The 57,391-nt window shown below is 36.3% G+C and overlaps 1 protein-coding gene across 2 annotated transcripts; it reads left to right on the plus strand.

The window, feature by feature from the left end:
* Window positions 1-6,160: 6,160 nt before the first annotated feature.
* Rbm41 (RNA binding motif protein 41) lies at window positions 6,161-46,943 on the plus strand. 2 transcript variants are annotated; one of them, XM_051178911.1, is made up of 8 exons: window positions 6,161-6,235; window positions 8,062-8,178; window positions 9,053-9,245; window positions 9,902-10,106; window positions 11,722-11,793; window positions 38,063-38,466; window positions 44,071-44,218; window positions 46,712-46,943. In XM_051178911.1, exons 1-8 carry the CDS (start codon window positions 6,228-6,230, stop codon window positions 46,876-46,878), a joined length of 1,314 nt encoding a protein of 437 aa, XP_051034868.1. In that variant the 5' UTR covers window positions 6,161-6,227; the 3' UTR covers window positions 46,879-46,943. The 2 variants fall into 2 exon arrangements, with proteins under 2 accessions (XP_051034868.1, XP_051034869.1); XM_051178912.1 differs by lacking the exon at window positions 11,722-11,793 and having other exon boundaries at window positions 46,712-46,942.
* Window positions 46,944-57,391: the final 10,448 nt, after the last annotated feature.

Here is a 57,391-nt window from a genome sequence, read left to right on the forward strand (position 1 = left end):
ATCTTATCACCAGGACACACCAACTTCCTACTTCATTGTGAGAAGATGTTTGCCAAAACATACATGCCACCAAGTCTTTACTGGGTGTTTGTTGCCCTTCATGTATCATGCTGTATACTGTAACGTCTCAGTGTGAAATTTACTGTCTACTCTGAGATATAGTTTTCAAGATGTGATTTTTATCTGTGAAAGACAATATGGGCAATGAAAACAAGTGTATCATCAGTTACAGCAGCTAGTGTCTTTCAGGAATACAGAGAAGGTAGTATGGTTTTGTGGATTATGGATTTAATTAGGGCTGTTATTTTTCTTATGGTTCTAGAGATCAAACCCAGTGCCACACCATTGGATCATATGCCCAGCACTGAATTATTTTACTTTTAAGAGTAAGGTTCACATGATTCACTTACTTTTGACTACATATAGATACCTCAGTGGTTCAGTTAGGTTTGATCAAAATCTCACTGTATAGCCTAGGCTGGCTTGGAATTTACAATCCTCATGCCTCGATTTTCCAAGTGTCACCACACCTAGGTATCCTGGAGATTGTTTTTCATTTGTTTTGTTTTATCATATGGTTTGGACATGTTTTTTTTTGTGTGTAAGTTTTTATGTTCTCAAAGAAAAAAAGCCTTCTTCTTAGCTAAAACACCCCAATCTCTTGTGTTTTATCAAGTCCTTAATAATGTGATGTCTTGAAAGTGAAAATAAACGGATTAAAAGTTAACTGACTGAACTGAATTTTTGTTGTCAATATCACACTGAAGAGGAAAGGTTCTTGTTACAGGAGAAAATAATGGATTCACTTCCTATACAAACATTTATTAGTTATTTCAATAAGTTTTTGTCTCTCAAAATTACAGATGGTAAACTGGAGTTGGTAGCATAGGCCTGCAATCCCAGCCACCTAGAAGGCTGAGAAAGGGATCACAGATTAAAGGCCAGCCTAGGTTATAGGCTTAGTTCAACTAAATAAGAACTTGTCTCAAAGAAAAAAACATTGTCTGGGCCCAAAGTCCTAGCGTGTACAAGCTTCAATCTTCAATGCTGACAGTGTGTGTCTATTTGTGGGTGTGTAGGGGGAATAATGAGAGAATATTGCAGACTATTAAATCCTGTAGGCTTTTTAAGGTAAACACAGTTTTGAGTAGACTTTTGAGGAATCTCAAACTTTTGAATTTCAATATTTTTACCAATATATCCTAGATAAGGACAAAAGTCCTCATTTTTTCCCAGAAAAACAAACAAACAAACAAAAAAAACCCTTGCCTAAATAACCCACATAGAAATGAGGTTCCACATTCAGTAAATGCAATATAATGTTTTACATGAAATTCTGGTTTGAAATTTATGTTTACCTAATTCACTGAAGAAAAAAAATCATGTTGGGCAACATTTTTTTCCACAAAAAGCAAAACTTGATTGATGTTTTCCCATGAATCCCATGAAGTGTTTTATGAGAATAAACTAGTTTTCGATTCTAAGTTTTGTGGTCCTCTGTTTTAAATACTGGCAGAGGGCTTTTTGCAAATTTTCTCCATAAAGTAGAGAAGAAGCTAAAGTCTGTTTACACTATCTTTACTGGGATTTGTAGTATTTTTAACCCCCAGTACATAAATGATTCTAAGCCAGGCTTAATGGCACATGCCTTTAATCCCAGCAATCAAGGCAGGTGAATCTCAGTGAGTTTGAGGCCAGCCTGGTATACAAAGTAAGATCCAGGACAGCTAGCACCTTTACACAGAGAAACCCTGTCTAGAAAGTGACATGTGGCTTTCAGATTAATCCAGTAACCTTCAGTGTGCTGTCTGGAATTTGAATCCTTAGACTAAATCTCCCCTAAAGAACATTTGACCCTGGTTCTAACTTGTCTAAAAGATACGACATTGCTTAAATTTTGCCAACAATACTATGGCAACCATTGTTAGCTAGCTCAGATATTAACTGAAGCAAAGTTCTTACATTTGTAATACCATGCCCCACTCTCAACACATAGCCATTTTTTCCTCATTTAAGAAGAATGCCTTTGAAGAACTTGAAAGCCATGCACAGTTGTTTGTTCTTAATATTAGATGATCATAGATTGGGAGAAGATTTTTTTTTTAACATTTTCCATGCGGTAGAATCAGAAGCATACGGCAAACAAAGCTCCTTTAGGAAACACCTTGAAAACATGTCTTACTTGTTAAAGAGGAACTTTTGGCTTAAGTAAACTAATCTTTTAGATTGGTATATTTTTTTTCAGTTTGTCATAAATTTGCTAGGTGAAATTTTGAAATTAACTCAGGATAAACTATATAACCCCTAAGGTCTTGAAGCTTTTTACAGACTGATAGGCATTTAAGATGGGGAAAGGGATGCTGTGAAAAAGGAATAGCAAGTGCATCTTTGTTTGACAGAGCTAGAAGTACAATGGCATTCCTTCAAGTCAGTTTTCCCAACATTGCTTGGTACATCCAGCTTGGGTTGGCTGCAGTCTTGTACAGATACATAGAACATTTTCCACAACCTTGCTTTCCACTTGAAATCCCACAGTCATGTAACTGTCTTTTAGCTATTCTTTCTCTACACATCCATCTAGTAGATCTGCTTCGTAGTGCGTATCACTCCAGTATCTGTAGACTATATTTTATTTGAAGTAGAGAAATTTACTGTAATGGTAAAATGCTCCTCCACCTTTCCAAGAATTCAAGCACACTAGCAATCTTGGTAAGTTGTTCCATTTCCCTATTGACAAACTTGTCAAGCAGACAATTTGGTTCAATGCCAGAGTTAAGCCCCACCTCCTTAAAGAATATGCCTAAGTCACAGAGGATGTGACCCGCATATTGTTTATTCTGACATGTAGTCTTTATTCTTTGTCAAAACTACGAAGTGTTTTATGTTTTATTTGCATTTATTTACCAGAAGTTTTCAAGAAGTGCAAAGTTATGAAGCTTTCCTTTTGTTCCTGTAACTGCTCTTTGGTCTTTTCACCGACTTGAACATGACAGGATCAAGAACTTTGAACAGGTCTGAACTTACTGGATAACCTTGGAATATTTACTCATAAGTAACAACCCTGTTATGGAAAATATTTAAAATCATACCAAAGTATTATTTTACCTAAAGTTACACGGTTGCCCATTTTCCTCAAGATTCCTAATGCTGCAAGCCTTTAATGCAGTTCCTTGTGTTGTGGTGGCCCCCATCCATAAAATTACTTTTGCTGCTGTGTCATAACTGTAATTTTGCTACTGTTATGAATTGTAATATAAATAGCTGGTATGTGACCCCTGTGGGGATAGCAATCCACAGGTTGAGAAACGAGTTATCCTCATTTTACATAAGAGGAAGTTAAATTAAACCAGTTAAACAAATTTACTGGAAATCATATTCCATTAACTTACCAAAACAAAAATTTAATATCCAGGTTGGTTCGAAACGCTGTTATTGTATATTGCCAATAACAAAGAACTCGAATCTAAACCCAAGTAGTGTGAACCCCAAAGTCTACAAGATTTTTTTTCCTCACCTATCTCCTGTTATAAGAAGGGTTCTATTTAATTAAAAAAAAAAAAAAAAAGAAAGAAAGAAACAACATGACCAAAAAGCAAGTTGGGGAGGAAAGGGTTTATTTGGCTTACACTTCAGTATTGCTGTTCATCACTGAAGGAAGTCAGGACAGGATCTCAAACAGAGCAGGGATCTGGAGGCAGGAACTGATGCAGAGGCCATGGAGGGATTCTGCATATTGGCTTGCTTCCCACAGCTTGCTTGGCCTACCATCTTATAGAACCCAGAGTGGCACCACTCACTGGGCTGGGCCCTCCCTCAAGGATCACTAAATGAGAAAATGCCTTACAGCTGGACTTCAAAAAGGCATCTCCTCAGCTGAGGGTCCTTCCTTTGATGACTGTAGCTTTTGTCAAGACACACAAAACCACCCAATATACTAAGTGAGCCAGTCACACAGGTGGTGGTGGCACATGCTTTGAATCCCAGCACTTGGAAGGCACAGGCAAAATGATCTTGGTGAGTTTGAAGCCAGCCTGTCTACAAAGGGAGTTCTAGGATTGCCAGGGCTGTTACACGAGAAACTATTTCTAAAACCCAAAAATTCAGAAAAAAATTCAAAGGATATAAGGGCACACACCTATAACCCCAATGTATGGGAGGCTCAGGTAGGAAAGATTACAAGTTAATGGCCAATTTGAGCTCCATACAAAAATTATTTCTCAACATAATGACAAAAATTTCAATACATTTCATTGTATTTTCTTCTTTCTGTTCTTGTCCTTCAACCATTGCGTTCTGATAATTGGAAACATTCACTTCATTGTCATATGCTCTTATTGAAATATTTCATGTATATGCAGCAGCCATATACATATTCTACCTTTTGGACAACTGTAAGTGTATTATTGAAACTTGCTATTTCACTAGGTTATATTTTCAAGATTATAATAATCTAGAGGACTTTACCACCTTTTCATCATTATATAGATTTCATTGAATGTATTTAGATATTTAAGGTTTTTCCCAAGTTTTCTGCTATAGACGGCATTGAACAGTAATGCATATAGATAGATGAGTACTTATTATATTGAGCATAGTATTGGTAGATGTGTTGCATCATTTTTTTAAAGGAAATGTGCATTTACATTTCAATAGTTATATCAAGTTGTTCTTAGAGAGGTTGTACCAATTTATCCATCTACCAGCAGTATAAGTACCGGTTCACCAGACTGTCAATAAAACAAATGTATTGTTATATTTTTTTTAAATCCATTCCTATATAGTAAGTAAAGACAGTGCTATTTAGGGTACTTACAAAAAATTATTTTTTAGAATAGTTTTAGGTTTAAATAGGTTCCATACATTTAGGTTTAAATTAGGTTCCATACATTTCCACTCAGTTTCACTTAGTGTTTACATCTTAAACAATACAGGATATTTGAAATTTATTAAATAGAAAGCATAGTTTATTTACATTTGCCTAGTGTCATCTTTCTGTTTCAGAATCTTTAATACATTTAAAAATCATCTTTCCCTTGTTTCCTCATAAATGTGACAGAGTCTCAGGATTTTCATTTGTGGCCTTGATAGTTTTGAGGAGTACAGGTGTTCACTGCACTTTGTTTTATATTTTGGTTTTGTTTGCTTTTGTTGTTTTCTAGAGAGTAACTATGTAGACTTGACTGGCCTTGGAATTCTTTAATGCAGCTTGAAATATCCATCTTATAAATTAAGATTTTTCTTTCCATATGTTTAGGGATATTTGCATTTCTTTTACTTTTGGCCATTAAGAACACATGCTTTTATTGTTTTTGCTATTGATGTTGGTATTTTTGAAATTGTGTAGGCCAAGCTGGCCTCGAACTTGGTGTCTAGCCAAGCAAGTATTCCACACTCACTTTGTGTGGTGTTGAGGATCTAACCCCAGGGCTTTATGCATGCCAACCTAGTCTATGGATTGAACTACATCCCCAATCCCAAGAACCAATGCTTTGAGACACTTTTCTATATGTAGCTTTAAAAAAAAATCATGTCCCGTGTATGCATGTTTTGTTTGCATGTATGTCTGTGCACCACGTATGTACCTGTTGTCCCAGAAACTGGCATCGGATCCTCAGAACTGCGGTTACAGACAGCTGTGAGCAGCTCTGTGGGAACTGAATTCGCATTCCCTGGAAGAAACAAGGGCCATCTCTCTCTAGCTCCTACAATATCTAACTCTTGATTCAATATATTCAGCAATGAAATATTCAAATGCCTGGGTATATACTGATTCTGACTTTGAATTAAGGGAACCCAGAAGGATCTGTTATGGATAAGAGAAAAACATTAGTGCTAGTTGTGTGGTCAGACCATAGGCTTCACTGGAAACAGCAGATAGGTCAAATAAATCCTTGAAAGAGAAGCCTTGTTGACAAGAACAAATTTGAAGAAATTTAGAGAAGATCTAGGATTTATTGATACTCAGGGGAAGAGTCAAGAAGCCAAAGGTGAACCCTAGGTTCATGAGGTTTATATTTTTGATGTTATCTTTAACCTGTACTAGAAATTCTTAATTTACACTCTACAGTCACCCAGTACCTGCCTTCTCGAGCCATCGCCACATGGTTCTTCTTTACTACAATTCCCAGAGTTCTTAGCTTCACCTCCACGGCCTTCAAGTCTGCCGCATAGATTTCTGGGAGTTGAGGTCTGGGGCCTGTTTGCCCAAGTTGGGGGCCTGCGGAAACATGAAGAGGTAAGGGCATGTCCGAGTTTCAGGCGGCAACTTTCATCTTTCACTTTTTGAAAATGGCTTTTTCCGTTTGTTTGGGATATGTCATGTTCTCGAGGGGCGGGTTCTCTCTAGCGCGAAGACAAAGGAGAATGGAGAAGGGAAGGCCGGCCGGACAAGTCTCTGGGTGAAGCTCTGGAAGGGCTGCGGCCAGGCCGGTTTCATTAGGAATGCTTCCCTCGGGGCAGAGGCCTGTGGAGCTGCCTTGGCTATCACATTCCTAGCTCTGGAGACTTGCAAGCCAGCTCCTCCCTGGCCGGTGCTCTGGTTCTCAGCCTCCGGAGGGTCTCAGGGCGGGCGCTTACATCGTTTGGATTTAAAAGACTTAGTGAGATCGCCAAACAGGGTCATGCTTTCAGATCTTAAAGTTAGAGAGTGGTAGTTTCTTTCTCCAAATTCAGCACAAAAACCGGCTCAATGTGTTTCCCCTGCCGGTTCTGAAGTAAATGGCTCTTTGAACCCGAGGTGGTCCTCCTTGAGACCTAGAGCTTCACACTTATTGACAAGACAGTACTCCTTCAGAAGCATCCGTTTTAGTTTTGTATTCACTCGGCAGGACAATGTTCACTCTGGAGCAGTGCAGCACAACTAACATGTTTAGGAATGCTCTCTGCTTTCTTCGTTTCCTGGATTTTCCCCTGCCTTAATTAAAAACCACATTTTAATTATTCTGTGATGGCGTGCCTCATACGTGAAATGTACAGCTTAAAGAAGAATCATGAAGATCTGATTTCTGTACAGATGTAAGCTGTAGGACATCATTCACATACAAACTTTTAAAAAGCCCTCCTGGCTCTTCCCGGATTGCTCCTCCTGCCCCTTCTAGCTAGGATTTTGCACCAATTATTCCCATGCCTTATTTTTGTTTTGTTTCTTAATATAGTTTCCACATATGAGTTTAATCCCTGAACAAAATATTCTAGTTTCATCTGGTTTTAGCTGTATATAAATGGAAGCATAGTGTCTTTTTTTTCTGTAGCAAGCTTTTTAACACAACATTTTTCCTGTAGATTCATGTGTGTTGATATGCTTATTCATTTTTAAAAATTAAATTTAGCAATAACTGTTTGGGATTCTAAATAATAAAGATAGAAAGGCTTAAAAAGATTTTTTAAAGCCTTAGTTCCAAAGTAAGGTATTTTAGAATTTTTTAACTATCGTTCCCATTTACCAGTTTCTTCTGCAAACTTTTACTAATGTGGGCATGTTTCTCTATCATCATTTATTCAGATCCCTTCTCTTTTGTAGGCACATGCACACAACTCTGAGATCATGGCCCATCACTGAGGGAAGTCAGGGCAGGAACTCAAACTGGGCAGGACCTGGAGGCAGAATCTGATACAGAGGCCATGAAGAAAAGCTGCTTACAGCCTGCTTTTTTATCGTACTCAGGACCACCAGCCCAGGGGTGGCACCACACACAGTGTGGCCCTCATGTATTAATTACCAATGAAGAATAGTGCACCATAGGCCAGTTTGGTGGGGTCATTATCTCAACTGACGTTCCCTCTTCCAAAATGACTCTGGCTTGTGTTAGTTAACATAAAACTAGCCAGTACAAGCACAGTGCATGTTGTGTACATAGGCATTTAGTAAATGTTTGTATAATGAACACTCAGGGCAGTGGAATGTTGAAATGTCTTTGAACAAATGGATTACTGATAGGTAATATAAATGAGGAGATTATATTTTTATATTACATGTCTCTTCTACTTTCCCTTTGTTTTTGTTTGTGTGTGTATGTGTGTGTACATGTGTGTGTTTGTGTCTGTGTTTTACATCTGCTCCAGGGTAAATAGCTGTGTGAAGAATGAAGAGCATGTCCTGGAGGAGCTGGAAACAGAAGGTGAGAGGCAGCTGAAGAGCCTCCTTCAACATCAACTTGATACCTCTGTCTCCATTGAAGAGTGAGTATTGATTTGTAAATAGGGAGATTATAATAGACCCTCACTGGAAGGTTATACATCCCTCTTAAAGTCTGATGGGAGCACTCCACTCTCACAGAACCACTGTCTCTGGAGGATCACTTTATATGGGTCAGATTTTGATTTTATGTCTTTTTGTAGGAAGCTTCCTATATCTTAGTAAGCCTGGACCAAGTACTTTTACTGTGTCCTAGTATAGCACCCTGCGTTTCCCCTAACCTGGCATTTATAGTTTTATATGGTCATTTCCTATTGCCTCCCTTCTGCTATTCTTTATATTGGTGGCAGTTCTTTTGATATTTTTTTATAGAAGATTTATTTTGCGTGTGTGTGTGTGTGTGTGTGTGTGTGTGTGTGTGTGTGTGTGTGTTGGGGGGGGGGAGGGGTAGTTATGTGAACCATATGTGTGCCACTGCCTGCAGAAGCCAGTGGGTTTTCAATCCTCTGGAACTGGAGTTAGAGGTGGTTGTACGCTGCCGTGTGGGTGCTGGGAACTGGGGACTGGCCCAGGTCCTCTGCAAGAGCAATAAGAGCCCTTAATTGTTTTGCCATCTCTCTAGCCCTTTGATTTTTTTTTTTAACTGTTAACTGTCAGTGCAGAACATAGCATCTAATGCATAGCAGGTACTCAGTAAACTTTGTTAATTTAGTCATTTATTAGTCCTGGATATTTGGGGGCTGTTTATGGAATTCCATTTTGTTGCCATGGTGCTTCACCCTGGCAAAAGAATGTAGGAGAGACTTTGCCTATGAGCTTCACTGGACCCCTTGTAATAGGAGGCCCCATCTCAATTGTAATGTGGTTACTGTGAATTGTAACCACAAGAGGTTCTTATGCTCTTATTTTGTTTTGCAGATGTATCTCTAAGAGAGAGAGCTTTGCCCCGGGTACTATGTACAAGCCCTTTGGGAAGGAAGTGGCTGGGACAATGACTTTGTCCCAGTTCCAGACACTACATGAAAAAGATCAAGAAACTGCTTCTCTCAGGGAACTAGGTCTCAATGAAACAGAAATAATGATCTGGAAAAGCCATGTTTCAGGTGAAAAGGTAAGACAACTATATTCTTGGAAAGATTTATTTATTTTCATTTATGTATGTGTGTGCCTCTGTTGAAAAAATTCCTTCCCTAAGGGAGACTTAAAGCAACAACAAACCTACAAACTAAGGCACAGTTCTGCCAAAGTTTACTCTGGAGGACCAATAACTCTATTGATCTTCCTTACAGAACCTAGGTAAAGGGCTGTCTACAGGAGTGTGGGCACTCCTCCTGCAATGAGCTGTACCTGGAAAGCCTTACCCAAACCAATGCAGGCTTTCCCATAGCCATAAGCCCTTCCTAGGGTAAATCTCATGCCCACTGTGTGCCTCTATGCTGGGGTTTGTAAACCACCAACCAGTCCTGCTGGGATGATCTATTGTAGGTAGACACAGCTGAACTCCCCAGCATGGTGATCATGGCTTCCTTTTATCATCAAGAACCTTTTTGTTTTTAGTTTTAGTTCATGAAACTGAGCCTTGAATTTGAATCTTCTTTTATTTTGAAGAGAGAAACATTGGCTAAGGAGAAGTTGTTGGCTAACCCTTAACTAAAGCTTACATGAACACTTCTAATTTCTGCGACTTTCTCATCTTTTTTCATATGTGAAATCTCAGATTTCCTTTTGTGCTTTTTGATGAAAATCATCTAATTTCCCTGGTTTCAGAAGACAAAGCTGAGGGCAACTCCTGAAGCAATACAGCAACGGCTTCAGGATATTGAAGAAAGGATCTCGGAGCGCCAGCGCATCCTTTGCCTGCCACAGAGGTTTTCAAAGAGCAAGCAACTGACCCGGCGAGAAATGGAAATTGAAAAGTCATTATTTCAGGGAACTGATCGTCACTCCTTCCTTAAGGCTCTTTATTACCAAGGTATGGGATCCTTATTGACTTTAGCATTTAACATCATGGCTTTAGATGTGGGGAATTAGTGAAAGACAAGATGTTACTACTCTTGAGAAATATATAGTCCCCTGAGTGACACAAGTATGTGTATAGTTACTTGCATGACACCATTAAAAGTGTTATAAAGAGTTTAATGAAATGCCACAGAATCCGAATCTAGTTGGGGGGAGTCAGAAGTTGACATATATACTACCTTAACAGAGCAACAGGCATTTCTTTTTATGTAAAGGGAAAAGGACATTACAGCCAGAGAATGGATAGGAGCATGGATACTATGAAAGGCCCTGCTGTGTATAGGGAACAGTGAGAAGTTCAGTGTGGCAGTGAAGCAGAGTATGGCAGGGAATAACATCTGACACATGAAAGGGAACCATAGTGAGACTGTGATGGGTCTTTAGACTGAACTGTAAAGTGATGGAAAATATATACATAAACAGCATGTCCTAGCCAGGAAGAATTCATTTGCAGCTACTTTTACTCAGCATGGTGGAAGGTACACAGAAACGGTTTAAGAAATGGTTCTTAACCTTGTAATAGTCAGCTTGATGATGCATACATACAGCCTTTAGCAGTAATGCTAGATATACTGGTTCAGTGCCATAGAAGTTCAGAGTTTAATTGTGTGACTAAAGAAGGTTTCAGAAGAGGTAAGATTTAAACACTCTTTTAACCCTATCTATTAGACAGGAGAGGGGGTAGCATTTCGGCTGCAGAGGTTGGTGTGAATGTTGTTAATTGGGGGAATTTTAAGAGATCAGCTTGCAAAGGTAGCTCAGAATTCTTGGCTTGTTTAATAATGCAGAGGTATATGGAGTTAGTTTGTTCAGTTAATATGTTTAAAGATAGTAAGATGAGAAGAGCTGTATTTGGAAATGATTAATGTGGTGTATCTAAGAAAGAGTTAGAAAGAGGACACAGAATGGCATTGAAGTCATGGAGTTATCAACATCTAGACTGGAATGACAACTGTGGAACTGGAGGAATATGGCGAGATAACTCAGATATTTCAAAGCTGTGTAACTTAGTAGGTAAAAGTTAAGTCATTAGGGGACATTCTTAAGGAGAATGGTGTGTTTCATTTAAACAGACAGTTTGTGAAGATGGCGGGATTAGCAATGCAGATATTGATGCAGGAATGTTGGATGCAGTGAAGCTGAGGAGAGAAGTCAGAACTGGGTCTATATGTTAAAGTCGTACAAGCGATTTAGTGGTGTGTTACAGATAAGCTATACAGGTGCCAGGACAATGGTAAGGGAGGAAGGAACAAACAAACAGCTTTCTGTGGAGAGAGACATTATGGCATGGTGACTATGAACATAGGCTCTGGAAGGAGACTGCCTGGGAAAAACCTGGCTCCCCCACTTACTAGCTGTGAAATGCTGATCACATTACCTCTCTATACTTCCTTCAGTTCTTTCTCTGTGAAATGCGAAATCAATAGTACCTGCGATGTGGAGGTGTTAGGATTAAGTGAGATTATACCTGGAAATCAGAGCAGTACCTGCTATTGGGGTGGGGGTGGGGGGTGTGTGTCTCTGTTCTGTTTCCTATCTTTGAAACTCCTTGCTTTAAACCTTCACAGCATACCACAAAAAGACAAGTGCAGACAAGTACATGACCTCAATGAAGAGGAAGATAAAATTAGGCACAAAAGGCAAGTCGAGAGTTTTCTTACAGTGTTAGATTTAGGAATGTAAACTAGGGTCCCAGACTTCTAATTTGAGCACTTATTTAATTCCATATTCACTATATGACAATGTTTGTAGGAAATCATCTAGAGAAAACATATTGTCCTTATATGAAATATTAAAGAGAGAAGTTAGTAGAAGTTGTCAAGATTTTACATTTAGTTTTGTTTTTACTTCTATAGCTTTATTGTACCAGACATACATTGTCCTTGCTGAATTTTAGATCCCATTGCACAAATAATTCTGAATATCAGTAATCAGTATAACTATTGATGATGATGATTATAACTATCATTTTATTTTGAAATGAACTTACAGTAAAATTGCATGGGGCCTTTTTTGTTGTACAATTCTGTGAATTGTATATATCATGTAGATTTCATTTATCCACCACCACAATCAAGCGAGGGAGCAGCTCCATCACTCAGGCAAAGTCTCATACTCTCCCTCTTTAGAGTCACTGCCATTATGCCCCCCGACTTCCTGGAAATCACTTATCTCCATTACTTCTGCTTTATATTTTAGAGACTGTCATGTAAATGGGATCATGCAGTATGTAACCTTGTGAGGCTGGCTTCTTTCACTCGGCATAATGCTTTTGAGACTCATCCAAGTTGCTGTTTATATCAATAACTCATTCATTTTTGTGGAGTCCCATTTCATTGTATGGATATCCATATCCATTCATGTATTGAAGTGGATTTGGGTTTTTCCAGGTTATGGTCTTTATGAATGATATTGATATTAACATTCTTGTGCAGGTTTTTATGTGAACATAAGTTTTTATTTCTCTAAGGTAAATATCTAGAAGTGGGATTACTGGGTCATATGGTAAGTGCACATTTAACTTTATATGAAACTGCCAAACCATTTTCCAGAGTGGCTGTACCATTTTGCATTCCCACCAATGGTGTATGAGAGTTGACTTGCTCTACATCTTTGTCAGCATTTGGTATTGTCAGTATTTATTGTGATTGTTCTGATAGGTGTGAAGTGATGCCTTGTTGTTTTAATGTGCCTTTTCTTCTGGCTAATGATGCTGAGCATCTATCTTTCCATGTGCTTTTTTTGCCATCATTATATCCTGTTTGCTAAAGTTTCTGTTCACATCTTTGCCATTTTATCATTGGATTGTTTTTCCTTCCTAATGACTTTTGAGATTTCTTCATATATGCTAAACACAGTCTTCCATCAGATATGTGCTTTACAAATATTTTTTCACAGTCTGAAGCTTGTCATCTCATTCTCTTAGCAGTATGTTTTTAATTGTGATAAAATTTACATAACATAAAATTTACTATTTTAACCATTTAAGTATTTACTTCTGTGGTGTTAAGTATATTCATATTCTGTAACTATAAGCACCACCCCTTTCTAGAACTTTTAAGTTATGCACATTAAAAGCTTTATCTTACCTCATACCCTCTGCCTTTTAGCAACCTCCTTTCTACTTTTCATGAATTTGACCACTTTGTGTAACTCATGTAAATAAAATCATGCAATATTTATCTTTCATGATTGGGTTATTTTACTTAGAGTAAATGTCTTCCTTGCTCATTCATATTGTAGCATGTGTCAGAAATCCATTCCTTTTTAAGGCTGCATAATATTCCATTGTATATACATACTGCTTTGTTTACTCAATTCATTCATCAGTGAATACTTCCATTACTTCCATGCTGTAGTTATTGTGAATAATGCTGATGTGAACATTGGTGTACAAATGTTTGATATCTGCTTTAAGTTCTTAATGTACATACACAGAAGTGGAATTGCTGGATCTTATAATAATTCTGTTTAGATTTTGATGAACCTACCTACTGTTTTCTATACAGACAGTCATTTTACATTCCTACCAGCAATGCACAAAAGTTCCAAGTTTTCTAAATTCTCAGAATCACATGTTATTTTGGGGGTTTTCTCTTTTTGGATAATTGCTACTTTAAAGAGCATGATATATCTCCTTCTAGTTTTGATTTGCATTTCCCTAATATGTGCTGCTGTTTATTGTTCCATATACTATTTGGTCATGTATCTTCTATGAATAAATATCCATGAAAGTATCTAAATATTAATCACTTCTCAGATACATAATCTGTAAATATTTTCTCTTGCTCTGTGTTTGTTTTTTACCCTTTATAGTATACATTAATGCATGGTGTTTTATCATTTTTCTTCCTTTATGCTTATGTTAGCATATCTAAGAAGTCATTGCCAAATCCAATATATAAAAAAGCATTTCCTCTATGTTACCTTCTGAGTTTTTGCTCTGTTTAGGTCTTTGATCCATTTTGACTTAATTTTTGCATATGGCTTAAGATAAGGATCCTGTCACTTGTTGCCATTCAATTTTCCCAGGGACATTTTTTGAAGACTGTTCTTTCTGCAGTGAATGGTCTTACTGCTCTGTTCAAAGATCATTTACCATATGGATGAGAGTTTATTTCTGAGTTTATTTCTGGGCTCTTTAGTGGTATATGTGTCTGGCGTTATGCCAATAGCAGGCTGTTGTTTGTTTTCTTTTGTGTTTTTCCTCTTTTTGAGACATGGTTTCTCTGTGTAGTTCTGGCTGTCCTAGAACTCACTCTGTAGACCAGGGTGGCCTCAAACTCACAGAGATCTGCCTGCCTCTGCCTCCAGAGTGCTGGAATTAAAGGTGTGCACCGCCACATCTGGAATGTGACATGCTCTTTTAATTTTTGTTGTAAGCTTTGAAATCAGGAAGTAATAATCTGTACTATGGTATTTTTTTCTCATTGTCTTGATTGTTTTGGTAGTCCCTTAAGAATCCATGTGCATTTTAGAATATACTGTTTTATTTCTACAAAATCAGATCATTGACAGTTTATAAGGGAATGAGTTGAATCTATAGAGAGCTTCGGCTAGTGAGGATTTAACGGTCTTCTAAATGATCATGGGTGCTTACTTGCTATTTGTGTCATTTTTGATTTTTTTTTAGTTCTTTCAACTGTGTCTTCTAGCTTTTATTATCTAGATCTTGTTCCTCAGAGAAAATGCTTTGAACTTTTGTCGCGTTTATCAGTTTTATGTGCAGACATATGGCTGTGAAAGATTTAAGAACTCAGCTTAATACCTGTTGATGTAGAAGACCTTCTCTGGTATTTTCTTCTTATGGTTTTATAATTGCACATTTTATATTTAGATCTATAATCCCTTTTGACGTCGTATTTTTATAACATGAGATCTAGAGTGAGATTGTCTTTTCTTGCTTGAGCACCAGTTATTCAAAGGAGTATCCTCTTCCCCACTTACTAACCTTCACATTCCTTTCAGAAGATATATGCTCATATTTATGTTAATACTTAATATTATAAGAGTGGCGAAAGACTGAAATTTTGTCACCAAGAGAAGAAAAAGGAAAGATATCCATTCACTATTTCTATTTTAAATGGAATAAAAGTAGAAAATTAATATTAATAAGACAAAGGAAATTCATAATTATGCAAAAATACATAATTCTACCAGATGAGTAGCTCAAAACTAAATTCCATTTCCTCTTAAATTCATGACTACATGTGTGTATGTTTTTGTGTGTGTTTCTTTATATACAGAACCTGATCAGTCCTTTTAGTGTTGTACAACATTTATATCCAAACATACTTAATTGGTGTGTGTGTGTGTGTGTGTGTGTATGTGTGTGTGTGTGTGTGTGTGTGTGTGTGTGTGTGTGTGTTTATGTACCATGCCTGTTTAGTGTTACAAATTTTGGCATGTCAGCTAGTGACTGTATCATGCAGGTCTTATTTAGGCAACAATATTATTACCATATTATTGAGACGTTGGATGTAGCTTCTCATGTCTTTTTGATTAAGGTTTTTAGTTTGTTTATTTTAATGTATTAGGTTATTTTGATAAGATAGGATTTATATCATTTATGGAATTACTTTTGTCTAGTATGTCATTTTAATTATTTTTGATTCACCATTCACCCCCATCAGGGTGTGTATGTTTGTTATTCCATTACCAATTGTCTTTTTTTATTCCTTACATACTTTACATCCTGAAATCAGTTTTCCCTACCTCTACTTCTCCCAGCACCTCCCCATTTCCCTTAAAACAAAGAAGAACAGGTCCCCCAGTGTTATCAACAGGATATATAATAACAATTTACAATTAAACTAGGCACAAACCCTTATAACAAGGCTGGATGAGCTGACCCAGTAGGAGGAAAAGGGTTCCAAGAGCAGGCAAAGGAGACAGATGTATCTTCCACTCATTGTTAGGAGCCCTACAAGAACAGTAAGCTAACAACCATAACATATATGCAGTGGACTAGCTCAGACCCTTACAGGGTCTGCATTTGTCACTTCAGTCTCCGTGAGTCCCTATGAGCCCTGCTTAGTTGATTCTGTGGGTTATATTCTTGTGGTATCCTTGACCCTTTTAGCTCTTATAGCCCTTCCTCCACTTTATTTTTATTTTTATTTTTTTTTTTCTTCAAGACAGGGTTTCTCTGTGTAGCTCTAGCTGCCCTGGAACTAGCTTTGTAGACCAGGCTCGCCTCAAACTCAAAAAGATCTGCCTGCCTCTGCCTCTGTCTCTTGAGTGCTAGGATTAAAGGTGTGCACCATTACTGCCCAGCCTTCCTCCTCTTCTTATGTGGGGTTCCCCTGGCTTCAACTAGTGTTTCTCTATTGGTCTCTGCATTTGCTCCTGTCAGTTGTTGGACAATATTTCTCTTATGACAATAGAATGTCATTAGGAATTAAGGATTACAACTAACAGATTAGACACATTTGTTTGCAGTAATGACAATTTAATTTTTTTAATGGTTTTTATTTGTATTTTTTACATCCTTACTGCTATTTCCACTCCTTCCTCTCCTTCCAGTGAATCTCCCTACCCCTGCCACCCCTTATCCACTTCTCCATTTCTGTTCATAAAAGGGCAGGCTTCCCAGGATATCAATCAAATATTGTCTATCAATTTGCAGTAAGGCTAGGCACCTCACCTTATATTAAGGCTGGACAAGGCAACCCAGTATAAGGAGTAGGGTCCTAAAAACTGACAATAGAGTCAGAGACAGCACCTGCTCCAACTTTTATGAGTCCCACAAGATGACCAAGCTACATAACCCTAACATATACGCAGAAGACCTAGGTCAGTCCCATGCAGACTCCTCCCTGGTTGTTGGTTCAGTCTCTGTGAGTCCCTATGAGCCCAGATGTAGTTGCTTCTGTGGGTTTTCTTGTGGTCTCCTTGACCTCTCTGACTCCTAAAATCCTTTCTCCCCCTTTTCAGCAGGATTCCCTGAGCTCTGCTGAATGTTTGGTTATGGATCTCTGCCTCTGTTCCCATCAGTTGCTAGATGACACTTCTCTGTTGACAGTTGGGCTGGTCACCATTCTATGAGTATAGCAGAATATCATTAGACATCGTTGCACTGACTTCTTTTGTTTTGCAAGTTGTGTTTGGCTCTATCCTAGGCCTCTGGGCCGTTGAGACTCTGGGTTCTGTTGCTCCAAGTAGTATCGGGGTGGGCACCCTCTTGTGGCATGTATCTCATGCTAGATTAGTTAGTGGTTGGTCACTCCGACAAATTGTGTGCCACCTAAAGGTAAACCCCAGCATATCTTGTAGGCAGGACAAATTGTAGGTTGAAGGTTATGTGGCTGGGTTGGTGTCTCAGTCCTTCATTGGTAATAGGAGAGGGCCAGTTTAGATTATGTATCCCCTATTGCTAGGAGTCTTAGCTGGGGTCAGCCTTGTAGTTTCCTGGTAGTTTCCACTGCCCTAGATTTCTACCTCACCTGAGATGCCCCCCTTTCCAATCATCTTTTTCTAGTACTCACCCCATTTTCCCCTGATCACTCCTTTTCCCTTCCCCATCCACTCCCACTCTACCCTCGAAATCTTTCTATCTCCCCTTCCTAGGGAGATCCAAACATTACCCCTTGGGCCATCCTTGTTACTTTGCTTTTTTTGGGGTCTGTGGAATGTAGCATGATTGTCTTTTACAGCTAATATCCAATTATAGGTAAGTTTATACCATGTTTGTCTTTTTGGATTGCCTTACTCAGGATGATTTTTTTTCTAGTTCCATTTATTTTCCTGCAAATTTCTTGATGTCGTTGTTTTTAACAGCAGAGTAATAATCCATTCTGTAAAAGTACCACATTTTTTTTTTATTCATTCTTCTGTTGAGTGACATCTGGAGTTTTTCCAGTTTTTGGCTATAAAGCAGCTATAAAGCTGCTATGAACATAGTTGAGCTAGTATCCTTGTGGTATGATTGAACATCCTTTGTGTATATGCTCAAGATTGGTATAACTGGGTATTGAAGTAGATTGACTCCCATTTTTCTGAGAAAATGCAATACTGATTTTCATAGCAGCTGTACATGTTTGCACTCCCATCAGCAATAAAGGAATGTTCCCCTTGCTCCACATCCTCTTGAGCATAAGCTGTCATTTATGTTTTTGAGTTTAGCTATTCTGACAGGTGTAAGATGGAATCTCAGAGTTGTTTTGATTTACATTTCCCTGATGGCTAAGGATGTTGTACATTACTTTAAGTGTATCTTGGCTGTTTGAATTTCCTCTGTTGAAAATTCTCTGTTTAGATCTGTAACCCATTTTTGATTGGGTTATTTGTTTTTTGTTTTTGTTTTTCTTTTTTATATCTGCTTTCTTGAGTTCTTACATATTTTGGAAATTAATCCTCTGTCAGATGTGGGCTTAGTGAAGATTTTTTCCTATTCTGTAGGCTGCTATTTTGTCCTATTGATGATATTGTTTGCCTTACAGATTTGTAGTTTCATGAGGTTTCATTTATTAATTATAATTTTGATCTTAGTGTCTGTGCTACTGGTGTTCTGTTCAGGAAGTGGTCTCCTGTGCCAATGTGTTCAAGGCTACTTCTCACTTTCTCTTCTATCAGGATCAATGTATCTGGATTTATGTTGAGGTCTTTGATTCCCTTGGACTTGAGTTTTGTGCAGGGTGATAGATATGGATCTGTTTGCATTCTTCTCCTTGCCAACATCCTTATACAAGCACCCTTTGTTGAAGATGCTGTCTTTTTTCCATTGTATAAGTTTGGTTTCTTTGTCAAAAATCAGGTGTCTGTAGGTGTGGGGGTTTATATCTGGGCCTTTGATTTGATTCCATTGATCCACCTGTTTGTTTTGTGCTAATAGCATATGGTTTTTATTACTGAAGCTCTGTAATAGGGCTTGAAATCAGGAATAGTGATACCTCTAAAAGTTCCATTATTATTCAGGATTGTTTTAGTTATCCTGGGGTTTTTGTTTTTCCACATGGAATTGAATTTTTTTCAATGTCTGTAAAGAATAGTGTTTGACTATTAATGGGGCTTATGTTGAATCTGTACATTCAAGTCTGATATCTCCTCCAATTTCTGTCTTCAAAGACTTGAAGTTCTTGTCATATAGGTCTTTCACTTGTTTGGTTAGAGTAACACTAAGATATTTTATGTTATTTAGGGCTGTTGTGAAGGGTGTTGTTTCCCTGATTTCTTTCTCCACCTGTTTATTGTTTGTATATAGGAAGGCTATTGATTCTTTTTTGTTAATCTTGTATCCAGCCACATTACTAAAGGTGTTTATCATCAGTTATAGGAATTTCCTGGTAGAATTTTTGGGGTCATTTATGTATGCTATCATATCATCTGCAAATAGTGACACTTTGACTGCTTCCTTTAATGGCAACTTAGTTTTAACTGTATCTAAAATGTGGTATGTTTCTGTTCTCTTTACTTGTACTATTATCATACAGATAACATCAAGTACAGTTGCAGTTTTGTAATTACTGCTTTATAGGATGAAAAAATAGTTACAAAGGAAAAGACATTAATACCATGTTTAATGTTTACCTGTAGAATCCATTTTATGAGTGCTTTTTCTCTCTGTGAATCTGAGTTACTATGCACTATTTATTTATTTTGGCCTAAATGGTTTTTTTTTCTTGTCTTCTGGTAATGACTTCTTTATCTGAGAATTTGTTCTTCCATTGTTAATTATAATTTTTATAAACATGTATTAGCATATATTATATTTTCAAAATACTGAGGTTGATTATGACATTTTCTTATATGTATGTATCAGATTTTAATCATAGTCATTTCCCAGTTACTTACTAGTTCTTCTTACCCCTCTCTCTGCTGAAGAATAGTTTTGATGGATGAAATCTTTTGGTTCACAGCATTTTCCTTTCAGCACATTGAATATGCCTTTGGCCTCTCTGATACCTGGTAAGTCAGTTGTTATTTTCCTTGGATCCCTTTCTATGATGAGTCTCTTCCATTGATTTGCTGTTTTAAAGATTCATTCTTGGGCTGGAGAGATAGCTTAGTCAATAAAGTGCTTGCCATATAAACACAATAACTTGAGCTTAAACCCCAGAACAAAGCTGAGCATAGTGGCACATGTTTGCAGTTCCAGGGCTGGAGAAGCAAAGGTAGGTGGATCTCTGAGCCTTACTGCCTAGTCAGCCTAGCCTTCTAGAAGATCTTGAGACTGGTAAGAGATCCTGTCTTAAAAAGCAAAGTGGATGGCTCCTGTGTCTAATCCATGTATGCTCACTTATGTGTATGTGCAAACCCTCTAACACAAGTAACCCTCCCATGAACACATACATGTAACATATGCACATGTGTAGAAACAAAAAATATTAACACTTTGCATTCTCCTTTGGCAGTTTGGTTGTATATATCTAGGTGTATATCTCTGAGTTTATTCTCCTTTAATTCTGTTGAGTGTCTGTTATGTGTAGATTAATGTTTTCCATCATTTTGGTGATGTTATCAGTGTTTCTTTCTTGAAATGTTTTTTCTTCACTCTTTTCAACTTCTGAGACTCCTGTGATTGAGGGGGTTAATCATCTGCTTTATCCTCTCAGGCTGTTCATTTTTCCTTGTCCTTATTTGTTTGTCCTTCCCAGAATGGGTTATTGTCCTCTGAGGAGAAGATAGTGGGGTTATCTTTAAGTTTGTAGATGCTTTCTTTTGCTAGCTCAAATCTCTTAAGTTCTGTGCATATCAGTTACTTTACGTGCAACTCCAGAAGTCCCACTAGGGTCTTTTGTTTACTCTGCTTACTTTTAGTGTCTATTTTATCAGATTGTCTGAATTTTCCCTTCAGTTGTTTAAGGAACTTAGAATGGCTGTTTTAAATTTTAGTCTAGTTAACCAAACAAACATGCTTCTGTTAATTTTCTCTTCCTGGACAAATGTCATGCTTTCCTCTTTCTTTATGCTATGTTGTATTTTTGTTGAAAATTAGAGATTTTAATTAGTATAATGTGGTAATTCTTAAAATTAATCCATCATCATCACTACCCCATGGATTTGTTGAGGTCACTGTTCAGTAATTTTCCTTTGTATTTAATTCTGAAAAGTATGTCTTCTCTCTGCTTCCTTAACAACAAAGTAGTTCTCCAGTGATCAAAGAGAGTCTCTTCAGGTGTCTTGGGCCAGAATGTCTATCATGCTTTGCTTAAGGATCCACGTGTATGTAGCTTGGAACACTCTTTCAGTACTTAAACACTTGACCCCTCTTCATTATACTTCACCTTCTACTCATGCAAAACCTTTCCGTCAGCCCAAAGTGAGTATTAGAGTCATCTCAGATCCCAGCTGTCCTGTGCACACACACCGCTTTGTGTGTTCTCATTGCCTTCCAGATTCTTGGGAACATACCTGAATTTTTCAAAGCCCATTTTTCCTTTAAGTCTCTAAATTTGTATTTTTATTTATGTATTCGTTGAGAAATTCATACATGTATACAGTATATTTGATCATACCTGTCCCTCCCTTCCTCCCCTCTATCCTTCCTGTACTCCATCCCCACATCTTACCCTTCCTGTCTCCATGACCTTATTTTTAATAACCCATTTTAATAATAACCCTTACTTTAATAACCCTAAACTGGCCACTGGAGCATAAGCAATCCACCGGGGACCACACCCTTTAAGAAAAATGACTTCCTCCCTTAATAGCCATTAACTGCCAATAGCTTCTCAGGGGTGGGCACTCATGTTCCCTGCTCCCTCCATCCTGGAAGGGATGTCTCGATACTCTGCAGGATCTTTTTGTTTGCTCCTTGTTATTCTCCATCTCAGGCAGGTACTGTGATATAGTCCCCACCAATTAATTTTGGCAAATGTCCTAAGAATGAACTATTCTTACAGTGTGGGATGTCAGTCATGTCAAAGATAGTCAAGTCCTCAGAATGTAGCTTACCTTATAGGTACCAAGCACATGAACTAGTACAGATTCTCTGAAGATAGAGCTTTTTGTTATGCTCTAGAATTGTTCTGCCCCTTTAGGTTAAGCCACATTGCTTCTGCAATGGCAGTAATTTGGGGGTGGGGAGAGCTGTGAAACTGGAGAGTAAAAGATGGGATTATGGAAACTTGAAATGCTAAAAACCTTACTAATCTTACTTTTTCTTAAAACACTGCTCCATGTTTTATTGCAAGCATTTAATTTATTTCCAAAATTGATTTTGTCCTTTTTTTTTTTTTTTTTTTTTTTTTGCCAATGTTCTTTTTGCTTTTAGGACATAGATTTTTAGAGGTTTCACTCTAGCATTCCAGAATTGCTTTCTTGCCATCATTTTACCTCTATCGTATTTATATTATTACATTTGGGAAAGAGTAAGCTTTTATAACATAGACTTGAGTCATTTTTTTCTACTTTATTGAGTTAGCATTTACTTCATACCATAAAACTCATTCCTTAAGTGCACAATTCAGTGATTTGTAGTAAATATACAGAATTCATCAACCATAACAACAATCTAGTTTTAGGACATTTCCATCACCTCAGACTGCTATTAGTCCTTGTTTATACTCCCACCCTGGGCAGCCACCAAGGAAATATCCATCCTTATGGATTTACCTATTTGGGACATTTATATAAATGATTCATATAATATATGGTGTTCTCTACCTTAGTATAATCTTTTCATTGTGTCTAGAACATTATGCCTAGAACCAGTACTTTTCCAGTGGTCCCTGATGCATTCTGTGAGCATGCTGAGAATATCTTCAACCCTTAGCCATGCACTTTGCAATCTCAAATGGAAATGCTTACCTTTCTTGCTTGCACAAAGCTTCATGGTTAATCAAAAGTGACAATGTATAGCTTTTTCAGATCTTTTCTGAGCATGTACAAACCTAAGTTTTCAGATAGTCTATACATGTGTATGGAAATATGTTAAACCTTTTTTTTTTTTTTGGAACTTTATATGGACATCTCATTCCCTGGATTTTTGCCTTAAGGTTTTTCTTAACTAGTGTTTTCTCTGTTATCTACCTCCTCAGGTATCTGTGAAATTCAGCAATTGCCTATGAACATTTTCGTAGTAAGTTCCTAGATAAAATGACTGTTATCCCTTGCTTTGAGTTTGCTCAAATAAAGAGTGTCCCTTGAATTTCCTGAAGGCTGGCAATAGTACTTTCAGGGGCTGCTGCTTCGTTTTTTCAGCCCTCTACTGGTGGTCCTGTTGCTGGAGTTTTTTTTCCCCTGTTTGATTTCAAATCACAGGCTGTTAAGGTTAAGCAGGAAGTAGGGCAGATTAAAGCACTACAAAATTCATTATTCTTGCGAGACCTAGCTATTCTCCATAAGAAATCGTCCCCAAGTTGTTGTAAGCCTTTGACTGATTTCTAGAATTGTTAAGAGTTTGTTCTGTTATTGTTTTGTGGAAGAGGTGTTTCAAAGGTTCCTACTCTATTTTTCCTGACATTGCCTTAATGGCATAGCTCACAGCTCTGATGTCTGAAATTTTAATGACATGCATTTTAGGACTTCTGGTTTAAATCCCATGAAGACTTCTTCCTAATTCAAGGTCATATCAATTTTCTCCTGTGGTCTAAAAGACTTTAGTTTCAGCTCACTTTTAAGTCTATAACCCATTTTGAATTACTTTCGGCATATGATAAAGATTTATGTTCATCTGATTATATACATATATGTGCACACATAGATTATATGTACAATTGGCCTTGCATGTGAAAACACTGCCATTTCACATTAAATTGTCTAGAAATCATTGTACAAAATCAATTATCACAAATATAATAATATAACTTTTTTCTTTCTGTTTATTTCTTTCTTGTATTTTTTAAAGGTCTCATGCAGTGCAGGCTGGCCTTGAACTTACTATGTAGCCAAGGATGATCTTGAACTTTTGATCTTCTTGTCTCCACTTTCCAAATACTGGGATTATGGGCTGTTGAGTCTTGGCTTTCCTTCTACTTTCAGCAATTTAATGAGTTCTTTAGTTAAGATTCTAGTCCTTTAACCAATTAACTGTCTGTCTATTATTGTTCATTATTAACAATCTTCAAGTGAACCATAATTCTCAACAGGTTTCATAACACTACTGTTACGAGCAGTTTCCCACCAGCCTGGTCCCAGTGCTGTGTCAGCCCCAAATAACACACAGAGATTCTGTATTAGTGATGAAACTGTTGGCCTGTTATTAGCATTTCTTATTGGTAGCTCTGTCTTAAATATTAACCCATTTCTATCAATCTAAGTATTTCCACATGGTCTTGGCTTACCAGGAATGCCAGAACGCTGTCTTTTCCATAGAAAAGGGAGTGATTTCCTGTTTGCCCCTGCTTATATTTTGATTCTGCCCAGCTACGTCACTCCCTGCCTGTCTGTACAGACCTCCAGACCTCTATGGTTTGCTACTGGGACTATCTGTCATGCTACATTATTTCCTGCCTGGCCAATCAGTGGTTTAGTCATCAACCAATAAGACAAACATATATACAGAAAAACATTCTATCACTCTACTTTGTGAGTTTGACCAGATAGGCTTTATAACTGTGCTTCATGGGATAGACAGAATGAGGGATGATATAACAGAAGTACTAATAGCTGATACTTTCTGAAAGTGTATTTGTGCCAGTCATTGTGCTAAACATTTATTTTGCAAACTGATACATTTAATTCTGGTAATAATCCTATAAAATGTGATACTATTACACCTATTTTACTGATAACAAACTGAGCTTCAAAAGAGAGTGACTTTTCCTAGATCACAGTTATTAATTAACCATACTACCTCTTAAATATACCATCTTCAGAGAAATCAGTGCTGCTTTGGCCATGATGACACTTGTGTATATTTCAAAAGACCATATCTTGAAATGAAGTTTTTTTTTTTTTTTTCTCTTTGCAATATGGGAGATTGAATTTCTGCCTTCTTATATACCAGGCTAGTATTCTCCAACTCTTGAGGAAAATTATCTTTTGAATTGTGCAATATCATTTTAAAATGAAATTCATGGAAAACTAAGATGTATTGCTTCTAGAAATATACTTCTGAAATTAACTGCAGCATATTCTCTTTGACCATGATCTTTTATCTTTTTTTGTTAATTTTTGTCTTTATTGAGACAATCTTGCCATGTAATGTTAACAGGCCTGGTACTTGTTATATAGCTCAGGCTGGCCTTGAACTTTTGGCAATTAACTGATCTCAGCCTCTGAATTTCTAAGATTATAGGCATGCACCACCAAGCTCAGTTGCAATCTCTTTTTTCCTTACCAGCTCTCAGAACTTTCTTAGATCTGTATATCATGTCTTTAATACTATTGATAGCTCTAGTTTTTAACCTTTTTAGTTTGTAATCTCCCAATCTCTCATCTCTTGCCTAGTTCCTCTTCTTTCCTAGTCTTACTTAGATTCAACCTCAGATAACCATTCTCTTTGCTTTTTTGTCTGTGTATCGCGGCTCCTTAGAAAAGCCTTAGCTAATTGTCTTTCTTTAGCAGTCCTTGCAAGTACTACCTGAGAAAAATCATGTAACTTATTGTTCATTAGTACTTCGATGAGTTCCTCATCTCTGAAACTATCTTAAGAAAGCTTTCAGTCTCTCACCCCTCTATCATTATATCTCCTAGTCCCTCACCATCTCTGTTTCATTCCTTATCAGGAATATTGTAGATATTCATTATTTTTTCCTATTCTTTTATTGTTTTTAAAAGATAGCTTTTGGTTCAGTTTCAAAGTAGCAAGAACTTTCAAATCTGCTTCCTCCTCCTGCACTCTGGTAACTTCTGTTTTCTCCTTCTCCTCTTCTTCCCACTTCACTGAGAGATAGGGAAGTCTTTAGTACTTAATGCTAATCTTTATACTCCAGTACTGGCTTCTATCCTTATCTGCCAAGTGACTTCAGTCAGTTCTCCTTTCCTTTGAGGACTTTAACATAATCACCATTGCGTCATTTGCAGGTTTCCATTGAGTACAAACTCCTGCTATCTAAAGAACATGTGGTGGGGGGGGGGACCTTCAGCATTTTAGGTGCTTGAATAAACAGTGCTCAGATGTTTGTCTCTCACTGTATATCATAAGTAGCAGTTAAAAGAGGAAATATCAAAATCAAAGTTCCAAGAGATCCAGGATTATATGCATCAAAACAATTGCTGATGTTTGTTTTCAATGAAAAATTACAATCATGCAGAAAAGCAAAAATGACTTCACAAATACCCATTATATCCCAATCTGTATTGTTCCATTGATATACCTTTTCATCACATATCTGATTAGTACTCCTGTACACATATCAACCCATTTTATTTATATGTGCATCCTTAAAAAGTTGTTGATATAACTGTATACTCCCCAATATATCAGCATGAATATTGTTAGCTATAGTTAAATATTTATTTTGATTTTGTGTTCATAAAATTTGTGTCATTAAATATACAAACCTTATCACTTGCCCATTTCTAGACAATGTATGCTTCTGAATGGTGATATACTAACTAGTAGGAGCATGCATCATCTCTTTAGGCAATGGTTTGTATCACCTACTATTTTTCACGATCTACATATTCCCACTGTGGACAGTTGCAGGCTACCAATCTATCATCACTTAGCACTGAGTTGAAAATGGACACACAGTCATTAGAGCATGTCCAGCATATCAGTACATGTGCATAACTTAACACTTATCAAATCTTACAGATTATCATCGTTCCAGAGAGTCACATCATACTTCTTTCCTGTGACTCCCATCCTGTTCTCCCAAAGGCAAATTACATTTTTTTCCTCAGTATAGTCAGTATAGATTAATTTTGCCTATTCTAGAACCTTTTATAATTAAAACAATATAGTAACTATTCTTTGTATAAGACCTACTTAATTCAAAAAAGTTTTTGAGGTACATTTGTGTTGTTGTGTATACTATCCATTTGTTTTTCTCCAATATAATTTGTAGAAGAATTTTCTATAACCATATTAGATATTTAAGGCTTCTAATAAACTCACATAGATCTGGTTTTGTGTAACAGAAATTTTATTTCCTTCACAGTTTGAGAGGCAAATCAAAGAGTTGATGAGTCAGTCTTTCTGTAGGCTATAAGACCATAGCTGACCTTACCTTATCTAGCCTGTGTTCCTTGCTAATGCTCCTTGATATTCTGTGATGTGTGTGAACACATCATTCCAACCTCTACCTCTGTCTTCCAAATGACATTCTCCCTGTCTGTCTCTGTGTCTCATGTTACCTTTTGAGTATAGTAGTCATTAGATTTTTAACTTACCCTAATCCAGTATTGGCTTATAATAATTTAACCACTGATATAAACATTATCAAATAATGCCAGTTTGAGGTTCCAAGTAGAAATAAATTTTAGAGGTATTCTGTTCAACATAGTACATCATTCTGTCCTCGGGCCTCAAAAAAAAAAAAAAAATCCAGATTCATCCCAGTACATGCTATGTACATATAATCCACCCCAAATAGCATTTATGTATAAACTCAAAAATTCTCGCATCTCATTTAAATCACATAAATCAGGTGTGAATGAGGTTCGGAATATAGTATATTCTGAAACAAAAATTCTTTCTTTCTACCTGGAGACTAATGTAATTGAAAAAAAGAAGTCATGCTATTCTAATATGTAATGGTAGGATAAGCATAGGATACACAGCCACATTCTGAAAAGGCAAGAAAAAGAAGAAATAAAGGGATTACTAAGCAAGTTAATCACTCAACAGGGCAAGTTTTATTCCTTAGTCATGTTCTGAGCTCCTTCTCTGGCCTCTGCAACTGGGTCTTTGCTCATGGAATCATCCTTCACTTTTGTCCCGTGTTTGTCTCCTACCAGGCTGCCACTGGTTTTACTGGTACAGAATTCTCAGAAGCCTTGTCAATCTTGAGGAAGTCAAGAGATTCATGCTGTTAGACCCAAGGCTGTCTGCAGATCCGTCTTGTATAATACTGTCTTTATCCCTGGATTCTGCTGATTGAATGTATGAGTCATCCTCCTAATATCTTCAGTAAAAATTTGTCTAGCCATAGCTTTGGCCCCTTTTCCAGAGCATGCTGTCTGGGGATAGGCCCAGGATTTTCCAGATCATCAAGTGCTGGTTTCTTTCTCCTTAATAATAAGATTTAAGTTTATATCTTTAATGTTATGATTTTATTATGAACATCAAGAGAAAACAGCCCTTATGTTCACTTTGGAGTCTCTTCAGCTACATTTTCCCCCAATAACATGACACCAGTTCAGCCAAATTCCTGACCCTGTATGATAAAAAGCACCTTTCCTCCAGGGGCCAACACTGTTCACCTTTCCTCCTAAGGCCTCTCTAAAAATTCTGCTAACCTTCATAGCTATAGCAACACTGTGTTTGTGATGAGTATATACATATGCAGATAGATATGTATGAAGAGTCTCTAGGGTTGCATGAACTTTCTTTACTGTTCACTTTTTTTCTAACCCTTTACCAGAACTGCCTTTAAAAGTCTGTGTTTCTGCCAATGGATTCCTGAAGGAAATTTGGGCTTGTATTATGAAAAAATGTCAAAATTCTTCCAGCCTTTACTCATTACTCAATCCTAAAGCCAAGTCCTCATTTTTAGGTATTTGTTAAAGCATCATTCCACATCCCACTGCAAAATACGAATTGGCTTCCTAGGGTTACTATAACAGAACAACAGGAATATAGTTTCTAATAGTTGTAGAAGTACAAAAGGAAGTTGTTGTCTAGGTTCCTTATCTCTTAAGGGTCTGTGGGAGAATTCTTTGCACACTTGTCTGCCAACTCCTGCTGACAAACCTTTGCTCATAGCATTCTCATCACTGCTTCTGGAATCACATGACATTTCCTTCTACAAATGTAGTACTGTGTCTTCACTTGCCTTTTTATAAGAACACCAGACTTGGGACTTCCCCTAATCTATTATGATTTCATATAATTGGTTAATGAAAACTTGATTAATTATATCTGCAAAGACCCCATTCTCAAATGAAGTTAAATTCTGAGGCTTTGGGGGTGTGTGTGTGTGTGTGTGTGTGTGTGTGTGTGTGTGTGTGTGTGTGTGTGTGTGTGTGTGTGTGTGTCTTCTCTGTGAAGCATTTGTAGACCAGGCTGGCCGGGCTATTCTTAACCCTAGTATGTTTATTACTGCCTCTTTTTCATTCATATTTATGCAAACTATTTTTAAGTGATATAAGATTTACTATGCTGAAGAGCACTTCAACTATTTATGTTCAATGAGATTGATAAACAGTGCAATGGAAAAACTGGAAAAGCTCCTGTGTGTTCCTCACAAATCACAGTCCCCTTCTGTTTAGGTCTAACTATGGTACTGACTTATAGTAATAAGTTTCTTTGTTTTGTTTACTACTTATATATCTGTCAATCATTAGACAGTATTTACTTTTCCTATGTTTAAACACCATATCTGCCTACTGAACTGCACATATACTGGTCCTTTTCTGTTTAATATTATATTTGTGAAATTCATCCACATTGCTGTTTGGAGATACAGTAAAGTCATTTTCACTGAAGTATAATATTCCTTTATATGAACATTGATTTCTTTTCCTGTTCTGCCATAATTGGAATTTGGGTTCTCTTTTTTTTCTTCCTTTTTTAATTATTAGTTTTTCTTATTTTACATATCAATTCCAGTTCCGTCTCCCTCCCGTGTCCCCTGACCCCCTCTCATCCCATCTGCCCTCCCCCACCCCACAGGTACGGTGAGGCCTTCCAGGAGAGATCATCAAATCTGTCAAGTCATTTGGAGTAGGGACTAGGCCCTCCCTCCTGCCTCTTGGCTAAGAGAGTATCCTCCCATGGGGAATGTGCTCCCAAAGTCCTTTCGTGCACCAGGGACACATCCTGGTTTCACTGTCAGAGGTCCCTTAGACTGCCCAGGCCTTCCAGCTGAGACTCATGTGTCTCAGGGGTCTGTGTAGGTCTTCTGCTGGATTCCCAGTCCTCAGTCTGGGGGTCCATGAGCTCCCCCTTGTTCAGGTCAGCTGTCTCTGTGGGTTTCTGTAGCCTGGTCTTGACCCCTTTTCTTGTCACTCCTCCCTCTCTGCAAGTGGATTCCAGGAGTTCAGCTCAGTGTGTAGCTGTGGGTGTCTGCTTCTGCTTCCATCAGCTACTAGATGACGGCTCTATGGGTTCTCGTTTGGATGGACCAACAGTATCAATCTTCCTGCTACATGATGCTTCTTGTAGAGGAATCCTGGAATATGTGTCCATGAATTTCTTGGGATTTATACTTTGGAATGGAATTGAGAGGTAAAGAGTTCCACAAATCCTCCACTTCAGTAAAGTTTAACTAATATCTGGGGGGAATTTCCCTCAAGTTGACATTTCAGCAATCATGGAAGAATGTTCAGGTTGCCCCATGTCCTTGTCTACACTGGCTCTTATCAGACTCCAGTCACACAAATGTTTCCTTGTCTTCTTTATTCCCTGTGTTAATAATTAACATTACTAATGGTATACTGTACACTATATCCCCAATTCAAGTGTTTTTCTTTATTGTTTGAATTTTTTCCTGTATGGAGAAAAATTGAAAGAATACCTACCAAACTATTTGAAGTAACTATCAGAGGAAATTAGGATTGATTCTTTTAACTTATTCTGTTATGATTTATGCTTTGGGTATCTTAACTAAGAAATCTTTCCTGGAATCAAAGTAAAAACAAAAAATACAATCTTTTGTCTTTTTTTTTTTTTTTTAGAATACCTACTGTCTTGTTCATATATTTTATTGCATGGAAGACCTTAATTTTATATGAAGATTTCCAATTGATAAACACTGTACCTTACAAAGACAACTTGTCCCATTGAATTTCCTTGTACAATTTTGTTCCTTTGATCTGTATGTCTGTCTTTATGTTTCCAGTCCCTATTGGATGAACCTTTATAGTAAGTTTGACAGTCATAGTAACTCCTCCATCTTTGTTGCTTCTATCCTAGGTCTTTTTTGTATCCATGCACATTTTGCCAACACTCTATTTATTTTTCTGCAAAATTGCTGGAATTTAAGGGAGATTGGATTGGGTGTATCACTTAATTTAGAAAATAATGCCATTTTTAGTTACAGTTTCTTTTAGTCCATGAACACAGAATGTCTCTTAATTCAGATTGTCTACAATTTATCTTATCATTATTTTATATATTGTAGTATACCAAACGTATTCTTCTCATAGTAAAGTTGTCTCTGAGCATTTTATTCATTTTGAAACTCTTTCCAATTATTGTCTGCAAGTATATAGAAATAAGTTGGATTTTGTATTGATCTTATATTAGTCTAACATGTTCTAATTAAATGTTTTATTGGTTTTTTATTAGTATAATGATTTTATTATGGATAGCTTGGAATTTTCTTCATAGGACAAAAAAGCATGCTTCCTATGAATAAAGACAGTTTTACTGGAAAGTTACTGTTTGCTTGTTTTTACCTTCTTGTAATCTCTAAAACATTTAGTACATTGTTAAGTGGAAGTAGTGTGAGCTAATGTCTTTGCTTTATTCCCAATCTTTTTTAGTATAATATTCGTATCAATTCTTTGGGAATTTTATACATTTAAGCTATAGTTTGAGCATATGCATCCTCTATTTCTCCTCACCCCCAATTTCCTATTCTCTCATTTGTTAAAATAACCAGTGGAGTCCAATTTGTGGTACTCATATCCATATGGTGTAGAGTCTTTCCTTGGAGCATGACCAGCTTACCAGAGGTCATACTCTTAAAGAAAACTGACAGTTCTTCCCACAGAAGCCATCGCCATCAATAGCTTCTGAGGGGTGTAATCCAAGGACCCTACTCCACTTGGTTTTGGAATGTTGACAGACTTGATCCTGTGCAGGTCTTAATGTCAGCACAACTGTTGTGAGTTCATGAGTGCCGCAGTCCTGTCCATAAGCCAATCCTTTAAATAAAGTTTTTATTTTTATTTTTATTCAGCACTGTATGTGCTCATGTATGTGAAGGTACCTTTTGGAAGCCATAAAAGGAGTAAGATCCTTTTGAGCTGGACTTACAGGTGGTTTTGAGCTGCCTGACATAGGTGCTGGAAACTTCTTTGGAAGAGCAGTGCTCTTAACTGCTGAACCATCTCTCTATCCTCTTTATTCTCAGTCTTCGGGGGGGGGGGACATCTATTTTAAACATTAATCTTAGCTCTAGGTTTTCTATGCATGCTCTGTTGCAATGTATTACTTTCTTATGGGTACTCTAATTAATCACTATACATCTGATGGCCTAAAGCAACATAGGTTTCTTGTAGTATAGTTGTGAAGATCAGAAGCCCTAAGATAAAGTTGTTAAAATGGTTCTCAAGATTAGGTGAGCTTTGTTCAGTTTCTAGAAACCACTAGGATTCTTTGCCTCATGGCCCCTTCCTCACTTTATTCCAACTGCTACATATGTCATCGCATTTAATATTTTTACATCTAGGTTCATGAGAGACATTGGTCTGTGCTTTTATTCTGCTATCGTTGTTTACTTTTGGTGTCCAGGGTACTAATAGAATTAATTGAAAAAGGTTTCTTCTTTCTCTACCTTCCAAGTTTTGTGCAAGATTGGTATTTGGTCTTTAAATGTTTCATATACTTCACCAATGAATCCAATTGAACCAGGATGTTTCTTTGGATAGCTAGCTCATTACTAATTCAACCTCTTGTTAAAGATTTAGTAAGTTCTTTCTGGAATTCGCTTTGATAATTTTTATCGAATTTGTCAACTCATATCAATTTTCTACCTTGTTGACTTAAAGTTTTTCAGTGTTCTTTATAATCATTTTCATTTCTGTGAGTGGTGATGCTTCCTCTTTAGTTCATAATTTCAGTAATTTTTTCTCTTCTTTTCTATTTCCTTGGGTATGTTAGCAAGTGATTTATCAGTTAGTTAAATCCTTCAAAGAAACAACAGACAGACTGCAGATGGGGCTGTTTGGATCCACTTTGTATGGCATTTTATGTGCCTAGTACTAAGTAAGCTCCATAGGGAAGTCCTATACACAAGGAATGGGATCTTACATATCTCATGCTGCCTGAGGTTGGAATAATGTTCAGTAGACCATTAACCATCTAGATGGATGCTAAGCTAAGCTGACTCACATTTGAGTCTCACAGCTTCAAGGGCCTTCACTGACTCAGGTACTTCATGGCCCATGTGTCAGTGATACATGAAAAAATACAAGGGTGCCTGCAACACTGATGTGCATGTATCTATAAAATTATAGTGCTTCCATCTGTGAGTACTGGCCTGCTGAGAGCTGTGGTGCCCAAGGTTTGGGCATAGTTAGTAGAGGTAGTTCCTTGGACACTAAAGCTGATTCTAAGGTATATCATACCTGAGCCTCCCAGTTGCCAGGGCTCATCTGGTTCTGAAAGTTGGGTGAGAGCACCCCACTTCCACATTGATGCTAGAACGGATACAGTGGACACTTGAGTATCTCATAGGTGCATTGGTCTATACCTGATGTGGGAATGCACCTAGAGGGTATAGCTGAGCTCTGGACTGTGCTTAGAACCTTTAGTTTCTACCCAGTGCTGGTTTCACCATGGTGGGCTTGGCACAGAACTCTGAGAAAAAGCCCTGTTCAGCTTTCCTGTGGGTAAGTAGAGTCCAGCTTTTTACTGTGCCTCCAAAAGTTGGATGAAGGGTTTTTGGAGTAGTCAGTTCCTAAGAGCATAATGCTCTTCTCATGACTCAGTCCACAGATACTGACCTAATAATAGAAGCCCTGCACTAGGTTTCACTTCACTAGGAAGGCCTAGATTTCATTCTCTGTCCAGGCTAATCTTCCTGGAGTTGGCGAAGGAATATGTTTTTGCCTTTTTCATAGCTATTCATTATGATATATTTATAGGGGAAAATTTGCTATATGCTTTCTGCCAATTGCCAACTCTTTTCTTCGACACAGGGTCTCATTCTGCAGTTGTGGCTGGTCTGAAACTCACTTTGTAAATCATGTTGGCCTAAAATTCACAGAGATCTGTGTCTCTCTGATTCCTGAGTGCTAGGGTTAAAATTTGTGTTCCCCCTCCTGGCTCCAACCATCTTTCCTTATAGTTCCTAGGGTCTTTGCTTTCATTGATTTCTCCTGAGGACCCAGAATGGTGCCTGGCTCATAGAGGTCATTGAATAAGCTTTTTTTGAGTACATACTTCAGAATGTTCATATAGCCTCGCTGATATTGTATTGGCATAATTTGATATACTTTCAAACATCAGGGTTTTTATGGATCTCATTCCTCATCTGGCTTGAATTTCACTAATCTCTAATATGATCAAACACTTTTTTTTTAATCTATTAGCTATGTGTTTTTTCTCTTTATAGAAGATTCATCAATCTTGTGCTCATTTCTTCTTGGCTGCCCACCTTTGTTTCTTACAGATGTATGAAATTTCATAGATTCAGTATGCACACACTCTAATAATTATCTGTGTAGTAAATATCTTATCCAGTGGTTTTCTATTTATTTATGACTTTTATTTATTGGGTGCCTTGTGCCATGGCATATTGTAGAAGTCAGAAGACAACTTGTGGGGAATTAGTTCCCTCCTTCCACATGTGGGTCCCAGGGATTGAACTCAGGTCAGCAGATTTTGTGGGCAGTGCCTTTATCCACTGAACCATTGCTGGCCCACTTTATGACACTGTTGATGAACAAGATTTTTTTTTATTTTGATGCAGTTATATTGGGAAATAGTTGAAAATATATTTTTAGTTTTTGAAATTAAAATATAATTATATTCCTCCCCCTGACCTTCCCTTTCCTCCTTCTAGCCCTTCCTGTGTTTTTTCCATTTGCTGTGTCTCAAATTCATGTCTTCCTTTTCTTGAATCCACCTTCTGTATCTTAAGTGATAAATACTCTTATGCATTGCTGGTAGAAATACAGAAGAGCACAACTCTTATAGGGTGAAATTTATATATAAAAATGACATCGACGTTTACTCTTATTCTTTGTCTCAGCAATTTCACTTCTTAGAATTTATTTGAAACAAATGTTTGAAAAATACCAAAGTTTGTTTTATATATATATATATATATATATATATATATATGTATGTATATATATATGTATATATATATGTATATGTATATGTATACACATACACACACACACACGGCTAATTTTCAGGGCATAGTTCAAAATAGCATAAGATTGGATATAAGACCTATATTCAGTGTTTCTTAGGAAAGTATCAGAATTAACTGCTGTATAATGAAGTACCATGTAACTGTAAGAAGGCAAAAGAATAGTTTTTACATTAACATGGAAATATTTATGGGATATATTATTAAATCCAAAAAAGAAAGTTTCAGACCAGTATTTATATAGGAGAAAGGTATAACTAATGAATTGCATGTATGTATGTATGTATGTATATACATATGCACATGTATATATATTCAAACAAAGGAAATACTGGTACTGTAAATCAAACTTAACAACTAAACTTAACAACTAGTATTTATGGGAAGGAAGGCAATGAAATGAAGGGATCAGAGATGGAATGATACTTTGTAAAGGTGCTGATAACCCTTTTCACTTTAGAGCCATATATATGTTTTGCATGATTACAAATGTAATAAAAACTTTAATCAAAAATGGAAAAGGACTGGGGATATACTTCACAGTTGATTGCTTGCTTAGTATGCACTAAGCCCTCCATTCAGTCCCCAGGATCACATGCATACACACAAATTCAAGAAAGACTAAATCCATAAAATTAAAAAAAAAAACCTGAAGCAAATAAAGCAAATGATAAACATAGTTGATAGAATAACTACACAGACAAAATAATTACTGTAGCAATTCTAAAGTAATGGATATCTATTACTGACAATATGTACTCTAAGGGCTGCAAAAATATAAAAAGTGCATCGATCATTTTATTGTTGTTAGTCATATTAGTATTGCTTGTGGAGTTTTTCAGTTATGTGAGTATATTGTTAGAGAAAGCTAATAAACTACTTTGATGATATTATTAGGATCTGAGGAACCAGAAATAAAGCTCAGTGATAGAGAACTTGCCTAGAAGGCAAGCAACCCTGGGTTTGTTCTCCAAGTCTCCCCAAAACAACCCTCCAAACAAAATAAAACAGACAAAAGTCCAAAGTTTAAAAATAAACCTTGTCATATTAAATTTGAATTGGAAATGCTGTTATAAATTTAAGATCTGTTTTTCTCCTATAAAATACTCCAGGTTTGTCTACTGTAAAGGCTTAGAAGCAACAACAATGAACACTCTGAACACCAGTGGATTCTAAGTACTTTTCATTAAAAGGAACCAGGGATTTTTAGAAAAATAGTTCAGGTTCAAGTTAGAAAATGTGTAAGATAGAGGCAGAGGCAGGCAGAGAGCTCTGTGAGTTCGAGACCAGTCTGGTCTACAAGAGCTAGTTCCAAGACAGCCTCCAAAGCCACAGAGAGACCCTGTCTCAAAAAGCCAAAAGGTCAAAAAGTTAAAAAAAAATTAAAGAAAAAAAGAAAAGAAAGAAAGAAAGGAAGAAAGAAAGAAAGAAAAAGAAAGAAATGTGTATGCAAAGTCTGGGATAGTTTGCTGTGCCAGAAAATCAGAAAGCAGTACAGGAGCTGGTTTAAGGGACTGCTTGTGAGTACTAAGTGGGACAGTTTGTCCACTACCACAAATAGTCACTATATTTAATTGAAACACATGCTTTATATAAAAATACATGATTTCATAATTGTGCTACAAATAACCACTTGTCATCATTAGGTATTTCTAAAGTAAGAGCTCCTTACTCTCATATACTGAAGAACATATAAAATCAATTATTTATCCTGCTTTTCTTATGTAAACTATGTTCAGGAAAACTAAAAATTGATGATTATAGAATCCAGATTAAAACTATAAAAAAAATAATAGATTTAGCGAAGCCTCATTTTGTAATTCCTAGTAAATTAATAGATATAAACAGTAATCACCAATGGATATAAAGCCCATTAGGTAAAAATTGAATGGGAATACATAATAATTGAGGAATGTGGCAAACATCATTTAAATTCATGGATTAATGAATATTGTGTGCCTTTAGACATGGTACAATAGGAAATATACACATATATATGAAATTTTTTTTAGTTTAATTATTTAACATGAATCTAATTAAATCTTTACAGAAACCATCTTAATATAACTTTCTAGAATATTATAAATGGTCTTTATCTATTCTGGATAATCTGGAATCTAAGAGCAAATATATATATATATATGTATATATGTATATATATGTATATATGTATATATATGCATATATATTATAAGTTAGACATTTGAAATGCACCAAATTTGACCCAAATTGATACAAAAGCATAACCAATTGATCAATGGCAACTGAATTGTACTAGATTTAAGTGTCAAAAACTACAAGAAATTTTGAACAAGTAATCATAAAACACTTCATTAAATCAATTTGTTCACAAAGATAATAATGGTTGTATATTATCAATGGATGGAAGAGAAAGGTTGATGAAGGGATGGGACGGAAAAATGATTTCAAAGTCATGATAGGCAAGTATTTAAAAAAGTCACTGAAATAATCAAGGTCATTCAAATATAAATTTGGGGCTAAGTGGTACTTAGGAATTACTAAGCTCATGAATATGAAAATGTCATCCTGGTTCTATTCTTCAGATAGCCTATGAGTTAGAGGTATGTATGCTTGTATGAGCTTGAGGTTTCTTGGTGCCTTACTTAGTTTGCCATGGATTGGCCTTGCTCAAGACGCAGTTTTAAGATACATGCACACTCACATGTACATGCATGTGTGTGTGTGCATGTACACGCAAACATACACACACATTTGCTACATGTTATAAAACCCTTTCCTAAAAGAGGTTCTGTATCTGAGATCCAAAATTTAATTTTTATGAATTTTTAAAAGGTTATACTGGGGAGGCTTTGTAGAACTTCCATATCTCTTTGTCTTGATCCAGATGAACCCCCAAAGAAGAACAAAGGTGATCCCATGAACAACCTGGAAGGTTTTTACCACGAGACTATAATGAAAAAACGTCTTGAAGAGTTCCAACTTATGAGAGGTGAACCCTTTGATTCCCACTCACTGGTCTCAGCTACGTCAGTGAGTGATAGTGCCACAGCTGAGAACCCATCACTACTCCAGGACAAGGGAAAACAGGCAGCACAGGGTAAAGGCCCTAGTCTCCATGTGGCAAAAGTTATTGATTTTCTACCTGAGCAGTGTTGGATTGGGCCTAAGAAGCTGACGCAACCAATAGAATTTATCCCTGAAGATGAGATCCAGAGAAACCGTTTGTCAGAGGAGGAGATCCGAAACATCCCTATGTTTTCTTCATATAACCCAGGGGAACCAAACAAGGTATAGGCCAAATCAAAAACACAACATGAGTTGTTTTCACTTTATTTACCTCTACATAATGGAACATTTTAAAATTACCTTTGATTATGCCAAAGATTATGATCTAGCTATTCTGTTTGCCCTTTACCTTAACCATCATTTCCCACATTCTATTAAGTAGCCTATTTCCTACCGTGTTTTGTGTGCCTTTCTTGGGTTCTAAAGTCCCTTCTGAATTTCCAAATAATACCGAGATCTAGAAGCTCTGAATTATAGGAAAAGTAATCACCAGTTTCCTAGTGATTGGCCACCTGGTTGTGGGTACCATTAATAGCACAAATCTTTAACATATTAATTTTTGTCTTAATTTAAGGAAGCTGAATAAAGAATAACGTTTTCTGATTTAAGAAAAAAAAAAATGGATGAAGGGATACTGAAGTACTGAAGTGACTTTCTGTTATGTTAGTCCTCTTCCAGGGGTAGCTCGACTTTTCATTTACTTTTTGTCATGAGCTGTTACTAACATACCAAAGAGTAAATATCCCATGAATAAGTTAGGGAATGTCTGTATACTTAGTTAGCCATGTTTACTAAGACATAATATTCGTATTTTCTTAGTTTTAAAGATTATAAAGCATTATGGATATAGCTGAAGAATTTCATGTATTCTTCATCAATCCCATTCTTGCTTCTTTCTGGGTTTAAACACTATTTTGAATTGGCTTGTTCTGTTCCCATGGGTATTTTTATGCATTTACTACATAAAACTAAATACAATAGTCCCTAGATAATAATAGCTAAATTTATTTTTGTTTACATGGTTGTGTGAGAATAATATGCAATTTGTAGAATCTATACTCTGGATTTAGAGTTTTTATTTTTGGCAAGCTAATAATATGCATTGTGATGCTCCGGTACCTTATTGAGATACTGGGCAGCCACAGTGACCTACAGCTCATAGTCAGCTGTAGTGAGGATAAGCCAGAGTATAGGTTGCTAAGCTGCAGTGTTCCATAGATTACATATATTAAGTGCATTTCTAACTTAGGATATTTCAATTTAGAAAGAATTTATCAAGATATGACCCTATCTTAACCCAAGGTACATCTTAACTATCCATAAGTATTCATAAATATCCATAAATACAGTTTTACACATTAGAAAATTATGTAGATAATGTCTTAGTTTTCTGGTACTAATTTCACTCAATATACTCAATATTTTAAAATTATATTTCTAATGATATAAGGAACTATTTAGTATTCCATTATAGAACTATGCTATAATTCATTTGTTCATTTTCTTGATTTGTTTCCCCCCCACATATTTGCTAAGACTTTATATTAGACTTTTAACTTTACCTAATAGTTTAAAAGGTAATTTATTTTTTTTAAATAATTTTAAATTTGCTTATTCCTCATTTCTAGGAAAGATATACAAGTATTTTACATTTATTAGCCCTTCTTATATCCTCTATGAGTTAGCTTTTTGTTCCTTTGCCCATAATTTGATATTTTTGCCTTGTGTTTATTTATAATGATTATTTTTTATTTTTAAGATTTATGTTTCTTGTGTGTGTCATGTGTGTGAGAAAAAGAACAAAGGAGAGAGTTATTTGTTTGGACTACTAATTTCTGAAATTAACGGTAGACTACTAACCATACATCTAGGACTCTCAGGGAACATTAAGCAAGAGAAAAAAGTTCCACCCATCCAGAAATCTATCCAGAGAATTTTCCCTTTTGGTACATAGGAAACAGAATAAGTTCTCAGATGAACAAGCATGTAGATAATTTGTTACGATAAAATTATTCTCCTAAGTTTAGGAAAATTAGATAACTTAATAATTCAGATATATATGTAGGAAGAACATAGAGGAAAGAATACACAAAGATAAAATAAAATGCTTTTCTCAATCTGTAAAACGGAAGTAGAGGGAATATATTTTTTTATTTTATTATTTTATTTTATATAACAAAGTCCAATTAAATGGTACCAAACATTTATACACAATATTTGGGAATTTGGGCGTCGTTCTTTCCAAACTACTTCCTGCTGGTACGGGGCGCTGTCATGGGGAATTGATCATGCCAGACCGCCTGAAACATAGTACAAGGTGATCCTACATTCAAAACAGCTGGACAAAACAGCCCTACAGACTACAGCTCTGTAGACCAGGCTGGCTTCAAACTCACAGAGATCCTCCTGCATCTGCCTCCCTAGTGCGGGGAATAAAGGCATGTGCCACCAACTCCTGGCTTGTCCTTTTTACTTTTAAAAACTATTTTTATCATGGGTCTGGGAAGATGGCTCAGAAATTAGAGCACTAGTTATTCTTTCAGAGGACCCAGATTTGGTTCCCAGCATCCACATGAAGAACAGTTTGCAACTCCAGATCCAGGGGGAGCTTACATTCTCCTGTGGGTTCCACGGGCACTGTATCCACATGGCACACAGACATACTTGCAGACAAAACACTCATACACATTGAATAATAATTTTTAAGTATTGAGCAATTAAAATATATTTATCAGAAGGAACAGTCAAAATGGATCTTATCTAATTGCTCAGAAGCTTGGGATCTGTTCTCACATACTTCCTTCCCCAATTTTAAAACCTATTAAATTTATTTTTTATTGAAAATAAACTTTTTCATACAATGTATTTTGATCATAGTTGTTCCTCTCTCATCTCTTCCCAGATCTTCCCCACCCATCCAACTCCATGGCTTCTCTCTCCTCTCTCTCTCTCTCCCTCCTTCCCTCCCTCCCTCCCTCCCTCTCCCTCCCTCCCTCTCTCTCTCCCTCCCTCCCTCCCTCTCTCTCTCTCTCAGAAACAAACAGGCAAATAAGCAAAATGCACAAACAAAGCAATAATGGAGCAAAAAGCTTACTAAAGTAGTGTTGTGATTGTTTTTGTGTTGGCCATCTTTTGCTTTGTATTAGTCTCACATTGCTTTTCAAGGTTAAGAATTAGAGCTGAAGATTCTACTACTTAGTTACTTTAATAATGTTTAATGTATGTCTTCATATATTTCAGTGACTATATCAGTCATTTCCTGGCTGTTGTCTTCTCTTTTCTAGTGTGAATTCTTTCCCAATTTTTAAAGCAAAAACTATATTAAATAACTTTTCCATCTTCTACCCTTTTTGTATTGCGTTTAAAGAACACATTGGATCTACCTTTCTATGAAAAATGTAAGGATCCAAAGCAGTATTGTTGGCTTCAACATGGTGTTGTATAGCAGGTTTGTAGGGTTTTCTCTTCTATGACTGAAGCAATTCCCCCATTTCCCCCTTCCAGTAACTTGACACCATTATACTTTTAGCGTCAATGAGTTGGACTACTTTAAATGCTTTGACTAAGTAAAATAATATAGCATTTGTGTTCTGTCACTGAGTGTAAACTCCTAAAAGTTTATGTGTGTCATAGCATATGACAGTGGTAATGGAAAACAAAAACACAACTTTTACCTTGAAAAGGATAAGAGAGAGTTTATTTTTGAGCCAGATATCAGTGTTTATGACCTGGTCATACAAATTCAGGTTACTCCACAATCCATGCTGCAAGATGGTAACAGTTTCATGACTTTGTATAGTAACCGAAGAACAAAGAAAACCATAAATCAAGGTCTTTTCAAGTACATTGGTGGAAACATCAGGTAGGTGGCTTACAACAAGTTGGAGAAACCTCTGCTCTAGAACTCATCTGCTTTCTGATGACATTCTTGCCATTTTGGTGGGTGGAAGCTAGTGATCTGTTAATACATTTCACAAGACTTCACTTGTTAATCACAGGATGTTGGGTCAGGCACAGATATGGGCAAGGAATGACTGTTAAGGGTGGCTAAAGATAGCTGCAAGTAATTAATTATAATTTGGTTCTGGGCCTGCATCATCTCAACCTCTCCACAGTCATTGAAGTTTTCAGCCTTTTACAGGCTTCAGCATAAGCTATGGTTTCTTTGCAGAAAATCTCATTCACAATAGGATTTTTCCTTTTAATGATTAAATAAATATTCCAGTCTATGTATATGCTACCTTTTCTTGTCAGTGGACATTTCAGTCTTTTCTCATTTTCCTCTATGTATTTATTTTCTTTGGGATTACTGTAAATAAGACAATGTTTTAAGCTGATAATATATGTTAAATAACATATAAGATGGTATTTTGTTCTATTAAAATTTCAATAGCTTCCTATCACTAATTGATAGAATATTTTCCTGAGGGTATGAGTCATGGGTTGGTTTTTGTGGTTAATTTTTCTGTTTTCTTCATGGTCTCTGTTTTCTCTCATTTGCTTTTCTGCCCCTTTTCTGTCCTTTACATTAGAAGCCTTTCTCATATGTCTGATAATACCTGTCCTTATTTCTGTGTGTAAAGTTGTTTAGACGTTCTGAGATCGTGGCCTTTATGTACATTGACTTTGAGGTGATATTTTATCATCCCAGCACTTAGAAGGCTGAAGTGGGAGGGTTGTGAGTGCTTGGCCAGCCTGGGTTATATAGTGAGAATCTGTCTCCAAATGATAGAAACATAACCGTAATAACAATGAACCGGATGCTCTGGCCTGATCATTTGTTGGAGAACTCCCCTATTCCAAGTCAGTTGTTTGATCTTTCTTGGGGATTAGTTCCCCTACAAGGAGACTGTCCGCAAAGAGTTTTCTCCTTGCTTTCAAAAAAACACTACTCTTAACCTCAACTGTACAAGACATTCCACATTTTCTGACAATGAACCTTCAATATTCTACCAGGATCGGTGAGTTGCCCTCACCCAGTACTATAATTGCAAAGGTGGTAAAGATCTAGTTTAGTTTATAACAGTTTTCAACTTACCATCCTCATTTTAACCCTATCTAATCACACCTATTTCTGGAGCCAACTGAAACTACCATTTCTTGAACTATTTGTACGTGCCTTCATTTTTTTTCTTTTTTTCATATATCTATTTGATTCTTAGATAAGATATCACTATGTTGTCCAGACTGGACTCTTGTCACAACTCAGCCTTCCTAGTTGATAGGTCTATAGGTTTTCATCACCATGCTAGTGTGTGTGTGTGTGTGTGTGTGTGTGTGTGTGTGTGTGTGTGTGTACATGCACATACATAGAGGCCAGAAGTCAATGTCACATGTCTTCCTCTATTGCTCTCTACCTTACTTTTGAAATAGGGTCTCGTTGACTTTAGAAATCACTAACTAGCTAGACTGGCTGGCCAGCAAGCACTGGGATCCACCCAGCTTTTTACGTGGGTACCATAGAGATTTCAAATCAGGTCCTCAGGTTTGTGCAGCACTTGTAGCCACTGAGCCATCTCCCTAGCCCACATCTGACTTGAAGACTTTAAGAAGATTCAGTGTGTTCTTGGATTTTCTTCAAAACATTTCCTAGTGAGCCTTGTTTGGTGTGCTTAGTTCCTACTCATTTATTTTGTATCCTCCAGAACATTGTTGCTATTCCCTTTGTTCTGAGTTCTTTCTGACATTGTTGCTTTCAGGCCTTATAGTTTTAGAGTGAATAACATTAGGTGAATATTCAGTCTCCCATCTGAATGTAATTTCAAGCCCTAATGAAAGAGCTGCTTTCTTTCTGTGATATTTTTGTCACTTTTCAATTTGTATTAGGTGCTATACCTGAAGAACCTTAGTCCTCGGGTGAAAGAAAAAGACCTTGTCTCATTATTCGCTCGGTTCCAGGAGAAAAAAGGACCACCCATTCAGTTCCAAATGATGACTGGACGCATGAGGGGGCAGGCTTTCATCACCTTTCCCAGTAAGTAACTTCATCTAGATAATCACTCCATTGCAGTAACAGTTCATGTGAGAGTACTTGTTACCTCGCTGGATTAGATATAGCCTTAGCACATGGAAAGGGGCTGGTAAGGAAAATACAGTTCCAGTATTCCTAGTTCCTCCTTCCTGTACTTACTTCCTCCTCTCTATGGCTACTGCATAACCACCTTACCCCGGTGGCCTTAGTTTCCCAGTTTTTGATAATTCCTTTTTTACCCTACCAATATTTATTTTGTTTTTATCAACAGTACCATTTCTACTCTATATTATAATAGAATTATCTGTAGTTAATATATTGGAATTGTTATTGGAAAACATATATTTATTCCTTATTCCTTTTGGACTAAGTGATTTTAAGCTAAATTAATTCATTCATTACTAATTCATAGTTATTGAAAGATGATACATTCTTTCAAATATCACTTGCATATCAGTGCATGGCTTGTGTTCTAATCCAGGTATAAGACTAATACAGTAATTTTGATTTTAATAATAAGTTTACCAATATGTCTTTTGTGAGGAAAAGCTAGATAATATCTGTATCTTTCATTGCCTCCAAATTGTCATTTTAATGTTCTACTAATTTTTATGTGGGTAAGTGATTTTACACATGAAAACTGCTGATTTTCTTTTCATTGCTTTCATATGACTTTGAACTGTCTTTTCTATCTCATTGAAGGTTTGTAGATCTTTGAACCATTGGTCTTCAGTCTTTTGAAGTGAAAATTCTCTATTAATTTTTTTTAAAATCTCATGGATTTTCACAGGATATATATATATATATATATATATATATATATATATATATATATCCTACTAATTGAAAGATGCACAATGCAAAGATTTTATTTGGTTTGTATACTGTTTGGGTGTATATGTTCATGTGTGTGTGTGTGCGCACATGCGTGTGTGTGCATGTGTGTGTACACATGTATGGACGTGCATGTGGAGGCCATAAGCTAACCTATAGTATCTTCCACCTTAATTTCCTCACTGAACTGAGAACTCATTGATGTGGCTAGGCTGGCTGGTCTGTGAGCTACAAGGAACTATCTCCCCAGCTCTAGGATTACCGATACATACTTCCATACCTGGAGTTTTATATGGGTACCAGACACTGAAATTCAAGTCTCTGTGCTTGCCTGGGAAGCATTTTGCTGCCAGAGCCATCTTCCCAGTCCCAGTTTTACACTTCTTAATTTGTTACTATTTCCTAACAGCTATAGTACTTACTTGAGAATTTGTGGTATATCTGAGACACAATGATCTCAGTATTGTCTACTTACAGTTCCACAGACTCTATCTCAGTATTGTCTACTTACAGTTCCACAGACTCTATCTCAGTATTGTCTACTTACAGTTCCACAGACTCTATCTCAGTATTGTCTACTTACAGTTCCACAGACTCTATCTCAGTATTGTCTACTTACAGTTCCACAGACTCTATCTCAGTATTGTCTACTTACAGTTCCACAGACTCTATCTCAGTATTGTCTACTTACAGTTCCACAGACTCTATCTCAGTATTGTCTACTTACAGTTCCACAGACTCTATCTCAGTATTGTCTACTTACAGTTCCACAGACTCTATCTCAGTATTGTCTACTTACAGTTCCACAGACTCTATCTCAGTATTGTCTACTTACAGTTCCACAGACTCTATCTCAGTATTGTCTACTTACAGTTCCACAGACTCTATCTCAGTATTGTCTACTTACAGTTCCACAGACTCTATCTCAGTATTGTCTACTTACAGTTCCACAGACTCTATCTCAGTATTGTCTACTTACAGTTCCACAGACTCTATCTCAGTATTGTCTACTTACAGTTCCACAGACTCTATCTCAGTATTGTCTACTTACAGTTCCACAGACTCTATCTCAGTATTGTCTACTTACAGTTCCACAGACTCTTGTCCAAAGTCTACTCCTCCTTATTGCTTACATGTAGTAGCTGAGACCCATATGTTCAATGTTCCTGCTATGCATTATATATTCTCATACACAAATTTTCTGTCTACCAACAATAGAAGTTTATTATCCCAATAAAGATTTCCGTAACCACTTTCCCTCTAAAAGAAAAAAAGTAGCTGAGTATGCTCTATAATGTCATAACTTCTGTTTGTATAACAATTTTGAAAAATGTTGTTTTTTTATATCTATAATCTATCTAAGATAGAGGCATGTTTATAGTTGTGTTTTACTTAAATTTCTTCAGTGCACTCCCTGTGTATCCTTATTTCTTCTATTTCTTTGAATCAAATACACATTTTGAGGGCCTTTTGTCATTATTTTTATTATTATTACCCATTATTTTAATCTTGCTGACATATACAAATTGGGGATTATAGGCATGACAAAAACATCTAACATTAGTATGATTTTCTAGCAAACCAGTTCTAATTAAACTTGTAAAAATAATCAAGTGATTAAACTCTATGTAATTTGATGCATTTTTTTCTCATTTTTTCCAGATAAAGACATAGCATGGCAAGCATTGAATCAAATAAATGGATATAAACTCCATGGGAAAATATTGGTAATAGAGTTTGGAAAGAACAAAAAGCAACAGTCAGCTGTCCAGGGTGCTTCCCTTCTCACAACTGCTACAAATAGCAGTACAGAAATCAGTGGTAGCTAAAATATGTACTGACACACATTTGAATATATGTATGTGTATGAACTCACTCAGCTCTTTCTTTTATAATCTAAAGTATAGGATATGTATATACATAGGAATTTGTTTAAAATGAACAGGAAATATTAGAGAGACAATAATTAGGACAGTGGCTCTCAGCATTTAAAAAGAATTGGTAGAAATATTTTCCAAAATTGAATACTTTATAGTATAGAGAAAGATTATATAAAATTGACACTGTCCTGAGTTTTAAAGATAATAATCAAACACTGTATAGGGCAGATAATACTCTGAGCTTTAAGATCATATGAAAACCTTAATTCTCAGGTTATGTTGCAGAGAGTTGTTCCTAAAGATTCTTTAGTATTTTTGTAGTCTTCAATGTTTAGTCCTAGATATAACACTTTTTCTAGGACTATTTCCTATATACAAAGATTTAAAACTAATTCAGTGTTAAAATATTTATTTACTAGAACTCACTGTGTTTTTTTTCCAGAACTTTCAGCAGTTACAGTAGGTAGATTCATAAGTTCATCAACATATTTAATGATTACTTTTTCATACTATTTTCAGAGTCCTCAAAATGATATATAATATATACATGTATAACGTATATGTATATGTTATACTGACATCTTTTAAACCAAAGTATTGGTAATCTTGTGATACTTTTGAATTCAAAACAAATGGAGTAACTGACTAATCTTTATTAAACATTAGGTATATGAACTTTTGAGAGGGAACAAACTAGCAAGGAGTTCTAAGGGGACAAAGAAAGTTCTAAACTTTAGAAGAAAGGCATCCTGCATCAAATCCCCTAGTGATTTGTTTGTACTTGTTGAAGAATAGAAACACAATATGGTATAGATGAGGTAGTACCAACTTTGGAGTAAGACTTGTGATCCTTATAGTCATACTAGTCTACCACCCTTAAAAGTCACTTAATCTGAGCCTCATTTGTCTCATCTACAAAGTAGAGTAATATTGCTACTTACCTCACTAAGGGTTAAATGAGATTAGATTATCTAAGGGAAACAAATGAAGAAAATAAAGGAAACTCCATTAAGGACATCATTAAGAATTTCAGGAAGGAAGGAAGGTGCATAAAAACACTACAAAAGGACCAGAAAATGTCATAGTAGGTAAAGACATTCACCACCAAGCGTGAAGATGGGTTCAAACCTTAGGACCTACATGATAGAAGGAGAGAACCAATTCCCAGTAAGTTGTCTCTGACCTCCAGAAATATGCTATGGCAAGTATAATCACATATACATATATATCACATAAATAAATATTTAAAAACACTTCAGAAATAGTGGCTATAATATAAATATTTCAAATTGAGCAAGAAAGATAGATCTAACCATTGCAAAAGCTATGCAAACCCCAACTGTGTTAAAATAATTACTGAAAACTCAAGAGACAGAGAAAATCATGACAGTAACCCAAGGAAACTGAAATATTGTCATGGAACTCTTAACTAGATTAACAACAAACTTCTCATCAGAAATAGGGATAGTAGCCTGGGCACATTCTTATACTTTTAGCTCTTCGGGAGGCTGAGGCAGGAGGGTCAGTGAGCCCTATTTCCAAACCAGCCTGTGTAAAACAGTGAAACCCTGTCTCAGATACTAAAACCAAGAAAAAAAATGGCAAAATTAAGATCTCAGAAACAGTAGAGGTGGTAGTGAAAGGTAAAATGTCCCCTACATAAATTTTTAGCTGGAGAATTTGTTGCTAGCAGATCAGACAAGAAATGCAAAAGGACCTTTGCCAAGCTGAAAGCACATGACCTTAGAGAATAATCTGAATAGATACATAAAACAGGACAAAGCTGACTGTGTGACTATAAAAGTAATCTTGAATATTTTTTCCTTTATTCCCTCAACCTATTTATTTATTATTTATGCTTTTTTTTTTCTTTCTTTCTTTTTTGAGATGGTGTAGGCCTGGCTGTTCTGTAGACCAGGGTGACCTCAAACTCAGAGATTCACCTGCCTCTGCTTCCCCAATGCTGGGCTTCTGATAACTAATTTTCAAAAAGTTGTATATAGTTGCATTGTATTTTCTATAACAAAAGTTAATGTATTTACCAGTAACAGACAAAGAAGGTGAGAAATAATGCTTATTTTCCTAAAAAAAGAGAAAAGTAACATAAATCCATATAAACAAAAAAAGAAGAATTAAGATGGCTAATTTTACAAAGCTGTAGACAATTTGGCTTCTTAAAAATAACAGCATTGTATTAAGTGATAATTGTAATGTGTTGTTAGCCCTGTATGATATAGAAATATTCTGCATAGCTATCATGCCCCAAATTCCGAGGAAAACGAAACAAAAATACTATTAGAGATAAAGATCCATATTTTTTCTTTAACATATAACAATTTTAATCACATATTTTCATAACAATAGAGCCCCAAGATAATCTGAAGCAAGGTAGCAAAGCAAAGTCTCTGAAAAATGGAAATACTACTGAGTGTTTCAGTTCTTCTAAAAGCAGTGCTTCACAAATGATAAACAAGGAAGTAGAATACTTCAACATTGTGAGCTGAATAGATCTGAAAACAGCTATAGAACATTCTATCCTACAACACTAGAACATATGTTTTTATCCCAGGCATATGAACCATCTTTAGGCTAGATCATGAGCTAATCCACAAAATAGGCCTTAATAAATACAATGAAACTGAAGTAATGTATACCAGGTCTTCTGACTACCTGGAAGGAGGTTAGAAATCAGTAACAATAAACTGGGAAACTAGCAAATATGTGGGAATTAGTCACACTTAAATAGTAAATGGGTCAATAAAGAAACAAAAGAAGGGCACCTCTGTAAGAGTGCTTGCTACTTATGCACAGGACCTGAGTTTGACTCTCAGCACCCACACTGGGTGGCTCTTAACCACCTTTGTCTATGTGGGAAATGCTTAGAGGTAAGCCTACTTAAAGAGAAAAAAAGATCATATAGCAGTAATTCAATTTACATCTGAAACTGTAGGAAAAGAATAGCAAGCTATACCTAGAACAAACAAACAAAAAAAAAAAAATGGGAAAGCATGCAAAATATATGAGCAAGTAGAATAGAGAAAAGACAATGAATTAAAGCAAGAAACTGGCTTACCTTTTGCCAGATATAGCAGGAAAAAATAGACTAATCACTAGAATGAGAAATAAAGGCGGGGTTAATGCTTCTGACCTCTGAGAAATAGAAGGTGTATAGGGAGTACTGTTATACTTGTGTGCCATTAAATTAACCTACCCAAAAGGAACAAGTTCTAGAAAGATAAAATACCAACAACAAAATATAGGTTAAATAAGCAACAAGAAAGATACCCACAAAGAAAAGACCAGACTTGTTTTAATTCTACAAAATGCTTAATGAAACAGTAGTCCAATTTCTTCATAAGCTGTTTTTGAAAGAACGGGACACCTCTAAGTTATACTACTACAACATGGAAGAACTCTGAGAATAGGTTCAGTGAAAGAAGCCAGGCAGTGCTGATGACAAAATGACAAATGATAAAGGATAGGCAAGTATAACTAGAGTGGATGGGAATTCTTTGCAAGTAGATGGAAATGATCATAAATTACATTAATGGTTGTATAATTATGAATACACCAAGTAGGTAAATTTTATGATATGTGAATTAAATCTCATTGAAACTCACAAAGATAGGAACTTGGACATTATCCAAATGTCCATCTGTCAACATGAGCGACTTATGGCGTATTCATTTAGTGGAGTACTATCAAGCCATTAAAGCAGCAGGCTCAATCTATGAATATATCGTGACTTGTACTCATATCCAAGATTTTATATTAAGCTATAAACTAAGATGTATGTATATAAGATGTATGTATAGTATGGATACATTTTTAAGCAAATAGTTTTTGTGTATAGTTTGTAGAGATAACTTTAAAACAAATGTAGGAAAGAAATAGGGAATATACATAATAAGCTATAAACCTTCTGGAAGTGGGGCTGTACAAGCTGAAAAGACACCTTCCCCTTGTGAACATTTTTAGGTGGTGTAATTTGGAGTGGCTTTTACCTTTTTCAATACTTTTAAATTAAAATAGTTTTTAAATATTCTTATAAACACTTGGCTTCCAGAATATTTGTCAGACCCACTCTGAGGATTTCTGACTTTACTCAGGACAAACTTCTATTCATTTGCTATATTACTCACATGATTAATGCTCCAAATTTTGATAGCATTTAAGTGATGAGAAGTGAAGGACCCTGATTACAGCCTCTTGCACATGTTACCCAGGGACATACTTCTCAGCCAGGTTTTCCAGAAGGGACTCCTTCCTCTTAGGTGGAAAACCTTACCTCCTCCTTACTAAACCTACAGACCACTTAAAAATGGAGAAAAAAAAAAAACATCGAGGATGCCTTTCAACTGGTGCAGAGATACAGAAACTGGTATATCCAAATGATGAAATTCTACTCAGCAATAAAAACTAAGGAACCATATATGCAACAACTTGGATAAATCTTAAATGTATTTTGCTAAGTAGAAGAAGCCAGACTCAAATGGCTGATTACTGTTATATTTCATTTGTGTGTTTTCTGGAAAGGGTAAAGCAATAAGACAGAAAATCCAGTAGATATCAAGTGTTGGCACAAAGGATGTTTTTTAAATAATAGGAACTTTATGTTGTTTATAGTTACAATGTGTATGCTTTGTTTACACTCAAAGAATTATACATCAAAAGAATGGGTTTTAATGTGTGAATTTTTACAAATAAAAGTAATTTTAATGAAACAAAGATTTGGAAAGACAGTCATTTCCATGAACTAGTGAAGTATTGTGTGGTCTCTGATTACCACTGAAAACCCTAAGCCACTTTACAGTTTATTTCTCTTTGGCTTTTCATAGGTGAGCCCAAGCCACTAAATGAAAATCTCGGTATTAATTACTTTTCTATTGCTGTCATAAACACTACAGCCAAGGTAACTTATAGAAGGAGGAAAGGTCAGTTTGGGGCTTATAGTTGCAGAGAGAGGGAGAGTGGCAGCAGGCCAGAAGGCATGGCACTGGAGCAGCTGCTGAGAGCCCATGCCTGATTCACAAACGAAGCAAAAGGGCACACTGGGGATGGATGGTCTGAGTCTTCTGAACCCTCAAAGCCTTTCTCTGCTCAAGGGCATTCTCCAATAAGGTCACACCTTCCAATCCTTCCCAAATACATTCACCAACTAGGGATCAAGTGTTCAAACATATGAGCCTGTTGGACCAAACTCATGCAAACAACCATGTAGCTCACTAATACACTTGTTTAGTATTCATGAGGCCCTGGGTTCAATCCCCAGCACTGTCTAAAATTAAAAATTTAAAAATCTGACCCAGATAGATTGGTGCATGCACTCAGGGCCAGACAGCAGGATGATTGTTGACAAGGGCTAACCTGAGCTATGCTGTGAGTTTTAAGCCAGCCTATGCTACAAATAAGAATTTTTCTAAAAAAAAAATCTATATATACATACATAATTTTGCCATTAAAAAAATTAGGAAATGTATTGGTTGCCCCAAGAGCTAATATCCTTCATGAACAATATTTACTTTAGTAAAATAGTCACTGAAACAAAATTTTCAGTAGTTTATAAAATTGTTTTCAGATATCTTATTTTTTTTATATTGTATTGGGATGCTCTTTTATACTTATGCGCATGTATTTAATGCGTCTCTTAAGTATAAATGTTCATGTTCGTGTGTGTGAGTACATGTAAACACAGGTCCTGGTGTCTGTGTGGAGGTCAGACGGCAACCTTACTTTATTCCTTACCTTCTTGCTTCTTTGAGTCAGGTGCTCTTGTGATGTTTTCTATTACCTAAGCCAAGTGAGAAGGTCTGCAAGCTTCTGCAGATTCTCCTGTCTCTGCCGCCTGTCTCGCACACATGCACTACCACACCCAGCTCCTGTGTGTTTTGGGAATCTGAGCTCAGGTGGTTAGCCTTCCAAGGCAAGTTTTTACCCACTGAGCCATCTCTCCGGCCTGCCGTCTGTAATCCTTTCTAATTCTCTTCTTCAAAATATAGGACTGCACTCGACTTTTAGGTACATATTTGTAGTATGATTTTATATCCAATCAAGGATATAGGCTGTCTGATTAAGTATTATTATTTACTAGATCATTAATCAGTAAGGAAAATATGTATGAATAATAGTAATTTTCTTCCTTTCTACACATAGCTTTAGTATTTATTTTTCTGGTGTATTGTACCATTCCTACTCCATATTGATTTCTTGTTTTATTGTGTTCTTCCTACTGAGTATTGAATAAAAGTGGCATTAGGTATTTTCTTTTTTTATCTCATTGGGAGAACAACACTTAACCATTAAGTGTGATGTTTGTTCTACATTTATAAACTTTATCAGAATAAGAAACATTTCTCCTATTTTTATCTTGTAGAATTTTGTGTGCAGCTATTACTGTTCTCCATGGTGGAAAAAACCTTTATGCCTGAATTACTTTAATTCCAGACAGAAGAAAAATCAGCTAATTGTACAGTTAGTTATGCTGAGACTAGGAGTTTCATATCTTGCTCTTTAACTGGAAACTCTGTGAGGTAGGAAAAAAAAATACCAAAAACAGTCAGTTGTAGGTGTATATTATGAGAAACTGAAATTCTTTTTGGAGCTAAGGAACCCAAATGTTTTAGAAATGAAAGAGTTAAGGAATAAATTGCCAACAAAGTACTATTTCTTTAGGCCAAAGGAAATGTATACTATTTGAAGAACAAGACTATAGGAAGTGGTGGTGGTACACACCTTTAAACCCCAGCACTCAGGAGGCAGAGGCAAGCAGATTCCTGTGAGTTAAAGGCCAGTGTGGTCCACAGAGTGAGTTTCAGGACAAAGCTGCACAAAGAAACCCTATTTCTAAGTAAATAAATAAAAATGTAAAAGACTATAGGATGAATTGAAGAGCATCCAGAAAGGATAAATATGTGGACAACTATTGTAATGAGCAATTCATGTGCATCTGATTAAGGGGTATCATGGATTTATTAAGATATAAAAGGGGAAAATACACTCATGAATACAGGATATGGTAAGTCCAGTTACAGAGTCATTGGAAAGCTGGGACCCTATCACAGGCTGCTTCACACTCTGACCTGGTCCTCACACCCAAGAGAGGACCTTCCCCCTTCTTAATAAGAGGTCACGTAGGCAGACAAGAAGTGCTGCCTCTATGGGGCCAGATAGCTCAAGGTCGTGGGCGGAGCAAATATGCACTACAAACTTATAAAGAATGTTTGTTCTATTATTTAAAGTAAATGAAACAATGACTTTGGAGTTAAGTATAGAAATGAATAGGACACCAGACAAGAACAGATAACAGGACTTTTAGTGTGCTTTCTTAATTTATAATTGGTGAGGTATGAATTTAAGATGAATTGACATTAATTTGGGACTCAGAATTTCTAAAGCAAGGTTTCTCAACATTATTACTATTGACTGTGATAGAGCATAATTCTTTGTTCTTGATGTCTATTCTCTGTATAATTATACTTATTCCTAACCTCTTTCTAGTAGTTGCCAGTACTACCTCCTTTTAAGTACCTGAAGACATTTCCAAATGTCCTATGGGGTAGCAAAATTACCCAAGTCTGAGAACCATTGATCTAGAACAATCAAGGGTCACAATACCTTTGGGGTTGAATGATCCTTTCACAGGGTTTGCCAAGACCATCAGAAAATACAAATATTTACATTAGGATTCATAACAGTATAAAAATTAGGTATGAAGTAGCAATGGAAATAATTTTGTGGCTGGGCTTTCATCACATCAGAAAGTGTTATAGCATTAGAAGGGTTGAGAACCACTGCTCTAGAATAACTACTAAAATAAATAAAACCCAGTATACAGTGTGAATAAATGACTCAAAGTTGAAGCAATAAAAATGAAAAAAAACTTAACCTCAAATATTATGGGATGGTGGGGTAAGAAGAACAAAGAAATGATGGTCAAACTACCCTAATATAAGACCTGAAATTTGAAACTGCTAGAAGAGAATGCATAAAACACTTGAAGATATAGAAATAGGCAAGGGTTTTCTGGAAAGGATGCCAACAGCATGGGAAATAAGCCCAAGAATTGACAGATGGGACTACATGAAATTAAAACTTTCTCCACAGCCAAGAATATAATTCCCAAAGTGAAGAGACAGCTCAAAGAATGGGAAAGAATCTTTGCCAGCTACACATCAGGTAGGATTATTGTCTGGAGTATGTAAAGAACTGTGAAAATCAAACACCAAAGAAAACAAATTATTTTTTCATTAAATGGGCCAATTAACCGAATAGACAGTTCTCCAAAGAATACAATGGCCAATACATATTTAAAGAAATATTCTACATCTTCCACCATCAAGGAAATGAAATTTGAAACTTCATTAAGAGCAGTCAGTGGTGGTGCACACCTTTAATCCCAAAATTCAGGAGGCAGAGGCAGGTGCATCTCTAAGTTCAAGACCAGCCTGGCATGCAGACTGGGTTCCAGGATAGCCAGGGCTACACAGAGAAACCTTCTCTCAAAAAATAACAAATAAAAAACTTCCTTGAGATTCCATCTCATTTCAGTCAGAATGGTTATCATCAGGCAACAAATGCTGTTGAGGCTATGAAGGAAGAAGTATCCTTAGACACTGCTTATGAGAATATAAAGTCATTATGTAAATTATAAGTATGGACATTTCTTAAAAATTAAAAACAACTACCATATGTATCCAAGGACTCTAAGTCAGCTTAAAGTAGAGATATTTTCATATTTATGTTTATTAATGCTCTAGTCCCAATAGTCTAGATGTTCATATACAGATGAATACATAAAGAGGATGTGGTACAATATACACTGTGTGTGTGTTGTGGAATATTTGTTTAACTATGTAAAAGTGTGTTGCATTAATTTTTTAAAGATATATTGCTGTTTTACCTTGCCCACCTAAGGCACCTGATTGGTCTAATAAAAAGCTAAAATGCCAGTGTCAAGGGAGGAGGTATAGATGTGACTTCAGGGCAGGGAGAATGAGTCGGAAGAGGAATTTAAGCTTAGGGAAAGACAGAAAAAGAGATGCCAGGGAGACACCAGGGTACAGACAGACAGATGGGAAGCAGGAAAATTGGACATAGAGAATGAAAGAAATGTATAAAGCCCCAAGGCAGAATGTAGATTACTAGAAACAGGTTAAATTAAGTTAAAAGGGTGCTGGGGAGATGGCTCAGAGATTGAGAGCACTGGCTTCTCTTCCAGAGGTCCTGAGTTCAATTCCCAGCAACCATATGGTAGCTCACAGTCGTCTATAATGAGATCTGGTGCCATCTTCTGGCATGCAGGCATATATTCAGTCAGAACACTGTATACATAATAAATAGTTTTTTTAATTAAGTTAAAAGAGCTAGTGGGAGTAGTTTAAGCTAAGGCCTACCATAATTTGTTTTTAAGTCTCTGTGTCTTTATTGGTGAGCTGGTTGGTGGACCAAAGAAAATTTCAAATACTGTGTGTATGTGTGTGTAGTCTGTGTGATGCAAACAAAGGGCCTTGTATCATGAATGGGAGTGAAAAGATCTTAAAGGAAGGAAGAAAGGGTAATGAACTGAATATATTTCACATAAAAGCATAAGGGCAAAAGGAGGCAGGGGGAATGAAGTGAAACATCAGGGCAGCAAAGGGCAATTGGAAAAGGAAATGAATTAGAACAAGGGTATAAAGATAACAAGATGAAACTCATTACGTTGTTATCTAACTTTCAAAATTAATTTTTTAAATCCAAATGATAGTTTCCTGTCTGTTATGGATTGGTTCCAGCTTCTAATACATTGGCTCTAGATATAAAATATTCCAGTACTTTGTAAATAGTGTCCGTTCTGCTCTTCTCAGAATTAGGAACCAGGTTGCCACATTGGAAACATGGCCTCTTGTCTTCAAGACCAGGGCTGACTGAACAGGGAAGGGGATTGGGGTGAATGGAAATAAAAACACCAAAAACCATTAAAAATTACTTTATTCTTGATACATTGTTTACTTAGTTTCTCTAGAGGTTTTACCAATTTTCACAATTCTGATGAAGTTATTTCTGATAGATCTGTGTTAGATGGGTTATTTGTTTATTTCTTTTACTGTTTCCATGGAATTGGTTATTCTGCCATTTTGCTCACATCTGAAGGAGTACTTGATATTTCGTGACATACTGAAAAATAGGTGATGTATTTTTGAGGCCTTTTTTGTCTGCACATATTTTTATTTCACACTCATTTCGAAAGATAATTTGCATAGGTATATGTTGAATTTTATTTCTCTTGGTTCTTTAAATATGTTGTTCCTCACTCTTGCAGCTTGCATTGATTTCCATGAAAAATGCACTGTCATGCTTATCTTTGTTCCTTTGTAAGTAATGTGCCTCTGTATGTAATGTGATCCCTGGCTGCTTTTAAGTTTTTTCCATTTATCATTGGGTTTAAGCAGTTAAAGATAAAAACATGTCTTGGTTTATTTCT

Source organism: Phodopus roborovskii, unplaced genomic scaffold (assembly GCF_943737965.1).
Source record: "Phodopus roborovskii unplaced genomic scaffold, PHOROB, whole genome shotgun sequence".
Lineage (NCBI taxonomy): Eukaryota > Metazoa > Chordata > Mammalia > Rodentia > Cricetidae > Phodopus > Phodopus roborovskii.

Bases quoted from the DNA above. Each gene is read 5' to 3' on its own strand.
- Rbm41 (XM_051178911.1), top strand. The intron at 10,107-11,721 runs GTATGGGATCCT...AAACCTTCACAG, and splicing joins TAAGGCTCTTTATTACCAAG to CATACCACAAAAAGACAAGT. The intron at 11,794-38,062 runs GCAAGTCGAGAG...GTCTTGATCCAG, and splicing joins GATAAAATTAGGCACAAAAG to ATGAACCCCCAAAGAAGAAC.